General features: G+C 39.1%; 3 protein-coding genes across 3 annotated transcripts; 1 reads left to right on the forward strand and 2 right to left on the reverse strand.

The window, feature by feature from the left end:
• Window positions 1-22,614: 22,614 nt before the first annotated feature.
• LOC107785754 (uncharacterized) lies at window positions 22,615-27,372 on the forward strand. Its single transcript, XM_016607126.2, has 5 exons — window positions 22,615-23,175; window positions 26,011-26,047; window positions 26,165-26,401; window positions 26,523-26,570; window positions 26,728-27,372. Exons 1-5 carry the CDS (start codon window positions 22,874-22,876, stop codon window positions 27,205-27,207), a joined length of 1,104 nt encoding a protein of 367 aa, XP_016462612.1. The 5' UTR covers window positions 22,615-22,873; the 3' UTR covers window positions 27,208-27,372.
• A 99-nt stretch (window positions 27,373-27,471) lies between these two features.
• Window positions 27,472-30,500, reverse strand: LOC107785753 (glycerol-3-phosphate dehydrogenase [NAD(+)]). Its single transcript, XM_016607125.2, has 11 exons — window positions 29,957-30,500; window positions 29,771-29,847; window positions 29,581-29,653; window positions 29,076-29,293; window positions 28,889-28,996; window positions 28,716-28,779; window positions 28,586-28,623; window positions 28,367-28,487; window positions 28,223-28,277; window positions 28,096-28,144; window positions 27,472-27,884 (listed from the first exon to the last, which is right to left on the reverse strand). The coding sequence occupies exons 1-11, from the start codon at window positions 30,357-30,359 to the stop codon at window positions 27,702-27,704; spliced, it is 1,389 nt and encodes a 462-aa protein (XP_016462611.1). The 5' UTR covers window positions 30,360-30,500; the 3' UTR covers window positions 27,472-27,701.
• A 37,288-nt stretch (window positions 30,501-67,788) lies between these two features.
• On the reverse strand, window positions 67,789-68,244 carry LOC107785749 (uncharacterized). The gene has a single exon (XM_016607123.1). It carries the CDS (start codon window positions 68,242-68,244, stop codon window positions 67,789-67,791), a length of 456 nt encoding a protein of 151 aa, XP_016462609.1.
• Between the last annotated feature and the right edge of the window lie 3,845 nt (window positions 68,245-72,089).

Genomic DNA, 72,089 nt, shown 5'->3' on the forward strand with positions numbered 1-72,089 from the left:
GAGACCCCACAAGTCTCCAGAATACTAGCAGTACGGAGTATCCTCTAACACTTATCCAAAAAGTCCTGAGCATCCTCTCTCTCTCCTTGCCACTGAAAGGTGGTGGCTGGAGTCTCCCAAACCTCTCCAACCTATGCTGATTATCCTCAGGCATAACAGGAACTACATAATCCTGAGCAACAGCAATCGGTTGGGCTGGTGGTGCCTCCGGTGTCTGAAGTCCCTGAATAACCTGCTCGGGTGTGTGAGCGATGGGAATCTGAGTGCCTCCCCTAGCCTGAGAAGTGGCTGCGGTCGTCGAAATAGAGACCACCTGAGCAAGGCCGGTACACGCTGTCAGAATCTGAGTTAGGGCCTCTTGAAGGCCTGGAATCACAATAGGCACAGGTGGTGCCTGAGCTGGTGCATCAACAACTGGAACCTGGTCTTGATCTGAGACAACCGGTGGATCTGTAGGTACTGCCCCAGCTGTTGTACGGGCTGCACCTCTGCCCCTACCACGGCCTCGCGGCCCTGGCTGGTGGTACTGGTGGCTGGCCCTCCTGACCGGTAGCACGAGTCCTCACCATCTGTGAGAGAATGAAACAACATATGTTTAGTTACTAGAATCAAAAGATTCACACGACAAGAATTCAAGAATGTGGAGTTTCCTAAAGGTTCTGCAGCCTCTAGAAGATAAGTACAGACGTCTCCGGACCGATCTGCAAGACTCTACTAAACCTGTTCATGACTCGTGAGACTTATGTAACCTAGGATCTGATACTAATATGTCATGACCCATAAACCTAATCTGTTGTGATGGCGCCTATCGTGGAACTAGGCAAGCCGACTCATTTCCAAACAAACCGATATTTTCATTTCAAAGATAATTTCGATACTATTTAACATAAAACCTTCATTTAAGGAGTTCAAATAAAAGAAAACAGAAGTGCGAAAAAGAAAAGCCTCACATCAGAGTGTCACTAGTCATGAACATCTACTACAATTTGTCTAACAATATCAAGGCTAACTCAGCCTGAAAAATAGCTAAATACAACTAAAGGAAGATAAGAGGGAGAAGAGCAGGGGCTGCTATCGCCAAACAGCTACCTTGCTATCTCCAAGAAAATCTGCAACCAGAACACTCAATAACCGCTACCGTGTCCAGCTACACCTGAATCTGCACACAAGGTGCAGGGAGTAACGTGAGTACGCCAACTTAGTAAGTAACAACAATAATTAAAGATTGAGCAGTAGTGATGAGCAATAAAGCATATAACGTTCATATCATGAAATCTCAGTAAAGTACAACATGCTTTAAAAATCAGTGTTTGAATCAAATCATCTCGTTTAAACCCGGTTCCAGTAAAAATCATTCAAAGATATTTTTCCAATAGTTTTTCAAACAAAGGCTCAATGCAAAGGTGAGCAAAAATGATGAAATCATAAACAACCCCTCGGGCAAAACATCACTCATATACAGCCCCTCGGGCAAACCTCGCAGTCACTCGTGCCACTCGGGCATACCTCACAATCACTCTTGCCACTCGGTCATACCTCACAATCACTCATGCCTCCCAGTCACTCAGCACTCGGCACTCGCACTTAGTAGGTACCTGCGCTCACTCGGGGTGTGTACAGACTCCGGAGGGGCTCCTTCAGCCTAAGCGCTATAATTTGCACGGACAACTCACGTGCTATAATAATAAAGTATGCTGCATGCGGGCAGCCCCGATCCATACTCATCCTCACAAATCAGGCCCTCTGCCTCACTCAGTCATAAACCTCTCAAGCTACTCGGGCATTTTAGTAAAACAGGGCATTCGGCCCAAAATATTTATATGCATCGAAATAGAGTCATAAAACTGAGTTATGCGGTAAACCAGCATAAACATGACTGAGTATAGATTTTCAATCGAAAACAATGAGAGGATGGTAAGAAATAGCCCCTAAGGGTCCAAACAGCATTGGCGCAAGGCCCAAACATGACATTCAGCCCAATTTACAGAAATTCTTTCTAAAACATATAAGTATCATATGGTTTCAACAAAGTATGCAACTTTACAATTGCTACGGGACGGACCAAGTCACAAATCCTCAACAGTGCACACCCACACGCCCGTCACCTAGCATGCGCGTCACTAAAAATAGTAGAATTATACAAAATCCGGGGTTTCATACCCTCAGGACTAGATTTACAATCGTTACTTACCTCAAACTGGTAAAATTTCTACCCTGTAATGCTTTTGCCTCTGAACTCGGCTTCCAAATGCTCCGAATCTATTCACAATCAGTACAATACTATCAATACGCGCTAATGGAATGAATTCCACAAGAAAAGCTACAAAATTAGACCAAAATCCAAAATTGGCTCAAACCCGCCCCCGGGCCCACGTCTCAAAATTCGACAAAATTTACAAAACTAGAAAGCTCATTCACTCACGAGTTTAACCATACCAAATTCATCAAAATCCGACATCGTTTGGTCATTCAAATCTTTAAATTACTCTCCAAAAATTCCAAGCCCTAACCCCTCATTTTCACTAATTACCATGATTAAACAACGGAAAATTATCATATATACAAGTATTAGGGCTCAAGTAACTTACCTCAACGAAATCTCCTTGATTCCCTCTTCAAATCTCTCCCAAAAGCTCCAAAAACCGAATAGAAATGGTGGAAATAAACCAAATTCGCGAAGGGTTCTATATATGGTTTATGTCCAGGTTTTTCGCACATGTAGTCCAAGGAGCCGCACATGTGCAACTCACTTAATCCCCCAGCTTCCGCACTTGCGGACATATTTCTCGCACCTGCGGGCTCGCAAATGCGGCCAATTCTTTGCACCTGCGTTACCAGCCTTGGCCCAGCGTCGCTCGCACCTGCGCACTCCCCACGCGCACCAGTGGCCTCGCATCTGCGACCCTTTCTTCCGCAGGTGCGGAAAAAGCAGAAGCAGCAGCTCCAGCTGCAAAGTCCAACTTCGACAAATTCGTTAACTACCCGGAATCACCCCGAGGCCCTCGGGACCTCAACTAAAAATACCAACAAGTCATATATCAACATACAAACTTAGTCGAACCTTCGAATCACTCAAAACAAGATCCAAACACCAAATTACCCTCAGATTTAAGCCTAAGAACTTCTAAATTTCCAAATTCGGCAACCGATGCCGAAACCAAGCAAACCACGTCCGAATGACCTCAAGTTTTGCACACACGTCACAAATGACACTACGAACATACTCCAACTTCCGGAATTTCATTACGACCCCGATATCAAAATTTCCACTGCCGACCGAAATCGCCAAATTTCCAATTTCGCCAATTCAAGTCTAATTCTACCACGGACCTCCAAATCACATTTCGGACGCACTCCCAAGTCCAAAATCACCTAACGGAGCTAACAGAACCATCAAAATTCAAATCCGAGATCGTTTACACATAGATCAACATCCAGTTGACTTTTCCAACTTAAGTTTCTACTTAAGAGACTAAGTATTTCAATTCACTCTGAAACCACTCTAGTCCCGAACCAACTAACCCTATATAACATAATATAGCTAAATAACACAAAAAGAAGTAGAAATGGGGGAAACGGGGTTATAACTCTCGAAATGACCGGCCGGGTCATTACAACTACCCTACAAAAAAAAATCTTTTGTCTTTTTATTTTGAATTTAATCCCTCAAGAAACCTGTCAAATGATATCCATCGTCACGAAAAATCGAAAATTTTAAAAATTGTTTGGTTTTTTCAAATTTTTTCCATATCTCTAACTACTACAATTAACAAAAAGAAACTAATATACATACATACAACATACAATGGTCCCCAACCCCACACTTCAAGTTGTGGCATGTCCCCATGACATACAATTAAAAAGCATAAGGTAGAGAAACTTCCCTGAATAACTAGTCGGGGTCAGAATCAAAGTCGGGCTCCATTCTTCTTGCCCAAACTAATGCGCACATCCATGCAGACAGCTTCTTCTCAGCCTTCTTGGGATATACCCCACACTTATCTTTCTCAATCACTGGAGACTTATCTCTTGAACTCTTCACCTTTCAGTCAACGCTTGCAACTGGCTTCTCTTGTTTCGCCCCCGTTTCTACATTCATCTCAAAAGTCACCATCCCTCACCCACTCTAAGCATGGGTTTTCTATCATGTATGTCCAATATTGATCTACCCGTCGCTAAGAATGGTCTTCCTAGAATGAGGGGGGCCTCTTTATTCTCCTCCATCTTCACTACTATAAAGTGCACAGGAAATAAAAACTTATCTACCCAAACTAATACATCTTCCACTATCCCCTCAGGTATTATAGTTGTTTAGTCTACCAGCTGCAATGATATTACTACAGACCTTATCTCTCCAATCTTATTCTCCAGCTTCCTATAAATAGACAAAGGCATTAAATTAATTGAGGCAGCAGAATCACATAAAGAATTATCAAAATTAAGAGTGCCTAACGAGCAAGGTATAGTAAAACTCTCTGGATCTCCACACTTTTGTGGGAGTTTGTTTTGTAAGATTGCGTTGCAATGCTCTGTGAGCTTGACCACTGAGGTCTCTTCTATCTTCCTCTTCTTTGTAAGGATCTCCTTCAAGAATTTGGCATAAGCTGGCATTTGTGAGAGCACTTCTGTGAATGACAAATTTACATTAACATGTTTCAGCATATCCAGAAATCTCTCAAACTACTTATCCAACTTTTCTCTATATATCTTTTGGGGGAAAAAGGTAGAGCATGCAAGTGTTCGCTCTCATTCCGATTCTCCTTTCTCAAAGTGTCCTCTTTTTTCTTTTTGTCAGCTCTCTTCTTGCCTTTCTTCTTTTTATCAACTTCATTTTTCAGCTTCTCCTCACTTTCTTTTTCAGGTACTACCTCTTTTTGGACTGGAGTGGGATCTTTCAACACTTGCCCACTTCTCAAGGTCACAACATTCACTATTTCTTTGGGGTTTCTTTCAGTATTCGCTGGCAGAATACCTGAGATTCTCTCAGACAATACAACTGCAATTTTCCCCACTTGCTTCTCCAAGTTTCGTAACCCTGTGCCAAGTTCTTTGATAGATGCACCATGAGCATCTATCTAGCCTCTCATCCATCTTGACAATAAAGGACTTCATCAAATCTTCAAGCCCAGGCTGATGGGAATGTTGAGGCTGGAACTGCGGCCTCTGCTGATTTTACAAAAATAGGAGCTCTTTGTCCTTTAAATCTGGGATTGTTTTGTTGCCATGCATTTGCAGTACCGCCATGTGAACTCCATGAAAAGACGGGGTACTTCTGACCCATTGCATTGAAGTTATAATTCCCAACAACATTAACTTCCTCAATTGAGGCTTGACACTCATAAGTAGGGTGTCCTCTTCCATATATATTACAAGCTGCGTGGTGCTCACTATGTACTGAAGCTAAGGTCAGCTTCCTTATTTCCTTGGCCATGGCATCAAGTTGTACATGCACAGATGTATTAGCATCAACTTGGTGAACACCAGTTGATCTTCTTCTTTCAGCAATCTCAGAGGGCCACTGATTTGCATCCTCAGATAACTCATCTAGAATTATGACTATCTCCCCTGGGTTCTTCTTCATCAATGGACCTCCAGCTGCATTGCTCAATGTTCTGCGTGAGGCCAGTGTCAATCCATCCCAAAAGTTCTGGAGTTGCATCCAGAGTTCAATTCCACTATGTTGACATTTTCGTACAGTCTCTTTAAACCTCTCCCAAGCTTCAAACATAGTTTCGGTCTTGTTCTGGAAAAAGTTATGGATTTCTCTTCAAAACTTGCTCATCTTAGTTGATGAGAAATATTTATCAAGAAATTTTCTGGTCATCTCATTCCATGTTCTAATCGATCAGTTATGCATGCTTCGAAGCCAATGCTTTGCATCATCTTTGAGTGTGAAGGGGAATGCCCTTAAGTAAATTGCATCTTGTGACACACCATTGTGTTAAAAGGTGTTCATAATCTCCTCGAATTCCATTAGATGGTTGTTTGGATCTTCGTTCATTTTCCCTATGAAGACACAATAATTTTGAAGAGTTTGGAGCAACCCTTGTTTCAACTCAAAATTATTAGCTGCAAGTGGAGGTGGTCTAATACTCGATAATCCTTGGTTGTACACCAGTCTAGCATAATCATCAAGTGGTCTCCCAGTATCGGGCGCTATATTTCCAAACTGGTCTAGAACCAAAGGTTGATTCTGAGAAATTCTCTGAGCTCTCTCTTTTTCATGGACAATTTTTGCATTTCCAAGAGCCGTTTCCTCAACATCCCTTGCAGCTTTATCTCGTTGTTTGGCGGCCTCTCTTGCAGCCAAATCTACATTATCATCATCTCCAGCCATAATTTCTTTGGTTGAGGGCCTTTTCTATATCCTCGGGGATATTTCTTTCCTTCCTCAGTTGTCATAGTTATTTCACAATTTCTGGTTCGTATGGTAGCACTTCCTTCACAAAATATCGAGTCATGCACCAATCTAACCTGTAGCCTACGCACAATCAAGGAACACCAATCGTAAAAAGAGAAAAATAAAATAGAAAGAAAAATTCCTGAATTAGCTACAAACTATTTCCAACACTATTGATTTCCAATCCCCGGCAACGATGCCAAAAATCGACGAGCGCAAAGCACACACTTAAATATGCTCGCTAGTCGAATACAGTATAATATAATATCGTATCCACATGGATTAGAGTTAAATAGATTTTTCGTAGTTTATAGCTTGATTGCTATCTAAGATGATCAACAATTGAGATTTCTGTGATTTAAACTAAAATTAACTAAGAATCTAAACTATTGACTAATGACAATCGCAACAATGAGTAAGGAAAGATATCAATGGAAGAAAGCAGGGTTTTGATAGAATATGTTCAAGATAATTATTTTGGGATCTAACTCTAGATAATTCACTTCTAATGTTCAAGTGAGTCTCTCCATTCACTCAATTATTAGTTCACACGTTTAGAAAAAACTCATCTCTCGACTAAGTCTCAACCTCGCAATATGAACTAAGTTAAGCTCGGTGAATATATGCAAGAATTCGTAGTGGATTAGTCTTTACAAGTAACTCTCTCGATTATCCTCCTAACTAAGTTTAATCAACAACTCAACTAGCCTCTTTCGATTAGTAAGAAGAATCAATGAATTCAACCCATAAAATATTATGCAAAGATATCGCAAGTTATGTCTCTCTCGATTACATGATCTAGTGAATATAGATGCAACAATTAAAACATCCAAAATGATTTCAATACATAAAAAACTAGAGTTATAACCCACAAACAAGTATCAATACACCAAATCCATCAAACCTTAATAAGGACTACTCCATAGACATGGATCAATTCATCACAAATACGTTTAAAGTAAAGAAAAACATAAAATGATCCAAACTCGTGTCTTGAGTGAGGATTGAATGATGAATTCCTTTTGCTTTGCTTCTCCAACTCCTCCTTAGTCTCTTTAGGTCTTAGATGTGTCAAAAGTCCAGAAAATACCATTTTTCCATGTATATATACCAATTAAGGTCGGGTCCAAATGAACACACCTTTTCCTATGCGAAATAGGACAATTCCGGGATTGGATGTGCACGGCCGCGCACCTGGAGGTGTGATCGTGCATATGGTCATGCACGTTGGCCAGTGTACTGCTCTACTTGCGTGCCCAGTGTACGATCGCGCACTTGGGTGAACTCTTTCTCATGATTTGTTTCTCCCGTTAAGTGTACTATTGCCCGTTGATCCTGAACATGCCACCAATTTAATCCTTGGGCTTTTCCTCAGACTTCAAAGCTTCATAATAGCTCAAATTCAATCCAAAACATCTACATAGCTCGAAATCACTCTTACAAGGCATAAAACACACAATTAGTACAAAACACTCGCGATTAAATCCCAAACTCAATTGAAGTATAGTAAATTAGAATGCAATATGTGACTAAAATACAAGATTATAGTCTACCATCACCTTTGCGAACACGAAGGGTAACGCTGATTGACCCCTCCCATGCCTCGATCTTCTACGTGAACGCGAGCCCATTCACGCGAACGTGAAGGCCACAAGTGTAATGACCCGACCAGTCATTTTGAGCTCTAGCACATCGTTTGGCGATTTGAGGTCTTGAGTAGCTTCACTTCAGGTATTATGACTTATACATGTGGTCGGAATTGAATTTCAAAAAGTTAGGGATTAGTTTGGAAAGAAAATTCCATTTTCAAAAGTTTTAAGTTGAAAAAATTTACTAAGGTTTGACTTATGAGTAAACGACTTCGAAATCGAGATTTGAAGGTTCCAATGAGTTTGTATGATGATTTTGGTCTTAGGAGCGTGTCCGGATGTTGATTTGGAGGTCCGCAGGTTATTTCAGCGTCAATCGGCGGAACTTGGAAATTGGATGATTTTTGGTAAGTTTGAACAGGAGTGGACTTTTTGATATCGGGGTTGGATTCCAATTTAGAAAGATGGAGTAGGACCGTAATGTCAATTAGGACTTGTGTGCAAAATTTGAGGTCAATCGGACTTGATTTAATAGGTTTCGGCATCAGATGTACAAGTATGAAGTTTTAAAGTTCATTAGGCTTGAATCGATGCGCGATTCGTGTTATAGCATTGTTTGATGTGATTTAAAAGCTCAACTAAGTTCGTATTATATTTTGGGACGTGTTGGTATATTTGGTTAAGGTCCCGATGGCCTCGGTTGGATTCCGGATGGTTAACAGATTGAAATTATTCATCTCGAATTATATTCCCACGAAAGGAATGGTGAAGTTGAAAAACTAATCCTTCAAATCTTTGTTGTGGAATCGATAAATTATACGCCCTTTGGTTGAATCATAAGGACTTACTTCAATTTTGACTCTATCTCCTGACAGTATCCGTATAAAACTATGCCAGATCTTTCCTGAAACATAATTTATAATCAGATCTAAACGAACTCGGAACAATATTTATTATTAATAGAATTTGAAGAATTTGAAATTCTTAGTGTATATATATATATATATATATATATATATAAAACTGAGTAGGTATAAAAAGTACAAAGAATGTAGAACTGTGTACGCATTGATTTACGTACTCATACTACACTTGTTGTACTTTTTGTGCAGGTACGCATATGTCCGGTGGTCTTTGGGCGCAGTGGCGCGGCCATTTCGAGAACCTTATTGTGAGTTGTATTTCATGTTACGATCTGCAGCCTACGGAGTCTCCATCAGAGTTATTTATATTTTCCTGTCTAACTTGTATTCCAGACAGATACTGTATTTTATTATATTTCCTAGTTGATGCTCATGCACTTGTGACACTGGATTTTGGGGGTTCATACGGGTTATTCACTATTGTAGTTCGTGTAAATTCTATTTCACACTATTTCATTAATAAAAAATATGATTTTAAGGTACTAGAGTCCCCAAAATTCATTATCCGCGATCGCGACCCAACCTCCACGATCGCGAAGAAAAAAACCAAAACCAGCAGTGACAACTTTATGGACTTAGCTCCGGGTGGTTCGAAACATACCCGAGCCACCCCCTACCCCACCCAATTGCACCAACTAGTCCATAAACATAATACGGACCTGATCGAACCCTCGAAACACGTAAAAAATATCAAAACTAAGAATCGCACCCCAAAACCAAATTGAATCAAATTATGAGCTTCAAGCTTTTCAACTTACTCCGAACATGCCGAATCAAACTTAGACTACTCGTAATGACACCAAAGTTTGCGTACAAGTCATAAATTACCATACAGACCTATTCCCAGGCTTGAAATCCCAAACGGGCCTCGATAACACCAAAGTCTACTCCAAATCAAATTTAAAGATCTAGGAACCTTCAATGAACCAACTTTCTACATTAAGCACTTAAATGCTCCCGGATCACCCGAAACCCGATCTGAACGCACACCCAAGTCCGAAATCATCATACGAACCTATTAGAACCATCAAATCCCGATTTTGAGATCGTTTACTCAAAAGGTTGACTCAAGTCAAACTTGGCCATCATGGGCCACTATTAAGGAACTAAGTGTTCAGATTTTAACCCGAACCCTTCCAAACCTCAACCAACCATCCCCGCAAGTCATAAAACAATAAAATCATATACGAGAAGTCTTAATTAGGGGAACATGGATCTAGAAAATAAAATGATCGATTGGTTCGTTACATTCTCCACCTCTTAAATAAACGTTCGTCCTCAAACGAGTCTAGAATAATACCTGGAGTGTTGAATAAATGCGAATATCTGCTTCGCGTGTCCTCGTTGGTCTCCCAATTCAGTTCCTTGACTGGTTGACCCCTCCATTGGACCTTTACCACAAAAATCTTCTTGGACCTCAACTAACGAACCTGCCTTTCAACAATAGCAACTAGCTCCTCCTCATAACCCAAGCTCTCATCTAGCTGAACTGTGTTATAATCTAACACATGCGACCTGTTGGCATGGTACTTCCAGAGCATCGACACATGGAAGGCCGGATGAACTCCAGATAGACTGGGAGGTAAAGCAAGCTCATAAACAACCTCTCCAACTTGCCTCAACACCTCAAATGGGCCAATAAACCTTGGGCTCAGCTTGCCCTTCTTCCCGAACCTCATGAGACCCTTCATCGGCAAGACTTTCAAGAGAACCTTCTCGTACACTATAAATGATAAATCACACACCTTCTAATCCGCATAACTCTTCTATCTAGACTATGTTGTGTGAAGCTTCTCTTGAATCAACTTTACCTTATCCTATGTGTCCTTCACTAAATCAGTGCTATATAACCTAGCTCGCCGGTCTCAAACCATCCTATTGGCGAATGACATCGTCGACCATATAAAGCCTCAAATGGAGCCATCTCGATGCTGGACTGATAATTGTTGTTAGAAGAAAACCTAGACAAAGGCAAGAATTGATTCCACTGCCCTCTGAAATCAATCACACACATTTTGAGCATATCTTCCAGAAATCAATTACACACGTCTGCGGAAACCCAACTACAAAATCTATAATGATCCGCTCCCATTTCCACTCCGGTATAACCATCTGCTAGAGTAGACCACCTGGCCTCTGGTGCTCATACTTAACTTGCTGACATTTGACACCTCGCTACATACTCAACTATGTCCTTCTTCATCCATCGTGACCAATAATGCTGCCTCAGGTCGGGATACAATTTCATAGCACCAGGATGAATAGAATATCAAGAATTGTGTGCCTCCTCTAGAATCTTCTCCCCCAAGCCATCAACATTAGGAACACATAAGCGACCATGGAGTCGCATAACACCAACCCCGCTGATAGTAAACTCCTTGGCACCACCCCATAGTACTGTCTCTCTAAGAACCAAAAAGTGCGGATCTTCGTACTAACGACTCTTGATCAAAAGCCAATGGCCTTTCCTCTGCTGAAATAAATGCCAAACTACCCATACTCTCGGCCTTTCTGCTCAAGGCATTCGCAACTACATTCGCCTTTCCCTGATGGTAAATGATGGTAATATCATAGTCCTTTAGTAACTCAAGCCACCTGCGCTACCTCAAATTAAGATCCCTCTGCTTAAACAAATGCTGCCTGCAAGCTACGATGATTGGTGTAAACTTCACAGGCCTCCATATCTTGAGAGCATGAACTATCACGGCCAACTCCAAATCATGTACGGGGTAATTCTTCTCGTGGGGCTTCAGCTGACGTGAAGCATATGCAATAACTCGCCCCCCTGCATTAATACACAACCTAGGCCAACGCATGAAGCATCGCAATACACAGTATACACCCATGAACCGAAAGGCAACACTAAAGTCGGTGATGTAGTCAAGGCTGTCTTGAGCTTCTGAAAGATCGCCTCACAATCATCGAACCATCAGAACGGAGCACCTTTCTGGGTCAATCTAGTCAAAGGTGCTGCAATATATGAGAAGCCCTTCACAAACCGCCGATAATAACCTGTTATCCCTAAGAAACTCTTGATCACAGTCGTTGTGGTAGGATAAGGCCAACTCTGGACTACCTCGATTTTCCTGGGGTCCACCTTAATACCCTCACCTGATACAACATTCCTCAAGAATGCCACAGAGTCTAACCACAACTCGCACTTGAAGGACTTAACATATAACTTCTATTCCCGTGAGGTCTGAAGATATGGCCTGAATACCTAGTTCATCAAATTTATTAACGCCGCCGGGGCATTGGTCAAGCCGAAAGCCATCACTATAAACTCATAGTGGCCATGCATAGTCCGGATAGCCATCTTCGGAACATCCGAAGCACGAATATTCACAACATCCGAAGCACGAATCTTCAGCCGATGATACCCAGATCTCAAGTCAATCTTAGAGAACACCCTGGAACCCTGCAACCGGTCGAACAAATCATCAATACGCGACAACGGGTACTTATTCTTAATGGTAACTTTGTTCAACTAGTGGTAATCAATACAAATTACCACATGCGCATACTCCCATCCTTCTTTTTCACAAATAACACCGGTGCACCCCAATGAGGCACACTCGGCCTGACGAACCCCTTTGCTATCAACTCCTCAAGCTAATCCTTCGGAGCCATGTGGTACAATGGAATAGAGATAGACTGGGTACCTGGTGCTAAATTAATACTAAAATCGATATCACGATCTGGTGGCATGCTTAGTAAATCAGAAGGAAACACATCGGAGAACTCCCATACCACGTGCACTGAATCAATCGTAGGAGTCTCTGTAGTAGTATCCCGAAATAAGCTAGATAAGCCAAACAACTTTTCTCGACCATGTGTCGAGCCTTTAGAAAAGGGATAACCCGACTAGATGCACTGATAGATGATTCCCTCCACTCCAATCTAGGCAATTCAAGCATCACCAAGGTAACAGTCTTGGCATGGCAATCAAGGTTGGCATGATACGTAGACAACCAGTCCATGCCCAGGATGACCTCAAAGTAGGTCTTATTGAGCAACAGAAGATCCGCTATGATCTCATAACCACAAAAAGTCACAATATAGGACTGGTAGACCTGATCCACAACAACAGAATCATTCACGGGCGTGGACACATATACAGGAGCACCCAAGGACTCACGAGAGACATCCAGATAATGAGCGAATAGAGAGAAAACATATGAATATGTATACCCTTGGATCAAATAATATGAAGCATCCCTACCACAGACAGAAATAATACCTGTGATCACTGCATCTGAGGCTACTACATCTGGTCTGGCTGGAAAAGCATAGAACCTAGCTGGAGTGTCACCTGCCTGGCATTCACCTCTAGGGCGACCTCTACCCACTTGCCCTCCGCCTCTGGCGGACCAGACGACAGGTTCAACAACTGGTTGTTGTTGTTGTTGTTGTTGTTGTTGTTGTTGTTTCGAGGCAAGACAGTGCAGTAAGGCCAGCAGGTCCATCAACCCATGATTACCGCACCAGCTGTTGAACCTGTCATCCGGGATGCCAGAGGCGGAGGGCAGGTGGGTAGGGGTCGCCCTAGAGGTGGAGGCCATGCCCTGCTGGCCAGGCTGGCCCTGCTGCACTGTCTTGCCTCGAAACAACAACTACAACAACAACAACAACAACCCCCCAGTATAATCCCACTAGTGGAGTCTGGGGAGGGTAGTGTGTACGTAGACCTTACCCCTACTCTGGGGTAGAGAGACTGTTTTCGATAGACCATCGGCTCCCTCTCTCCAAGAACTCCCCACCTTCCTCTTAGGGTGACTCAAACTCACAACCTCCTGGTTAGAAGAAGATGGTGCTTACCACTAGAACAACCCACTCTTGTCACTGTCTTGCCTCGAAACTTGGGGCAAAATCCCCTTATGTGATCAAGCTCCCGGCGCTCATAATAACCACTCATAGCAAAAGAATCTTTACTTTGCATTATTATTTAATAATTTAATAATACCAACAATATGAGTCACGTGGTGTTTGAATAATAACTTTCAGTACATTATAGCATAAAGTAATTTCAAATTGCGTGTTGATTAGGTTAATGGAAAAGGTAATAGACCATAGAGAATCCTAGAGGAGGTACAAGAACTCAAAAAGTGCTAAAGAGCAGTCAGGATTCTCTCTAAAGTAGGAAGTGATTATTGCTGACATACTTGCTACAATTAATCACAACTACAACCAATCTTAGAGTTTCAGTTCTTTATGCCTAACCAAGTGAAAGATTTCTAGACAGTAGAGATATATGGAATCGACCAGCTATTCATGTATTCAACTTGAAGAAGTCTGAGATCTCATTTGATCCACCTTAAAGTGGGAGGATGTTCAGTAGTCGTGTAAGTTTTTTTTGGAGGTAGCGCACCTTTAGTATAGGATAGAACCTCATACGCCATGGCGTTACTGGTTGTGTATTCTAACTAGTGCATTTATTTCATATTTTTTGTCTTAAGGATAATTTTAGCTATCCTTCATAATATTCATAAGGATGGTGATAACTAAGTAAAACTCCATCAACTTAACGTAACCTTATTTCTTTTTTGGAAGATAAATAAAATGCACCAAAAAATTAAGCTTAAAGAACAAGAGAAGCCGTAATTTTGGGCGAGAAGTTTAAGTTGGGAAAAAAGATCTTGAAGTGGGTCTTTCCGAAAGAGAAAGGTTTGGGGCAAGAGTGGATGCACGCTCAACAAAGTGGTGTCAAGCTATACTGTACAACAATAATAACAACCTAGTATAATCTCACTAGTGGGATCTAAGGAGGTTAGTTTGTATGCAGACCTTACCTCTACCTAACAACCTAGTATAATCTCACTAGTGGGGTCTAAGGAGGTTAGTTTGTATGCAGACCTTACCTCTACCCTGGGGTAGAGAAGCTGTTTCCGATAGACCCTCGGCTCCCCCACTCCAAGAATTCCTCACCTTACTCTTGGGGTGACTCGAACTCACAACTTCTTGGTTGGAAGTGGAGGGTGCTCACCACTAGAGCAACCTACTCTTGTCAAGCTATACTGTCTCGTCGGAAAAATTTACTAAATATACATACTAATATAGTGAAGAAACGGATAAGTAGGAAAAAATGACATCCCTTGACATAGATTGTCTCTTGGCGCATGCTCCTGAATTTTTTAGACAACATCCATAGTTAAAAATTGTGATTAAGTAGAATTAAACCCATAACCTTTTTTAACTTAAGACTCAACAAAATCGAGAAAAGACCCAAAATAATTCAGTATCTTTGGACTTTAACTCAAAATAATCATATTTCTTTCGCATTGAGCACTAATAGTCTATATTCTTTAATAAAGTGGAGTACTTTTAGTTTCCATCAAAACTTCCATTTGTTTTTTAACGGAAAGAATCTCACATGCCAACATATGAGATTTATTTCCTTAGAAAACAAATACTACTACACTATTAATCTTGTCAAGTTACTCTTTATTTTGACAAAGTGTACAGTAGTAACAGATAGAAGATGTTTCAAGTGATCATTCAGTAGGTGTTGCATTCTTAAGTTTCGTGCTCTTCCTCTTATTTTGCTCGTTAATAATTATGAGATGCCATGTTGTTAAACTAGAATTTAACTGTAAAAATCCTAAATTCTTTTATCAAGAATTTCATTGATGTTAATAGTCTTTTAACAACCTTAATTCCTTATCATAGTTATGTACACTATGGTAAATTTTGGAGATGGTAATCAGAAGCTACCTTGAATGCACTATCATACCCCTTCCCCTTCTCGTGAGAGCTTTGCAACTTGCGAGCTGGGAACTGCTATCTGTCCAGTTTAGATTTTATGTTTATTATAGGTACTGTGTGTAAAATCCTCGTTATTATTTTTATTTATTAGGAAATTTTCTTCTTAATTATTAACTTCAAAAGATAACAAGAATCAGATAAGATGCAATTCCATACAGCCCACCGGAAGTTCCCTACATTTATTTAATTTAATATCATGAGCAGAAGAAAAAGTACACAACTTCAACTACACACATTATGAAATTGCATTAGACAAATTGATTGAACCTGACTTATGCAGCAGGGTTTTGACTATTTGGAGAAGAATGTGTTTGATCGGGTTCTTGCTCAACAAAAAGAATAATATTTCTTTTCTAAGAAATTAAATCTCATTTGATGGCATGTGAGGTTCTTTCCGTGACAGAAGTTTGGATGGAGACTAAAGATGTACCACTTTATTAAAGAATGTTGACTATTAGTACTTCATGTGAAAGAAATAGAATTATTTTGAGTTAAAGTCCAAAGATACTAGACTATTTTGGGCCTTTTCTCCAACAAAATCAATGGACAATATGATAATTAAATTTGTTTATTCCCGTTTTTCTATAAATTTAGACAATACTTACAAAACATGTTTTGAAGGAAATGAGAAAAAGAAAAAAAAGAAAAAGAAGTAAATAGAGCCCACAAATAATTAAGTATAGTAAGTTGTAAAACTTACGATTAAAAAATGAGAAACAAATTAATTTTTTTCTTCTCATGCTCAAGGAGAGTGGAAACACTTCATCCACCAATATTTTTTTATTTTTAGGAAAGTAATAGATACACGTCGAACAAGGCATACAGGGCCGGCTGTAGGGTAAGGCTGTTCAAGCCATTGCGTTGGGACCCAAATTCTAGAGGATCCCAAAAATATTATACTATATTATTATGTATTATACTTTGTCCAAATTTTAATATTTGTTTATTTGGTTAAGAAGGCTCACTGAGCGAGTAATGAGCGTCTTGTTAGTAGTATTCCTTTTCCTTTCTTTAACATGACTTTGAAATTTCTCATTCCAATTTAAAACTCTGTTTCTTTGATTTAGCTACTTTCTCATATTTAATTGACTAATTAATTAGAACATAAGATCTTTTGTGTCTCACTGTTATATAAATTTTATGAAATAGGCCTCTTAATACAATTTGGTTTTAGGACACCAACTTCATTGAGCCGCCCCGAAGGTATAATGGGGTAAAAAAGTTATTCAAAATTTTAAATATTGCTAATAACTTTTAGGAATAAGTTTAGGGTGGAAAAGCATTTTCACTACACTTTTAACTTCTAACGACAACAAAAGGGTTTAAAAAACCAAAAATTTGTCCACTAATGTAACATAATAATGGGTTTTGGTTTTCTGAAAATCAAATTTATTTTCTAATACAACTACTAGTTCAGTTCAATCCCCTAAATGGGCAAATATGTATTTTACTTGACACTAAAATGTTCTAATTTTCCACTATACTGGATCTTACTTTGCTCGAGTTGTGGGATCACCAAAACCCAGCAAAACCCTAGCTGGTAGGATCATTTCTCTTCTTCCATAGCAAATCCTTTGCTTCTTTTCTGGGCTTCTAGTCTCTTGAGCCTCTAATGGCTTCAATTCTTCGGAAATCTCTGAGAAACCAACTTCTCTCAGCGGCAAGAATCACCTCAAACCTTAATAGATCAACAATTCTCAGCTCTAAATCTACACTTACATCACCTTTGCCTCATCATCCTTCTTCCAGCAGGCTTGGTCAAACCCCATTTTTTCCTCAACAGGGAACAGTGGATCCAAATCTGAATGTTGGGTTTTATCCAAGCTTTTCTTTTGGACTTTTTTTAAATCCAGTTTCACTAAATGTGTCGATTACATCTGAGGAAGTAGATAATGTTGTTGCTGAGGAGTCGCAGATGATTTGGGCTGATAGTGTCAAGAAGAAAAGGAAGAGGAAAATGAATAAACACAAGTTGAAGAAGTTAAGGAAGCGCCTCAGGAGGAAGACATAGTGTATTTTACCATTGTGTCATTGGTGAGGAATTTCTCGTTGAGGCTGCATTTGTCGTGTTTAGCTATGGTTAAAGATGTAATTTTTTTTTGGTCTATCGACAATTTTGGTCGAAGAAATTGCTGAACCTAGTTTTAGGAATAATTGAAATTTACTTTGTTCGAGCCATAGAATGATGTGTGTGCTTGGGATGCTCATTATCCTGTACTTGATGAGATTGTTACAGCCTAACATAGATAATACATAATCTTTTTTCAGGTGGCTCATAATTTGTTTTCGCATCTTTGCTGCTGCTTTAACGTCTAAAAGCTATGAACTTTTCTGTTTAGGCAATCCAACTTAAGTTATATTTATTTTGATAAGAAGTACATTTACTGTTGTAAAGGATATATCCCAGCAATAAGAGCATGTTGGGATGAATGGAGCTAACTCAATTCCTTCTTGTAACTTTACATCTTCTGGATGCCTGCAATGAAAAATCTTATTATATCAAAAAGTGCATGATGGGATGATAATAGGAGCAAAAACAACACTCAGATTATCGATTACATTTTGAGTGAGTTGAGGAAGTCTAGAAAATTTGCACCAAAAGCATGGATGAAGAGGTATTTTCTTGAAGCACCTCGTTCTACCATTTAGTATTTAAGGCTAATACTATGTGTAAAAGTTCCTGTTTGGTCCACAGTGCAGCGAGCATGCCAAAAAGTGGAGCTTCTAGCTCTTGGGTACTGAATAAACTGATCATGTAATAGATCAGAAACTTAGAAGAAAATGAGACTGAATGCCTCTCTTACAATTTTAAGACCATAACATTTGCTAAATGTAGCAAGCTACTGGAAGAGATGATAAGAATTTTTTTTATAATGGGAAAAGCTCCCGTATACATGCTGGGACATATAAATGGGTATAGAAATAATGAAGCCTTTGCTTGAAGAGCCCAATTAGCATTCATATTGAATGACTATGAAATTACGTGGATACTTCCACATACTATGGGTAACGTAGGAGACATTTCTATTTTCTCCGGGAAACTTTTAGAATTCCCATTGCTTAGCCTTCAAAGTTTTGCAAGAATATGCAGATAAAGATTGTGACAAAGGTTGCCAAACGAATTCACAAACTAGGGGCATTAATCCTATGTTCTCAATGTAACATCAGTGTATCAATTTTTATCACATTATGCATTTGATCCTTTTACAGTTGTGTTAGCTCTTGGAGTACACATAATAATCTTCAGGTTTGGGGTTTTCGTATTAATACCTATAAAGCATATCTCTGTTTGTTTCCTTCTGTCCTTCCAATATCTATTTTGATTAATAAGTGAAATGAGCGTTCACTGATTTTGTTTGTTTCCTATTTTGTCCCTTTGTATTGTGAGTTGTCAAGCATCTTATCATTTATTTGAAGAAATTATTGTTCTTGACTGATATCAGCTTTGCATCATCGCCTTTCCTTGTTCTTCACTTCTTCTCTATGATAAAATGTTGAGACTTTGTCCATAGACTCTCTGGTATTACATTTTGTCAATGATGAGGATAGCCTGGTAAGTTTATATGCTCATTACATGAAAGCAGTGTAAATGGTAAGCTCTTATGTAATATCCAGCACTTAGTGTTTGGCTTTTGGATTTAAATTAAATTTTTGCTTACTGATCTAGATTAAAGAAATTGTTGAGTGTTTGTCTTGTGAAACTTATGGATTTTACTTTTCTGTATGTGAAGTCTTATTGCACAAATCTATGTCGGAAATTCTAATAGCCTTTCGTAGTTGAATCTATGTGTATGTCTGAAGTTGATTTTTGATTGCCCTGTACAGATACTTTGAAGGTACAAACTGCTCATGGATTTGCTGTGTTCTTATTGTCTTTTCCTGAAATAGAAATATTTTTGTAAGATGCCTCATATCTCGAAGAAAACAAAGAGGAATAACATGTTTTCATTTCAAATATGCAAAACAGGCAGGCATTATCCATGATTTTACTGTCTTTCGACCCCAAAGAAACAATTCCCTGGAAGCGGCATCACCCTCTCCCAGAGACACACATGGAAATGTGTTTGGGTCTTCTCTTTCGGTCACAAATGTGTGTATCTATCTCTCTATCTACATATGTAGAGGATGTTAAGATTTTGCCAGAATAAGATTCCAACTAGCAAACCTTTGTATAAGACGGTTATGATCTGCGTATACCCTTGGCCAATTTTGTAAAAGGGGTTTATGATCGTGGCCATTTAGGTTTCGCTTATATTCACATGGATGATGAACACATACAATATGGGACTTTTTTAGTTGGGGAAGTGGACAAAGTTTGACCACAAAAATAAGAGTGGCGAAGATCCCAGCCATTCCAACTTAATCATGGTAAATAAATGAGTAGATCAAAGTTCTGGGAAAGCATAAGGAACTAAAGGCACTGAATTCTTCTTTGATCTTCAGCTCTCTTTGTCCCCTCTCTATATAGCTGCTCCCATATCTTTGGAAATCTCTCTCGGGGATCCAAACAGATTTCTTGTCTGCAGCTTTAATTTTTCATAGCACAAGTATTCTGATATTCTTGCCAATCTTGTGGTCTAAACTTATGTGACGTACCTTTAATCGCCTAAACATTTGCTTAAGCTAGCTAGTGCCTTATAGATAAACTTAAAGTAAGTTGTTTGACTGGTGAAGTGGTTCATTCCTACTATGGGCTTGCTTCTGCATAGCCTCCAGTTTCCTTTATCTGATTTCTAGGATGCTATCTTCTTGTTTTAGTTGGCTCAGTGCCTTATCGCTTTCAGTTTGGCGGTTGTCTTGTTCAGCCTAGGGAGGCTAGGGGAGATTTCTTTCACTTTTCAAAGGTTAGTTTCGTTCAAGAAACCTTTCTTGTGGCACAGTTTTCTTGCGCACATCATGAAGAAGAACACGTCGCTGTTGGATGGTTCCCGACATGGTAAAACGTGATCTACAATTTTCAATTATGCAGGTAGTATTGTATGTAGATGTAGTGCGACTAGATCTCTCACGTCTCAACTACCTCAGTAACCAAGTACTGATGGCCCCAGGTGATAGAATTTGATTAGGAAAAGACTGAGAAGCTGCTAACTTCTCTTTTCCGCTGTCTGCGCTGTTTGTACCCGTTTTCTCCCTGCTGTTTTTAAGTGTGTGTGTTTATTTTGTCATTCAAGTGAATTCATCACCTCACATTTCCTAGGGCATCAAGTTATCCTGACCTAAAGTGAAAACTAACCAAGTTTTGGTGTCTCCTAGTGCCAGAGTAGAAATTCGGTTTTACTTGTGGTATTTATGCATTTACTTTCAGTGTTAGCTTCCTTATACATATGATTGAGAAGCCTCAACTGCCCTTGTCTTGTAGTAATAGATATTGTTAATGGAGCCGCATCTTCTTGCAGTATTAGAGTGGGGGCTATGGTGCCTTCATGAGTGATGACACCAATCTGTTGGTTTGACTTGTACTCCTTGTTCTCATGTTGTGGACTTGTAGTTCTTGGGATTGTGATTCTGTACTGTGGACCAAACAGAGGATGACCAACCAACAATGTGGTGATGTGAGAAAACAATCATATTATCGGGGCCTGGTGTAAGCTCTTAATCACGTATGAACTAAAATGAAATAACCTTGAGTTGCAATCTGTGGTGTACTCAGAATTTTGTACAAACGGTTGTCGACTTATTATCACAAATCAACTTGTATGTAGATTTGTTGGGACTGTTGAGGTTCTAAAGTTTTATTTGTTCTAATTGATGTTTACTTCATATTATTTTCAAGTATGTCAGATGACACTCCTCATCGAGGGGGTATCTTAGCCACTGGCTGCAATCTAGTTCTCAAGCTTCTGAGAAATGTGGTATTTAATTAATCAAGGCTTGCATTATTAAGAAGTTAACCGATTGAGTGAAATGGAAAAGGCAAGAGAAGTGAAGATAAAGAGGGAAAGCAGCCTTTGGATTTGTGAGAAACCTTTACTCTTTCCGCCTCAATTACTACAAAGCAGGTGGAAAGGTGCAGTGGATGAGCTATACTCTTTTCTTCTTTTGATGACCAGAAAAAGAAAAGGAGATGAATCAACTTTCTCTTTTAAGCAGAGAATCATGGCAATGATTAGTAGCAGTTTTTTAGGCAGGGGAAGAGACATCTTACCTTCTCTAGTGCCACTTTTACCCATCTGCTGTAATTCCGGACATTCTGCACAAACGATACGCATTTTACTTTTAGAACGAGGTTGGTTCCTTGTAATTCGAGACATAACCAATGGTTTTATACTTTTGGTCATTTTTCCTATCTTTTGGAAGTGGCTAGAGGGCTTTCATAGAGTAAATCTTGGCTCCCAAATCAAAGACTATGAAGTTGCGATTTTTCTTAAATGCTATTGCCTATTGTTTTTTTCGATTTTTTAGAATCTAACTAATGACCGAAGATGGCAAGGACTTGTATCATCCTTTTTTACCTTTTCTAAGTTTTTTTTAAATGGAAAGGTCAGTCTCTAAATAGGATGAGAAAGAAGTAGGAGGAAGGGAAGGTCTTCCATGAACTTAAAACCATGCACCGCTCCAAATGTAAAATAAAGTTACGACCAGTAAACTTCAATATCAATATCAATATTTCATTTATAGTCTTTTCCATTTGATATATCTTTTACATTATTTCAGGGAATGATGGAGTTAAGATTTTTATCTAAGGGGATTTGAAAATTTTAAAAGTAAGCATATAAATAAGATAAGTGAATTCAATATCTATTATTTATACATAAAAATTTAATTTTAATTTTATATATATAATATAATTTTTTAACGAGTTTGAATACCCGGCTTCACCCTTCCAAATGGAGAGAAAAAAAAAAAAAGAACATATAATAATGGAGAGAGAGGGATCCATGACCGACCAATAACCACATTATATTCCACGTTTTCTGTCGGCTTTAGTCGTTTAGTCAACCACAGTAAAAATTCCAGTGTGTAAAGTCCCTTCTTCTAGAAATTCTCAAAAAAGAGAAAGAAGTATAAATGGAAAGGAATGTCGATCCAGTTCTAAACTTCCCCTTGTGCTCCCACCTCGAAATCTTACCATTAAACACTACTAGTACAATATTTCCATGTTAAGCACTTAATCACAATTCTTCTGCTAAATCCCCCAAATCAACAACTTTATCTTTACCAGTAGTATACACAGTTTCAGAAAAAAAGAAGAAGTGAATATGGGAGGGGTAACCTCATCAATGGCGGCGAAGTTCGCGTTTTTCCCTCCAAACCCACCTTCTTACAAGCTTGTTAAAGATGATCTCACGGGTCTTTTACTTCTTAGCCCTTTTCCTCACCGTGAAAATGTTGAAGTCCTTAAGTTGCCCACTCGCAAAGGTACTGAAATAGTTGCTCTTTACGTTAGGCACCCTATGGCTACCTCCACTCTACTGTATTCCCATGGAAATGCTGCTGACTTGGGTCAGATGTATGAGCTTTTCGTTGAATTGAGCATTCACTTGCGCGTCAATCTCTTGGGGTAAACTTTACTCTCTCTTTTTTTCTTTCTCTTTCTCGTTCTCCTTATCTTTGTGAAAAATTCTTGATATTTTACAGAAAGGATATACCAATTAGGGATTAAAAGTTAGTCTGTTGTTACATTTACATTAGGTTCCGTGATTGCAAGGTTTTTTTTTAGCAAGTTAAATACTTGTATGTTAGTTTAGGGATAAATGTGAGATTTTAAAACCCTCGAGTTTTAGATTCTCAATTTGCTTAAAAAAACATTTTTTTTAGAATTGGAATGGAATTGGGTAGAAAAAGATCAAATATAGGCAATACATATTACTACCTCCGTTCCATTTTATGTGAATCTATTTCCTTTTTGGTCCGTTCCAAAAAGAATGACCCCTTTCTAAATTTGGAAATAATTTTGTTTAAACTTAAAATTTTACCCTTAATGAGAAACTTTTATAACCACATAAATATTCTGGACCCCTTTTTGAATTGTTTAGTACCACTAATTCCAAAAGTTGTTCACATAAATTGGAACGGAGGGAGTAGTTAAGAGTATGTTTTAGATGTTTAGCCATGTTATATGCAGTGTAGTCAAAGTAAAACTCTAAAAAGTGCTCCAGGTCTATTGGGACTTTAAGCGCAATATAAATGTGGCCCTTAGTAAAAAAAGACACAATGAAGGAAAAGGATAAATATACGCATGTAATTTAAGAAATAGTTACGAATTCATTCATAATATTTTCCTTAGTAATTAATACTCTTACCTGCCGATTATAATTCGTGTCTAGTATCGCTCCATTCAAGATATAACTCATGGGCAATGAGTGCGCACAGCCTTAGTACCTTGTCTACACTGAAGCACCCCTTAAGCGTAGTGGGACTATTAATTCAATTGGGTCCAAATAGCGTGGAGTGGAATACAAGATTTATATAGCAGATCCTAACTGGTTTAGGATTGAGGTGTAGTAGTAATAGTTGTTAGTTTTCGTGTTTGTTAACTGAAGTTTCTAGTAGTTTCGGATTTTCAGTTTTTGGGTCATCCTGGCAGCTAATACTTTTTTCTTTGAAGAGAGGGAAACAAGAATTACCACTTTAGATCCTGACACTGGATTACTTTTATTTCTTAGCTATCCAATATTGGTATTGATTGCTTTGAGAGGATATTCAAGTTTAGAGGATATACAGAATTGCTGGATTTGTTATTTGTCGTGGTATTGTTTTGAGTGGTTATTCAAGTTTAGATGATATACAGAATTGCTGGATTTGTCATCTGTCATGGCCAGTTTCTGTTTGATCCCTCGTACCGACAGGATTTAGCTGATAGTAGTCAGTAGTTAAAAATGTTATCCAACTGTCTTATTTTCATTTTAAGTTTACCTCTTTCCATCCCTTACCTAGAAGTACCACTGGCTTCTAAGTAGCTCTAATGTTAGACATTACTGGGTTCGTGTCATCCCAAATCCTCAATCTTCATTAACACTTGACTTTTCGACTTGGACTATCTGTTACGCTTGTGTTTTGATGATAAAAGATATGGTTAAAGCCAACTTCAAGGAAGTTTCTGAACATGGCACGTTACTTTTGCGAGGCTAGTGACCACAAAACTCAAGTTTATCACTGGTAAATTTGAGTTTCTTTGATTTTCTGGACAGATTAAGCTTCAAAAAGACTACTAGTTGAACCTTGATGGATTTTTGTACTTTGGATTAGAGCTGTGCTTTGTAGGTTAGTCACCGATCTTTGTGTTTCTTTAAATGTTCCCAAAGTGCCTTTGTCATATTGACGCCCTTAACAAAACTAATCTCTAGTCTTGGAGTAGGATAAAATACATAGCCATGTCAGATTGTCAGTTAGCTATTTCTCAGATTTCCAATTTCAAATGGATATAGACGTCCAGTAGCAGAGGGTAATCTGCTGGTCCTGAGATGATGTTGACGCCAGAACTCAAGCTTGTGAGTGATTCAAATTTTCTGAAGACGTTTCAGTATAGGGTTCAAAGTAGACAGACTGTGTGTGCATTAGGCTAAAAAATATGATGCTGTCACTGCAGCCTGTCTACCCTCTATGTGATGTATCTGCAGGTATATATGAGTTTATTAATATGCATTAGCATAAATATGTGCAATAATCTTTACTGTCCACTTTGTGATGACATTTACTTGTCCACTTTGTGATGACATTTACTTGGCTAGTAGTCCTGGTCTAGGTCTAAAATCATGCCTCCTCCTAATCTGAGGATCTGTTAAAGAAATTCAGACACACAATTAAATTGTTTTAATCTAAGTAATATGGATTAACTTCGAGTATTTCCCTATTAATTTTTGGCTAAAATCACAAGTTACCGTAAGATTGAACAAGTCTTAGTTTGAAAAGTCTGCTAGTAAACCATTAGGGCCAACGGTAAATAAGGATATACATCATTTACTAACTCGAAGTCTTTAACTCTTTTATCTTGGAATCGAAGGTAATTTAAATCAGTCTGATTTCAACTCCCAATAAAGGTATTATTGGATTGACCTAAAACTGCGTCAAGTTTGATACCAGAAAGTCTAGATGTTCTCATACCTATCCTAAGATGGATCAAAGAAGTGTGGAACCTCTCGCTCATTTTGGGATTTGACATCAGGAAATGTTTTCACGCCGTCAACTGACTTTAAAGGTCTCAATTATAAAACTGGAAAAGATTTGCTCCTATTTTCCTCTATCACCCAATTTGTGTTAAAACTAACATTAAGTCAAACATGCCAATTAGTGTATTAGCCACTTACAACCCCCTACCCGCTCCCCACCCAAAAAAGCTAAAGAAAAAGGAAAAAGGCAGCAGATGATACTCCTAATGCCACTTAATTTTATGTAGGTATGACTATTCTGGATATGGCCATTCAACTGGTAAGGTATGTAGCTTTGAACATCATTTCATAACTTGGCTTAAATCGTATAATATGCTTTGCTTTTTTGCACATAATAAAATTTGACGATATTTTATGATGTCTTGTATTTGCTATTTGCAGCCAAGCGAGCAGAATACCTATGCAGATATTGAAGCTGCATATAAGTGCCTTGAAGAAAACTATGGTACAAAGCAGGAAGATGTTATCCTTTATGGCCAATCAGTTGGTAGTGGGCCCACTTTGGATCTTGCAGCTCGTCTGCCACGATTAAGGGCAGTCATTCTGCACAGTCCCCTTCTTTCAGGTTTACGAGTCATGTATCCTGTCAAGCGCACATACTGGTTTGACATTTACAAGGTAGTATTCATCGCTCATAGTATTTACAAATGTATATATGGTTGTATTTATATTTATGGATGTGAAAGGTTGGGGGGGTTTCTACCTTACTAAATGAAGTGCTTTCTTGATTGTGTTGCAGAATATTGACAAGATCCCTTCGGTTAATTGTCCGGTGCTCATCATTCATGTAAGTGTGGCATTTACCTTTTGACTAAACTAAAAAAATGTTGAATTATCCATTTACCTGTCATTCGATAGTCAATTATGGTGCGTGTTTAGCCTTTCGAGAGACGCTCATCGCAAAGATTCTACCGTGTTTAGCCTGTGTGTTAATTGTTATGCAGGGAACTGCAGATGAAGTAGTTGATTTTTCACATGGCAAGCAGCTCTGGGAGCTATGCAAGGAGAAGTATGAGCCTTTATGGATCAAAGGAGGGAACCACTGTGACTTGGAACTCTATCCAGAGTATATCAGACACCTAAAGAAGTTTGTAGCAACTATTGAAAGGTCCCCATCACAGAGGATCAGTTCTAGGAAAAGCACAGACCAGTTTGAGCCACCTAGGAAGAGTACAGATGTTTTTGAAGCTTCAAGAAAAAGCACTGACCGTAGAGAAAAACCAAGACACAGTACAGACAGGCCTGAGAAGTTAAAGAATCATTCAAGTAATGCTATTACAGACAAACTAAGGGTCTCAATTGCACAAATGGAGAGATCTCGAAGAAGTGTAGATTGCACTGAAAAATCAAGGAAAAGCATTGATCACCAATTAGAAAGATCTCGGAAGAGTGTTGATAGAATCGAAAGAATACGAACGGGGTGATACTTGAACCAAAATTATAAAATTTCCTTGAAGTTTGATGGTGTGGTAAAGAATGAAATGAGTTGGTTATTATTTATATGGTTTTCAAGATATGCATTGGTCTGTAAAAATCCTCTAAAATAATTAGTGCTTGAATCAGAGTAATGTCATAAATTTACTCTTTCCTATTTTTTTTAACTAGTTAATTTCATTGGGTGGAATTATTACTAGATAATAAGAGGGGGAAAACTCAACTAAACAATAGTGATCAAAAGGTGAGGATGATTGAATCTTCCCAATTGCCATAACTAAGAGAAAACCTGAAGAATCAATATAATATAATTCAAACCCTATGATTCCTTGGCATCATATTGCTGATGGCTAATGAAGAGGACACCAACCCCACCTTCAAATTCTACTATTAATTTTAAAGGGGGAAAACAAAGGAAGAAGCAAGAACTGATAAAACCAAAATCTGGAGTATCTTAGATATATTGACTTCATGTCTTTGAATATCAGTTCAAGTGAGCTGAACCTTCCAGCAAAGGTAATCTGGCTGAGTGCTCAGTATATTCAACTATGGCGGAGGGAGCAAGACGACCACTGCAGATCTCATGAACCGTAGAGAAAAGGGGGAATAATTGTAACAATCCTCGATGACTTAGAACCTCGTAAACCTCCTTTGCTGTAGAGACACCCTTCAAAAAATTTTAAAAACAACATAGCAAAGTTATCAACTTGCAGGTGTAAAAAAAGTTGCAGCAGTGGATAAACATCAATAATTTGTTTTAAAGAAGCTAGAATGAAGAATCTTTAGCCCAGACCGTATACCCTGTTTTCTACTTTTGTGTTTGAACATGTATATGCATTTTCAACAACTGACAGATAATCAATGTCAAACTTAAATACCTGCAGTTTTTGGCCTTGCAGCATCTCCGCTTCAAGTTCATCAAAAGACCTAGAAAGCCGAGTGGAAACAAGAATTAGCACATTGTCTTCTTTCTACATTAAGGAGGAAGCTAACAAGAGCGAAAACCTTTTTCCTCCATTCCTTGCAAAAGCATCAGCACATTTCCTGTTTCTTCCTCCCACTGCATATAAAATCATGTACGATTATTTATTAATGATACCATGTGAAAATGATATTCACGAGTAGAACGAAAACTGCATGCATACTTACAACAAGTAGTTATTAGATCTGCTACCCCACAACTCTCAAAGAATGTATTATCTTTAACAGAAGGGAACAATAGCTTGGAGAAAGCCTTCATCTCTCTCAAGCCAATTCTCATTATTGCAGCCTGTTATGTCGTTTATAAACAAACAAGACTTGTTAATCAGAGGAATAATTACTCGATTTCCTTTAAATATAGACATCTAATATCTTTCTAGCGACTACCTTAGTGTTATTTCCCATGTCTAGGCCATCTACAAAGCCTGACATATCACAAAATTAAATTCTCCATTACTCAAAAGGTAAAATCAACTAATGATAAGATACATGACAATAGAAGTACAAGTATATAAACCTGCCGCTAAAGCCACAACATTTTTCAGAGTTCCACAAAGTTCGACTCCTTCCACATCTTGGACCTATTTCCATTAGTTTAAATGGAAGTTATTAGAGAATGGCTGACCAATTTAGATGTCAAAAGAGCTCAAAACTAGCAATATTTCCAAATGCAGGTTTATCTATACTCACAGCTGACACCATAAAGTAAGGAGTATTGAATAGGCGAACCCATTTCTCTGCAATCTCTTTATTCTCCCTATATCCAACTGTTGCTTCACTGAACTTCTCAACTGCAATCTGTAGGTGAAAATCTTAGCTACATTCATGCTAGGTTGACAAAATACTAAAATGTACAATAATTTCCAGCAATATTAACCTCATTAGCAATGTTTGCTCCACATAGAACACAACAATTGATCCCAAGAATTTCAGAGATGAGAGTAGAGATCATGCATGGTCCTTCCCTCTTGACCTCCATTCCTTTAATTAGGGAAATTGCTTGAGCATCTTTCCTAATTTTTCCAACTAGCCTCTTGCATATGCCCTCCATGAATTGATGAGGGGTGACAAACACTAACATGTTAGCATCCCTCACTGCAAAATTTCCCCAACTGTAAACTGTTAAAAAAGAACTAAACTAAAACTCCACACACTACCTTCCACGATATTCTAAGCTCATCTATTACTCTTTCAAAGCAGCAACCATTCCAAAAGCATTAATGACCATAATCATAATACTCCCTGCGTTCTTTTTATACGGTTTATTTGTTTCATATAAAATGAAACAAATGGAATTATAATTAGCAAGAAAAATTAAATAAAAATAAAAACACCCGCAACAACTACTACAACAACAATAAGTGAGAATGGGTAATAAATACCTGCATGTTCGAGGTCAGGGTCTGCAACAACATTTTTACCTAGTTTTATACCAGGAAGATATTTAACATTCTCCTGTGAAACAAAAAAAAAGAAAAAACAACCGGTTTAAATATTGATCTCTAGAATACAAACATGAAACATTAGAAAACATAAAATTCGTTATTAAAATAGAGTAAACAGGGGAATTACATTGGTTCGATTGATGACCTCGGAGAGTTTTTCACCAGATGGCAGTGTTTCCTCAAACACCCACATCCTTACTTCATCTAAATTATGTCACAAATTCATGAGTTACATAAAATAAAGGAATAACATAAAGTTTTGCATTATGAAATGGTAAAATGTGGGATATTTTTAGACGTAGGAAAAACAGACCGTGAAAAGAATTGAAATTGAGGGTGTTAGAAGCAATGAGCTTGGCCGCAACACTACCCCAGTTTCCACTGCCAACGACGGTGACTCTTGATTTTTGAGGAACCTCATCATCTGCAACTGCAACAGGAATAATATTATTGACAGATGCATTTCCATTAATTGGCCCCACAAGTGGACTTTGCTGGTCCTGTTGCTGAGATTCCATGGAAGGAGCCATGAAAAAAGATTCAAGAATGAAATGGGGATGTGTTATAGTGTTACAGAGAGAGAGAGAGAGAGAGAGAGAGAGATGAAGTAATGGAAGGGAGGAATAAGAGGGAAAAGGGGAATAAAAAAGGGGAAGGAGGAGGTTAATTTTGGGCGGAGAAGGCAGACACGTAGCGTGAGTAACAATGCGTGTCATGTTAAATCTGGCGATCTACTCTATGAAGAAACTCCATCTGAGCCAAGGAGAAGAGATACTCCCCTAGCTGGTTAGCTAGGTGGCTAAGGACATTTATCCATTTCTCTGTCTTTCACCTGCCCGTCCAAACCTATGCCCTTCCACCTAAGCACCCTACTCCAACCAATCCACGTTATGGATGTCTAATTCAAGACTTTAACCGTGTAGATTTTTCTTATATTAACGATCCTATAATAATATGTACTAACTGTTTCTTTTCTTTTTTTATATTTTTGTTAAAGAAATTGATAATATTAAATAGCTAAACGGATGAAATAGGTACATCAGAGGAGGAATTTGCATCCCACCGGAAATTGAGCCATAGTATTAAGCCTATCAATATTACATTCCAAAATGGTTCTAGGAAAATTAGTTGGTAGGACATCTACCTCAAAAAAACTTTATTTGCAAACACGGGAGAAACTACCAGCATAGTCGTCTTCCCAAATTTCTTTTTCCTGGCTCCTTCCTTACATAGCAGATCAGCGACTCTATTCTATACTCTGTAGATGTGTTTCATCACTGTCCTGCCCATACTTTGGACTGGCAACCTGCATTCGGAGATAATAGAATCATAAGTATCGTTTTTCATTTTAAGCATCCTTATAATCTCTGTAGAATTAGTGGTTATTTCCAGAGGTGTGAGGCCCCTTTGTTCGGCAATTTGCAGTCCCCGCAAAAAAAAAAGTTAGTTTAGCATGAGTATTTGTGGTGTGTGGCATGCTTCCTATGTATCCTAGGACCCAGTCACCTCGAGAAATCGTGAAAACACCCCCCAGTTCCTCATATTCCTGAATTATCTAGTGCTGCCCTATCAATGTTAAGTTTATAATGCCCCATATTGGGGCTCCCACTTAATCCAAATAGTTGTCACTTTTCCTACTGATTCCTTATCCGTTAGAACATGATATTTAGTGGCTTTTGATATAGTATTGGGGACAGATGTAGGATATTTTCTTTTATTGAATATATTGTTATTTCTGGTAAGCTAGATATGCCAGAAGCAGAAAGGAAAAATAGCCTCCCAAGATAAATTGTTATTTAAAGGCTTTTCCTAAGGTTGGTCCATGTGTTTGACCAGGACTGGCTTGTAAAGATGAGGCGTTGTTGTTGATAAACAAGTGTGCTTTGAATGGTAAGATTATGCCAGAAAAACTTTGCATTGGGGTAGTCAAAGAAGAGGTGTAAAGTTGTTTCACAAATTGTTAAACATAAGCAATAAATGGGGTTATAATTGATATCAATTTTCTGGAGGAAAGCTCTAGTAGGGAGTTTGTCATGGTGCAGGAGCCACAAGAAAGTCTTGAGCTTATTGGGCACTTTGAGTTTTCAAATCCAGTTGAAGTTATTATTTTGCCTAGTTGTCTCAGATACAGGTAGGCAGACTTAGTACTGAAAATGTCATTACTTCTTAGGCTCCAGTCATCTTATCTTTCTTAGTTGCATTGTTTGGGATGAAAGTGGAGGTTATTAAGTTCATGATGTTGTTAGGGACAATGATTGAGAGGGAAGAAGTAGTCCAAGCACCATTATTGTAGATAGTGGCCACCTTGATCATTTGTGGTGAGGGGTCCCTCAATCTTGCTCCTAATGGATTTATTATTGGAATTCAAGCATTATTAAGGAAATTTCCTTTATCCCCTTTGTTGACTACCTATCTAGCAGCCTCCCTACATGTATCCCAACCCTTGAAAATGTATTTACAAATGAGAGATTTATCTTTCTTGGGTATGCGAGTTCAGTTGCAGTGTTTAGAAATTAGGATTCTGGCCCACAAGGAGGATGTATTATGGTATATCCTCCAAGCTAGGCCTGCTTGGATTGCTTTATTCTTGCACTCAACTTTTTGCAAGCCCATACCTCCCAAGTTTTCAGGCTTGGTTACAATCTCCCATCATACAATATATATTTTGTTTATTTGGGATGGTGCCCCAGATGAAGTTTCTCTGAATTCTATTAATCAATTTAGTGGTGTGGGAGAGTAGTTGAATGAATTGCATGACATGATTTGGGATACTACTCACGGATGTTTTTGCTAGGGTAGTTCTACATGAGATGTTGAGGTAAATGGTTTTTCAGCCAACCAGCTTAGATTGCATGTTATTAATGATGAATTGGAAATCACTGTTGGTTGGTATCTTGTGAAAAATTGGTAAGACCAAGAATTTTCCAAAGAAGGTGACAGCTTCAATTAAAAGATTGGTAGAGTGAGCCTCCACCTGGTCAGGTTTGCAGTTAGATGAGAAGAACACTCTAGATTTAATTAAGTTAATTTTATAACCAAAGGCTTAATTGAAAGACTTTATGGTGTTGATGATGGTGTCACAGTTTCTAGTATTGGTCAGCAAAGAAGATGTGAGAGATTTTGGGACCGGGCCTGTTGATACTGATTGGGAACCACTTTCTGGTAGAAACAACATTCTCAATGAGTTTTGAGAGTCTCTCCATACACATAATGAAAAGATAGGGAAAATAGGGTCTCCTTGCCTAATACCCCAAATATGCTTGAAGGACTCAATCTGGCACCCATTAACCAAGATGGTGTCACGACCCCAATTTTTCTCCGTGGGATATAGCAACGACACCTAATCTCTACGACTAGGTAAGCCTAAACAATACGCAGAAATATTAAATAAGAGATTAAAACTTGAATATCCCAACAATTTCATAAAAGGAATCTACTAAAACTCAATACATAAAATTCCAAAACCTGGTGAGATATTATAAATCACAAGCTTTAAGTACAACACCGAATAATCCTATACATCACTGTCTATCAAAATATAAAGAAATAAGAAAAGAACAGAATAGAAGGAGACTCTGAGGCTTGCGGTCTCGGGCAGGTGTACCTTGAAGTCTCCAAAGCAGCAACATTGCGCACTAATATTGAGGCTGGTAAGATGTACCTGGATCTGCACAAAGACATGTGCAGAAACGTAGTATGAGTACACCACAATGGTACCCAGTAAGTGCCAAGCCTAACCTCAGTAGAGTAATGACGAGGTCAGGTCAAGGCCCTACTGGAAATAATAGGAAACAAGACAGAAGATATAATTATATAATGAAATAACTGAGAAGTGAATAATGAGAAATTACAGAAAAATAACAACACAACAAATAAAGATAAACAACAGGGGCACTCTCAAGGTACCGCCTCGTAGTCCCAAAAGTAAATAAATAACATGGGCACTCCCGAGGTACAACCTCGTAGTAACAAAAGTAAATATGCAACAAGGGATCTCCCTAGGTACCGCCTCGTAGTCCCAAAAGTAAATACACAACAAGGGCGCTCCCGAGGTACTGCCTTGTAGTCCCAAAAGTAAATATGCAACAGATAACCAATGGGACAGTGAAATTACAGCAAGGAATCCTACAGTTAAAGACTGAATACAAAATCAAGGAAGCAGGTAATCCAACTAAGCATGTTTCACAAATTGCAAGTAAGAGATAAGACACGTAGACATGCGACATTAGGCTAAACATGATGACTACACATGCTAGAGTAACTCAGTTAAGGAATTAAAAGGAAACTACTTAGTAAGAACTGGATTTTTAACATTTAACCCGAGTACGCACTCGTCACCTCGCGTACATGGCCTTCACGTATTGTAAATACCATAACAGTACCAAAACGTAAGGGGAGTTCTCTCCCCTCCCCCCCACAAGGTTAGACAAGTCACTTACTTCAAATCTCGCTCAATCAATCAATAAGAATGCTTTTCCCTTGACTTTCCAACTCCGATTGGCTCGAATCTAGCCAAACCATTTACATACTATAAATATAACTATAAGAAACTAATTTAAATAATAAATCTATGACTTTAGCAAAGAATTAAAAAATCGCCCCAAAGAGTCGACCCGTGTCCATGTCTCAAAATCCGAACAAAATTATAAAATCCGAACAACCATTCGATATCGAGTCCAACCATACAAGAATTACTCAAATCCGACCTCAAATCGCCTTTCAAATCCCCAAATTATAGCCTAAAACGTTTTCCCAATTTTTCCTCAAATTTCCAACTAAGAACACTAATTAAATGATAAAAACAATAATATATTCGTGTAATACAGCCAAAACCGAGTGAGAGTTTCTTACCCCAATGATTTCCTTGCAAATATATCAAAATATCGCCACAAACCGAGCTCTCTAGGTCCAGAAATCAAAGTGAGATCAAACCCTCGACATTAGGCCTTTTCTGCCCAGTGAAGTCACTTCTGCGAGGCCTCAGTCGAACATGCAATGCCGCACCTGCGGAAAAACCATCGCAGGTGCGGATTTCACTTATGGCCAGGATTTCTGCTTCTGCGAGCTCGCTTCTTCCGAGAAACTTTCGCTTCTGCGAAGCAACTCGCCTTCTCCTATTTTCGCATCTGCTGTTGGCCTGCCGTAGATGTGACTCCGCTTCTGTGGTCATTCACGCGCACCTGTGGCCACTGCCACACTCAGCCCTTTTCCGTTTTTGCTCTTCGATGCACGCTTCTGCGAGCTCACACCTGCGAGCAAAATTCTGCAGGTGCGATTGAACCAGAAGGAAAAAATTTCCAGATGTGTTCTAAGTCTAATTTTCATTCCGTTAATCATCCAGAATCCACCCAAGGCCCACGGGACCTCAACCAAATATACCAAGAAGTTTCAAAACATCATACGAACTTAGTCGAGCCTTCAGATCACATCAAACAATGCTAGAAACACGAATTGTACATCGATTCAAGCCTAATGAACTTTAGAACTTTCAACTTCTACATTCGATGCCGAAACCTATCAAATCAAGTCCGATTGATCTCAAATTTTGCACACAAGTCATAATTGACATTACGAACCTACTCCCACTTCCGGAATCAGAATCTGACTCCGATATCAAAACGTCCACTCCCGATCAAACTTTCCAAAAATCATCTAATTTTCCAACTTTCGCTAATTAATGTCGAAATGACATACTGACCTCCAAATCAACATCTGAACACGCTCCTAAGTCTAAAATCATCATACATAACTATTAGAACCATCAAAACTCTATTCTTGAGTCATTTTCATACAATTCTAACTACAGTCTAATCCTACGACTTAAACTTCTATTTTAGGGACTATGCGTCCCATTTCACTCCGAAACCAAAAATCGAACCTCCCGGCAAGTCACGTAACCACAGAATGAAATAGAAGGAGCAATAAATAGGGGTTTGGATCTAATTCTCTAAAAACGACTTGTCAGGTCGTTACATCCTCCCCCTCTTAAAGCAAATATTCGTCCTCGAACGAGTATAGAGATATACCTGAAGTGGTGAAAAGATGAGGATAATGGTTGCGTATATCATGCTCGGTATCCCAAGTTACCTCCTCAACCGGATAACCTCTCCACTGAACCTTCACTGAAGCGATGTTCTTCGACCTCAACCTTCAAACCTGCCTGTCCAAAATGGCCACCGGCTCCTCGACATAATATAGGTCCTTGTCTAACTGGACTGAGCTGAAGTCTAACACATGAGATGGATCACCGTGGTACTTCCGGAGCATGGAAACATGGAATACTGGATGAACTGCAGAGAGACTAGGTGCTAGTACAAGTCTGTAAGCCACATCTCCAACCCTCTCAAGAATCTCAAAAGGCCCGATATATCTAGGGCTCAACTTTCCCTTCCTCCCAACCCCATTATCAGATTTAGTATGGCCTGTGAGTTAGAGATGGACATCACATACCAGTAGGTAGTAGGGGTTGCTAGGAGACTAAAGGGTATGTTAACTCGGGAGAGGGAGGAGAGAGAGGACATGAGATCTAGAGAGTCCAGCACATATAGTGGTACTCGTGCCCCAGCTGCAGCTCATCAGGGTAGGGGATATATGGGTCACCCTGTTCATTCAGTACTTCCATCTGCCAGCGATACTTCGGCCACTCCTAGGCCCCAGACTCCTTACTATGCACCGCCATTATTTAGTGCACCTTCTGCATGGGGTGCTTTTAGTGGTCAGTCCAGCCGATCAGGACCGAGCCAGTCACAGAAGCCATGTCCCCCGATAACTTATTTTTAGTGTGGTGACATTCGTCATGTGGTGAGGGATTGCCCCAGAATCAGGAGGGGTGCACCTCTATAGACCACTCAGGCACCGCGTGCTCCACCGGGTTCTCAGGTATGGTTACAGATTTAGCTACCACTCCACCTGCACAGCCAGCTCGAGGTGGAGGTCAGACATGTAGAGGTTGACCTAAAGGGGGAGACCAGGCCATATATTACGCCCTTCCTGCTATGACGGAGGCAATTGCATCCAATTCTATCATCACAGTTATTGTTTCGGTCTGTCATAGAGATGCATCAGTCTTATTTGATCCAGGCTCCACTTATTCTTGTGTGTCATCTTATTTTGCTCCGTATTTGGGTGTATCCTGTGATTCTCTGAGTTCTCCTGTCTATACCCATGAGTGATTCTATTATTGTTTATCGTGTGTATCGGTCGTGTTTGGTTGTTCTTAGTGGTTTTAAGACCAGAGCCGATTTATTGCTGCTCAATATGGTGGATTCGATGTTATTTTGGGCATGGACCAGTTGTCGCCCTATCATGCTATCCTTGATTTTCACGCCAAGACGGTGACATTGGCTATGCCAGGTCTATCGTGGCTAGAGTGGAGAGGTACCTTAGATTATGTTCCTAGCAGGGTAGTTTCCTTTCTAAAGGCTCAACGGATGGTTGAGAAAGGGAGTGATACCTATCTGGCATATGTGAGGGATGTTAGTGCTGACACTCCTATCATCGAGTCAGTTCCGGTAGTGAGGGATTATCCAGACATATTTCTAGTGGATCTTTCGGGCATGCTGCCCGATAAAGATATCAACTTTGGCATTGATTTATTACCGGACACTCAACCCATTTCTATTCCACCCTATCGTATGGCCCCAACAGAGTTGAAAGAGTTAAAGGAATAGTTACAAGAGTTGCTTGATAAGGGATTCATTCGGCCTAGTTTGTCGCCTTGGGTTGCTCCAGTCTTATTTGTAAAGAAGAAGGATGATTCTATACAGATGTGTATTGATTATCGCCAGTAGAACAAGGTTACAGTGAAGAACATGTATACATTGTCACGTATTGATGACCTATTTGATCAGCTTTAGGGTGCCAGAGTGTTCTTTAAGATCAACTTGCATTCAGTCTATCATCAAGTAAAGATTCGGGAGCCAGATATCCCGAAGACTGCTTTCAGGACTCGGTATGGTCATTACGAGTTCCTGGTGATGTCTTTTTGGCTGACCAACACCCCAACAACATTCATGCAGTTGATGAACAATATATTTTAACCCTATCTTGATTCTTTCATCATTTTGTTTATTAACGATATCCTGGTGTACTCCCGGAGTCGGGAGGATCACGAGCAGCACCTGAGGACTGTGCTTCAGACCTTGAGAGAAAAGAAGTTATATGTAAAATTTTCAAAGTATGAATTCTTGCTAGATTCAGTAGCATTTTTTGGGTCATATAGTATCGAGTGAGGGGATCAAGGTAGATCCGAAGAAGATTGAGGCAGTGCAGTATTGGCCCAGACCATCCTCAACTACGGAGATCTGGAGCTTTCTTGTCTTGGCGGGTATTACCGTCGATTTGTAGAGGGTTTCTCGTCTATTGTAGCACTTATGACTAGATTGACCCAGAAGGGTGCTTTGTTCAGGTGGACCGAGGAGTGTGAGGAGAGCTTTCAAAAGCTCAAGACTGCTTTGACTACAACCCAGTATTAGTGTTGCCTACTGGTTTGAGATCCTATATGGTGTATTATGATGCATCGCGCATTGGTCTCGGCGCGATGTTGATGCAGGACGGTAGGGTGATTACCTATGCGTCTAGACAACTGAAGGTGCATAAGAAGAACTATCATGTCCATGAACTCGAGTTAGCAGCTATTGTTCAAGCCTTGAAGATCTGGCGACACTATTTGTATGGTGTCCATTGTGAGGTCTACACCGATCACCGGAGTCTATAGCATCTGTTTAAACAGAAAGATCTTAACTTGCGGAGATAGTTGGAGCTGCTTAAGGATTATGACATCACCATTCTCTATTATCCCGGGAAGGCCAATGTGGTGGCCGATTCCTTGAGTCGCAAGGCGGAGAGTTTTGGCAATTTAGCATATCTACCAGTAGCAGAGAGGCCTTTAGCCTTGGATGTTCAGGCCTTGTCCAACCAGTTTGTCAGATTGGATGTTTCCAAGCCGAGCAGTGTTTTGGCTTGTGTGGTTTCTCAGTCTTCTCTTTATGATCGTATCAGAGAGCGTCAGTATGATGACCCTTATCTGCTTGTCCTTAAGGACACGGTTCAGCACGGTGATGCCAAGGAAGTCACCATTGGAGATGACAGTGTATTACAGATGTAGGGAAGGCTATGTGTCCTCAATGTAGATGGTTTGCGTGAGTTGATTCTCCAGGAGGCCCACAGTTCGTGGTACTCCATTAATCCAGGTGCCGCGAAGATGTATTAGGACTTTAGGTAGCACTATTGGTAGAGGCGGATGAAGAAAAACATAGTAGAGTATGTAGCTCGGTGCCTAAATTGTCAGCAGGTGAAGTATGAGCATCAACGGCCAAGTGGACTGGTTCAAAAGCTAGAGATTTTAGAGTTGAAATGGGAGCATATCACTATGGATTTCGTTGTTGGGCTCCCATGGACTCAAAGGAAGTTCGATGCAGTTTGGGTGATTGTGGATAGATTGACCAAGTCAGCTCATTTCATTATTGTGGTTACTACCTATTCTTCGGAGTTGTTGGCTCAAGTTTACATTCACGAGATTGCCAGGCTTCATGGCGTGCCGGTATCTATCATCTCTGACTGGGGTACACAGTTTACATCACGGTTCTGGAGAGACGTACAACATGAGTTGGGTACTCGGGTGGAGTTGAGTATAATATTTCACCCTCAGACGGACGGACAATCCGAGCGCACTATTCAGATATTGGAGGATATGCTTCGTGTGTGTGTGATGGATTTTGGGGGTTCTTGGGATCAGGTTTTTTCACTTGCGAATTTTGCCTACAACAATAATTATCAAGTGAGCATTCAGATGGTCCTGTATGAGGATTTGTATGGTAGACGGTGTTAGTATCCAGTGGGTTAGTTTGAGCCGGGTGAGGCCAGGCTATTGGGTACAGACTTGGTTCGAGATGCTTTGGAAAATATTAAATTGATTCATGATCTACTTCGTATAACCCAATTCAGGCAGAATAGTTATGCGGATCGAAAGTTTCATGACATTGCATTCATGGTTTGGGAGCGGGTCTTGCTCTGGGTTTCGCCCATGAAGGGTGTTATGAGGTTCAAGCCTCTCGATAAATCGACGAACCCTCTCTCAAACAGTAGCAACCAAGGCTGGTGGATGCCTAGCCAAATTACTAAACCGGACCGCAATACTTTGACACGGTCATAGAACCATACCGCAACTGTTCAAACTCTGCGCGCCATGCATCTCTCAGACTTTGAGGAACATACTCCCTCAAGAACATATTTGAGAACTGAGTCCAAGTGAGTGAAGCTGCCTTGACCGGACTACCCAACTCGTATGCTCACCACCACTGATAGGCCGTTCCTCTAAGCTGGAACGTAGTGAAAGAAATCTCACTAGACTCCGCAACACCTGTGAGCACCTAATTTCTTACCGTGCTTGAATTGTTCCCCACTCTTCCCAATACCTAACTTCTCACTTACTCCACTCCACTTTCCCACTCATTCCTCTACTCATGTCCCTCACTCCTTATCCCCATTCACCCCATCACTTACTAAACCCCATCTCCCCAAATACAAAAAAAGAACGGACAGACCCTCCCCTTAAAAAAGAGAAAACCTAGCTGCCCATCTCATTTGTTTTTCCTCCTACACACAGATTTTGGACCTCACAAACACACACGGAAAAAAAAGAGGAGAACAAAAACATAGCTCCTCCCTTTCTTCCATTGAAACGAGCCAGCTTCACCTCGGTAAAAGACCATTTTCGTCACCTTAAAAGCTCCAAAATCGTCCGTCCATAGCCATGAAAATCAGTGCAAAGTCCCTCAAAATACCATGTAAAGCTATACAAAAAAAACAGCCCTTGAATCTCCATAAGAACACCTAAAACCCCACTCAAAAATGTGTCCAAAACCACTGCTATAGTAAAGACACGTTAGAAGTTCCGTCCGTCGAGTTTCGTCACCGTCGTTGGAGTCTCGGTTGTGGTTCTGTGTTTGATTCATTGGTTATCGATTCTGTATCGGTGCTCTTCTATGTTGTTATACAATTAGTTTTGAAGATAATTTCTTCAAAAGGTCTACTTTCTTATTTACTGCTTTTATATTGTTGCATGCTCTATTCTAATTTTGTGAATATTTTATGGCTAAGACATCGATTCTGTGCTTTGCTTCCTAACTGATTTTGTTTGTCTCACTGTTGTTGAAGTCATGGAAATTGAATACATGTTTCTCGTTTTAAGTCATGGAAAGTAGTTTCGGAACAATTCATGAACTATGGTAGTTGCTTTTAGGTGCGACTAATAATAAATCATCGTGACTATATGTACGGTTCTTGTAGCATGATCGCGATACATAAATCCCAACTCAAGTGCGCGTTTCACATGACTTGACCATAACTTCAAATAATAATAAAAATAAATATGTTATAAATCGCAGGTACGTTTCATGTGGCGTGATTTGCAATGTGTATAAACAATGAGTGCACGTATGTGTCACTTCTTTTAAGCTAATTTTCATAAATCTAATCAAACAATAAAAGCAGACATAGGTAAAATATGAGAATCAATAACACACAGGTTATCCAAAAATAATATAAGCCAAATGTAGTCAATAAAGAGACCGTGCTAGAACCATGAGACTCAGGAAATGCCTTACACCTTCTCCCCGATCAACATAATTTCTTATCTGAACTTTATTTTCGCAGACCAATAATAATAGAGTCAAACCTTCCTTTGACTAAGAATTCAAATAAAAGGTGACTTGGAACACCCAAAAAATCAATTTCAAGTGGCGACTCTGTAAATAAAATAATCCCTACTCAAATTTGTCACTTTAATTGAAAAAACTCTTTAACCCACAACAATCCATAAAACACACATATCTTTCTTCTTTTTTTTGGGGGGGGAGGGGGGGGGGAGGGGAGGAGGGTTAAAAAGGGGTGTGACAACACCCATAGTTTGGAGGATACAGTGGCACTTCTCAAGAAAACCCTGGGCATCCTCTGATGCCAAGCCACTAAAAGTAGGAGGGGTGGTACTTCTTGTACCTCTCGAGCCTGAGCTGCTCCCCCTATGAAACTGTTGTCCTAATCTCAGGCCGAACTGGACAACTGGTATAACCTCTAGGGCCTGATCGACCTGGACCCGTTGCTCTTGAGTACGGACGGAGGGAGTCTGTGCTCTTCCCCCGGCCTGAGATGTGGCAGGAGCAAGTGGTATCAATCCTGCCTGAGCCAAGGTGCTAAACATGCTCAGAAACTAGGCAAGAGTCTCCTGGAGGGCTGGTGCAGTAACAGGTGTCTCAGGTGACTGCCCTCCAACTGGAGCTACTGGTGGCTCCTCTGTAGCAGCTCGTGCGGGTGCTCTGGCTGCACCACATGGACGTCCTCGGCCTCTACCCCAGCCCCGGTCTCTCGCGGCTCTAGTAGGAGGCACGGGTGTCTGGTGATCTGATCCAGCTGTACGTGTCCTCACCATCTCTGAGAGAATAGAAAGACAGAAATTTAGAATCCGAAGCCAAAATCTCGCACGATAAGGAATCAAAGAAGTGAAGCTTTTCCTAATAGTTTCATAGACTCCCGAAGATAAGTACAGATGTCTCCATACCGATCTGCGAGACTCTACTAAACCTGCTTGTGACTCATAACGCCTATGAATCTAGAGCTCTGATACCAACTTGTCACGACCCCAATTTTTATCAGTGGGATATCGCGATGGCACCTAGTCTCTAAGACTAGGTAAGCCTAAACAATACGCGGAAACATTAAATAAGAGATTAAAACTTGAACATCCCAACAATTTCATAAAAGGAATCTACCAAAACTCAATACATAAAATCCCAAAACCTGGTGAGATATAAGTCACAAACTTTAAGTGGTGTACCAAATAATCCTATACATCACTATCTATCAAAATATAAAGAAATAAGAAAAGAACGGAATAGAGGGGGACTCCGAGGCATGCGATCGCGGGCAGGTATACCTTGAAGTCTTCAAAGAAGCAACACAATGCACTAGTATCGAGGCTGGTAAGATGCACATGGATCTGCACAAAGACATGTGCAGAAACGTAGTATGAGTATACCACAACGGTACCCAGTAAATGCCAAGCCTAACCTCAGTAAAGTAGTGAAGAGGCCAGGTCAGGGCCCTACTGGAAATAATAGGAAACAAGGCAGAAGATATAATAATATAATGAAATGACTGAGAAGTAAACAATGAGAAATTATAGTAAAATAAAAACACATCAAATAAAGGTAATAAACAGGGGCACGCCCAAGTACCGCCTCGTAGTCCCAAAAGTAAATACACAACAGGGGCACTCTCGAGGTACCGCCTCGTAGTTCCAAAAGTAAATATGCAATAGGGGCGCTCCCGAGGTATCGACTCGTAGTCCCAAAAATAAATACACAATAGGGGCGCTCCCGAGGTACCGCCTCGTAGTCCCAAAAGTAAATACACAACAGGGGTGCTCCCGAGATACCGCCTTGTAGTCCCAAAAATAAATATGCATCAAATAACCAATGGGATAGTGCAATTACAACAAGGAATCCTACAATTAAAGACTGAATACAAAATCAAGGAAGCAGGTAGTTCAACTAAACATGTTGCACAAATTGCAAGTAAGAGATAAGACACATAGACATGCGGCATTACGCTAAACATGATGACTACACATGCTAGAGTAACTCAGTTAAGGAATTAAAAAGGAAACTACTTAGCAAGAACTGGATTCAACATTTAACCCGAGTACGCACTCGTCACCTCGTGTACATGGCCTTCACGTATTTCAAATATCATAACAATACCAAAACCTAAGGGGAGTTTCCTCAACACAAGGTTAGACAAGTCACTTCAAATATCGTTCAATCAATCAATAAGAATGCCTTTCCATCGACTTTTCAAATCCGATCGGCTCGAATCTAGCCAAAATATTTACACACTATACACAAAACTATAAGAAACTAATTTAAATAATAAATCTACGACTTTAGCAAAGAATTAAAAAATTACCCTAAAAGGTCAATGCTGGTCCACGTCTCGGAACCCGACCAAAATTATAAAATATGAACACCCATTCGATATCGAGTCCAGCCATACAAGAATTACTCAAATCCGACCTCAGATCACCTTTCAATTCCCAAATTTTAGCCTAAGAAGTTTTCCCAATTTTTCCTCATATTTCCAACTAAGAACACTAATTAAATGATGAAAACAACAATAGATTCGTGTAATATATCCAAAACTGATTGAGAATTTCTTACCCCAATGATTTCCTTGCAAATCTCTCAAAAAATCGCCACAAATCGAGCTCTCTAGGTCCAAAAATCAAAGTGAGATCAAACCCTCGACTTTAGGCCTTTTCTGCCCAGTGAAGTCATTTCTGCGAGGCCTCAGTCGCACATGCAACGCCGCACCTGTGGAAAAACTATCGCAGGTGCGGATTCCTCTTATGGCCAGGATTTCCACTTCTGCGGGCCAGGGCTCACACCTGCGAGCCCGCTTCTGCGGAGAAACTTCCGCTTTTGCGAAGCAGCTCCCCTTCTCTTATTTTCGCTTCTGCGGTTGGCCTACCGCAGATGCAACTCTGCTTCTGCGGTCATTCACGCGCACCTGCGGCCACTGCCACACTCACAGTACAGCTCTGCTTCTTCTCTTCTCCGCTTCTGTGGTGCCATGCTCGCTTCTGCGAACTCTCACCTGCGAGCAAAATTTCGCAGGTGCGATTGCACCAGAAGGTAAAAAATTCCAGATTTGTTCTAAGTCCTATTTTTGTTCCGTTAATCATCCGGAATCTACCCGAGGCCCCCAGGACCTCCACCAAGTATACCAAGAAGCCCCAAAATATCATACAAACTTATTCAAGCCTTCAAATTTACATCAAACAATGCTAGAAATACGAATTGCACATCGATTCAAGCATAATGAACTTTAGAACTTCCAACTTCTACATTTGATGCTGAAACCTATCAAATCAAGTCCGATTGACCTAAAATTTTGCACACAAGTCATAATTAACATTACACACCTACTCTTACTTCCGAAAATAGAAACCGACCCCGATATCAAAAAGTCTATTCTCGGTCAAACTTTCCAAAAATCATCCAATTTTTTAACTTTTGCCAATTAACGCCGAAATGACTTACGGACCTCCAAATCAACATACGGACACGCTCCTAATCCCAAAATCACTATACAGAGCTATTCAAACCTTCAAAACTCAATTCCGAGGTCGTCTTCACACAATTCACACTACGTTCAATTCCTATGAGTTAAACTTCTATTTTAGGGACTATGTATCCCATTTCACTCTGAAACCAAAAACTAAATCTTTTGACAAGTCACATAACCACAAAATAAAATAGAGGAAGCAATAAATAGGGGTTCGAGGCTAATTCTCTCAAAACGACCGTCCGGGTCATTACATATGGAGATTGATGAGGAACTAACACATGAGAGGACGAGATTTATGAGAGCAGTGGGAAATTTAAAAGATGGAGTGTATCTCTATTGAAGGACCATTCAATTCTGTCAAATGCCTTTTAAGTCAATCTTTAGGATTATGTTGGCCTTTTTACCTTTTATTTTTCTAAAATGATTAATGTACTCTTGGACAATTATTTCATTATCAGAGGCTCTCCTATTAGACATGAAGCTTTCTTGGCTAGGGCCTATGATATTCGGGAGGTATGGTTGGATCCTCTTGACAATAATCTTAGTTATTATTTTGTAGATTGTGTTATATAGACCTATAGGTATAAAGTTCTTAAGCATGGTGGCATGAGGTCATTTTGGGATAAGGCATAGTAGTGTTGCATTCACAGTAGGGTGCATGATTTGGGATTCAAATCTACTTCTACAAAACTCAGTGACAGACTTACCTACTGTGTTCCAGTATTTCTAATAGAAAAATGATGCAACCCATCAGGTCCAAGAGCTTTAAAGGGCTTGAAAGATAAGATGATATTCTTGACCTCACTATCTCTAAGGGGGAGATTAGGCTATCCCTTTGAAGGTTGGATATTGTATGGTTTTGGCCAATTGGATTGGTTGTAAGGATGGGAGATTGTGTGTGTGAAGATGTATAGAGGGAGTTGAAATAGTTGAGCATAGAGTCCTTGATATCATGTTAGTCATGTTGCCAATTATAAATTTCATCCTTAAGAGAAAGGATTTTGTTTCTCCTTCTCCTATTTAGAGTAGAGGTGTGAAAAAATCTGGTGTTGGCATCTCCATCATAGATCCAATTGATTCTGGATTTCAATTTCAAGAAGTCTTCTTGGTTTTTGAGAATGAAGTCTAATTCCCCAATCAATTTGTTTTCCAAGTTTAGGAGGAAATGACTATATATGTATTGGGGGGGGGGGGAGACTTCTGGATACCAGCTGGCCTAGCCATAAGTCTCTTCTTCTTGTGAAAGATATTACCAAAGGTACTCCTATTCCACCGGGTAGCACTTTTCTTAAACTGTTGGGTTGATTTATGAGTGTGGAACTATGAAATAAAGGAATCATGGGTAAGGCTGGGGAAGGATGGATGACTATACCACATGGTTTCAAATCTAAATAGTCTCTTGCTTCTAGGGTTGGATTCATTTTTAGCCTAATGAGCAATGAGCAGTGGTCATAGTGGGTTCTAGAAAGATGGGCAATAGTAACCTCCGGGTACTCTGAGATTCAGGAGTCATTAGCAAAACATCTATCAATTCTTTCTAGAATCAGGGTATTCTTTTGTTCTATACTTCTTATTGGTCTAGGTGTATTTAATCCCCTTGTATCCTAAGTCTACTAATTTGCATTGGTTTAGGCTATTCCCGAAAAGGTTACTTCTATTAGGGTTTATGCAGTTGCCACCATACTTATCCCTATATTTTAGGACTTCATTGAAGTCCCCTCCTACAAACCAACTATCACTGTAATTTTTAAGAATATAAGCTAAACTGTCCCAAATCCATTTCCTATAAGATAAGTGATTACTAGCATATATTGCAGAGAAAAGCCAGAGGGTATAAGAGGATAATACTTTGACATGGATACCTTAGGGGGGAGGGGGTGGATAGCTCATCTATCTGGATGGCGTCCTATTTCCAAATTATTACAATACCTTCAGATAGTCCAACCGCTGGAAACTGAATGCGCAAGTCAAACTGGAGTTCCTCTATCAGCTTCTTGCAGTAAGCCATTTTTGTTTCAAGTAGCAGTATCATAACAGGTTTATGGAGCTGGACCATTGCTGAGTAATGCCTTCCTAACTCTGTACTGTTTCCACTTCTAACATTCCATATGATATAATTCATTAGAAGGTTGGGGTTTCTGTCATTTGTGCCTTCTCTATCCCCTTAGGAGACACCACCATCTTCTTCTTTCCTTGAGTCTGCATGTGCAGAACTGGGGTAAGTGTTATCAGTGGTTTGAGCAGTCCCTGGTTCTGATAAGATCATAGTTCCATTTCACATTTGTTAGTGATGTGGGGAACAGTAGGACTAACATCTCGCTGCAGCCCATACATAACTCGATCTCCTCACTGCGTCTAGTAGCAGAGAGTTTGTTCTTAGTGGGCCGTAGCTACTCCTCGCTAGTTCCACCTCTCTGGTTGCTTTTCCCCTTAGCAGATCCAGGGTCGTAGTTATTTCCTTTGTTATATTTTTCATTGGTGGGTTCTGTCCCCTCCCAACAAGAGCTGAAGATGAAGCCTCATTTTGGATCAATTTTTCGATCACTATGAAGTGAGTCATCGCTGTTGGGTCCTCCATCACTGGATCTGGGAAGAAGGGAATCGATAAGAATGTCTGATGCATAAGGTTGTTGATCATTAAAGGATTAATGCTGTGATGACTGACATTGTTATTGTTCTGGAGTATCGCAGACTGCCACAGTTGGGAGCCAAAGGTGGTCAAGGTGGTTTTCAAAGCCTTCATGATGAACCTCGCTAGGTGAGATGGGTTTTGGATGATGAGTGTTACCGGTTGATTTTCCTATAAAAAAAATTATAGATTATCCCATGTCCCTGTAAGTTCAGTTTTAGCCATGATGTCGGTGTGGTGTTCGGCAGTAGGGGAGCAGAGGTTATGACGATAGGTGGTGGTTGGGGTTGTTCCATTTTTGAATTTTTTTTCGTCTTCCCTCTTTGTGTATTGGTGGTGATTGAATTTGACAGGGTGGTAACAAGTTTCAAAATTGGGGTCAAATTATTTTCAGTCCGCGGAACTTTGATAATTGAATCTAATTTCGAGGATATGGAATTAATTGTAAATCCGCTTGAATTAACAGAGATTGTCATGTCACATAAAGTAGAATGATGATTACGCAGGTGATGCACTTGAGTAGCCATGGATTATGGTAGAATTATTTTGCTAGAGGTTCTGTTAGGGAGTGAGTAGAAAGTGGGTAACTATTTTTGTAGGGTATATCAGTAGGGGTGATATTTTTCAATTGGGGTTGGGTCCCGTTGGTGGACTTGTTAGAAGACACGTGGGCCAATATAGCCTCTTTGTCAGTCCTGCAGCTTCAGTAACTGGGCCTGCATTTTGTTTTGGCGTGAGGGTCACTTTTTGTGAGTTTGGATGGTGGGTATGTCATGTTCCCGATGTAGTACTTGCTTCGTTCGTTTGGACCAGGCCCGACCTTTCTCTTTGCATTGGACTTGGGTCGTTCCTGCATTGAGTGGGCTTTGGCGGAAGAAATATTGGGGTTATTCTGATTAGTCAAATAAACATACTTATTTGTTTTCGTAGGTTAATGGCTATTTAATTTATTGAAAGCATTTTTATTATTACATTTGAAAGTTTTTGTTTCAAGGAACTTACTAGAATTTGCATCGAATATTTTTACTTCAATTTCTTAAGTAGATTTGCCGTTTTTGTTTGTATTTTTTGCCATTCTAGCTTGGCCTTGAGTTGTAGGATGAGCTGGTTTCTTCTTCCTCGGGAAGGCTATAGCCTTCCAATCATCTTTCTCATCCTACATTTTATTGACTCCAGAACATTCTGGTTGTTCAAGTGAAGGGGTTTGTGATTGTAGCTTATGGTTGCAAGATCTCAGGGTGTGCCCTATCCTTCCATAGCCTTTGCACAAGACTCCTTCCTATCGTAGACTATTAACTCTTTGTTGTTACCAATGGTAATTGATGTTTTCACATGGATTTCAAGTGGTACTTGAATATAGATACCCAGATATCTCCCTCCCAAGGTTGATGATGCGTACGTGTCTATTTTGAGTAATTTGCCTAATTTTCTGCTCATTTGTTAAAGGATTTCTTTATCATAAAACCCAATAGGCAATTATGGTAGGCGAATCCATATGGCAGTGAAGTATAAAGTTGCCTCTTGTGGGACAAATTTTAGCTCCCATCTCCTAACGGAGAGGTTTATGAACCAAGGACCTTGGTGTAGTACCTTAACCATATTTTTCTCTAGTCTGAACTTGACGATGAAGAAATCCCATCCTAAGTCAATCAAGATTCATTGTTCGGATGAGTTCCAAAGGTCTACCGGTTTGGAACAGAGATTGGTGGGGCATCCTACGACCAAAGACTTTGATGATAAGGGAGAAGCGCCATGAGTGGTACATGCGATTCTTATCATCCCGAGAAAGTATTTAGGACCAAGGTTCTCTTTCCCTTTGTCCTTGATATTGTTTGTACTGGGTTCACTCTCATAGTATTGGGATTGGTTTGTATTGTTTCTGTCAGGAGCATTTCCTTGTAGGAATGAGATGGGTTATTATCTTCTTCCATATAAGTGTTACTCCGGTCCGGTGGTTCCGGTGGGATGTTTGTTTGGTTAATGTGCCTATGATGCAAAATGCTGGAGAGAAGTCATAGTTTCGCTCTCTAAAGTGTAAGTAGTATAACTGTACTAACTGTTTCTATTAGCAATTTGATAGCATAAAAGTGAAATGCAGTAAACAATAGTACGGTATAGTCAGTGAAAACACACTAATCGTGTGAATTGTTTTTTCTATTGCTAGTGTATATAATTTAAATTTTTTATTATTATTTAGTTATCTTAATTATTCAAAGAATATAAATTGTATACTTTAACATTATAATAAACTTTTACACCATTATTGTAATTTAATTTGTTATGACAAGATACTTATCATTTCTTATAAGATATTAATTAATATAATTAAATAGATTTACTTGTAATTATTATTTAAATAACACTATTATATAAATAATTTTTACAATACATAGTACTTTCAAAACAATCACTTGAGTTAGGCATAAGTCAGTTTTCCACGCAATTATTTTAACAGTTGCTTCAAGTCACTTGATTTAGCCAGCATATAAATGATACTATCAATTCCTAATATCCAAAATTATAACCAATAACACCACCTCACCGCACGCACGATGTCTTGTTTTACTATCAGTTAAAATTAGTATTCAAAAAACTGTGGAAAATATGATTTTGAAAATATAGACTTTCAAGGTAAAACATTTCCTACGAATACACTTGTTTACTAAGGTTTAACACATTAAAAAGTGGAAGTGTAGACAAACAAAATTTTATTAAATTTAATTCCACAAGTAATTTGGATTTCATCATGTATTAAATATATATTAGTCCAAATGATACTATGGGCTAGTATAACCGGGTCGATTATTTAAATCTAAAATGAATTGATTTAAATAAATCCAATGTATTATTGAGCTAACCCGTCAATTGATCTTCTATCAAATAGGTCGGCCCATAAGTCTCAAGCCCAATGATCCACTAGGGTTTTCTTGGAGACTACTCCACCCACACCTATATAAAGGGGTCAAAGGAGAAAGCTAAGACACAAGCAAGTAAACAGAAGGAAAGGCTAAAGAAGCTCTGAAGAATAGTATCAAGGTCTCCATCCATATCTGCGATCGTCGTCTGTGGTCAAATTCCAAAGGCGAACTCAAATCATAAGCGGACGGCTTCAAATCTACCGTTCGTGATAACCCAACAACAAATCCTGGTTCGTGACGAGCTTCAAGTTGTTCGTGACGCACCGCAAATTTGAAATCCGTCAAGTTCAAGATCAAGCTCTTGAACCACCATTCGTGAGGAGAAGAATCAGAGGACCACATCTTTTTTAGATTCGAGATATTCTAGAGATTGTAACCCCATCACTTGAAATTGAATATAATATTTGTCGCTATATTTCTTGTCTTGATTATTATTTTTCAGGAACGAAATTTAGTTGTTACAAATTTTGGCACGCCCAATAGGACCATCTTTACCTCTCATCTCTTCTCAACTCTCAACATTCAAGATCACTAAGATGGCTTCAAAGAAGATCGACTCAAAAGTTGTTGACTCCAAGTTTTCTTCTAACGTTGAAAGTATCCTGAACGCTACTATGGGGAGTCTTGGGCCAATCACCCGAAGCAAGGCGAACGTCTTGGGACAACAAGCACTCCAAGTGTCGTATGCACCAATGCTTGCTTTGAGATCTTCATCATCCGAGGAAGAAAGATCCTCTGCTAGGAAATCAGAGAGAGGAGATAATATTGCAGAAGTTATTGAGAAAGCTCTTGCTCAACTTACTTTATATAATACCAAGAGTTAACTTACCCAACCTGATAATGAAGTTGTAAGTGTTGGCTCAACGCCAATCTCACCGCATGACATGTTCCAAACTGAGTTCAATCCGTGGGAAGGTCTCGATTATTCTTCATCATCTGCAATAATCATGGAGGCAATGATGACTAACACTTCGACAATGGAGGAGCAACTCGCAAACCTGACAAAGGCGATTGATGGCTTAACAATGTATGCTCAAGATCAAGATGTCTGTATCGCAAAATTGACAGGCATGGTTGAAAGCATGATGGATGGAGAATCAAGTCATGCACCTGAAAAGCTCCCTGAAGTCCATGAGAAGGCTGATCCCCCAACAAAACAAGTGTCATCCGCCAAAGAACTTCATGTCTCTTCCGAAGGATCAATTCCTATCGAACAATTGAAGGAGTTCATTGTGGGAACTATCAAAGATAAGTATGAGGTCGCTTCAAAGTCTTCTCTCACGTACGCAAAGTTGTATAGTGCTAGAATCGATAGCTTGAAGATGCCTGCCGGCTATCAACCTCCCAAATTTCAGCAGTTCGACGGCAAGGGAAATCCAAAGCAACATGTTGCGCACTTTGTTGAGACATGCAACAATGCAGGGACTTATGGAGATTACTTTGTCAAACAGTTTGTCCGCTCACTAAAGGGGAATACTTTTGATCGGTACACCGACCTCGAGGCTGGATCTATTGATAGTTGGGACCAATTGTAGCAAGAGTTTTTCAATCGCTTTTATAGCACGAGGCGTACTGTGAGCATGGTAGAACTTACGAACACTCGCCAACTAAAAGATGAACCAGTCATTCACTTTATCAACCGATGGAGGAATACAAGCCTTAACTGCAAAGATAGACTAAGCGAAGCTTCTGGCATAGAGATGTGCATCCAAGGAATGCATTGGGGACTTTGTTACATCTTGCAAGGAATTAAGCCCATGACATTTGAAGAACTTGCCACTCGTGCTCATGATATGGAGTTGAGCATGGCTTCTGCGGGAAATGAAGGGCTACCCATCTACGAACCTCGCAAGGGAAGAGACAAGCAAGAAGTCAAGAAATGGACCAAGTTCGTACCCAAGAATGAAAGCAAAGAATCCATGAACGTCAATGCCTCTCCATTGAAGTTTACTACCAAGGTGAGCAAGAAACAGAGTATGAAAATAACTTCCTCTCAAGACAATGCAAATCGGAATTTGACTCTCAAAGAGAAGCAAGAAAAGGAGTACCCATTTCTAGACTCTGATGTGCCTGCAATATTTGAAGAACTCCTCGAGCTAAAGCTTATTGAGCTGCCAGAGATGAAGTGGCCAGATGAAGCTGGAAAAAGCAATGACCTGAATTACTGCAAATACCATCGGCTTGTAGGTCACCCTCTTGAGAAGTGCTTTGTCTTCAAGGACAAAGTTATGGATTTGGATCGTCAAAAGAAGATCGAGCTTGAAGATGAAAAGGCGAGAACAAACCATGTGTCCATTGCCTTTGGCTCATTCGATCCGATTGAGATATGCACATGTGAAGGGAATAAAGATGAAGAATTGTTGGAGGATGACAAAGTCCGAGCTGATCAACCTGATAAAGAGGGTTGGACCATGGTGACTCGTCGAAGACGCCGTAAAATGAGTCCGTAAAAAGGATCAACGAAGCAACCTGCGAGGAATAACATGGTGAGAAGACTAAAGTAGCAACTAATGGTTAAGAACCCAAAGGAGGTGGAGATAGAGACACACCATCACCAAAAGCCACGCCACCCGGTGACTTTGGGAGAATTCTTGCCGAGCTGGTTTCGCATGAGAATTTCTGACGATGATGACAAGGCCTTGTGTTGTAATGCTGATAAAGAAGAAGAGGAAAAGAACGATGTCACACCAACACCGTCTCCATCACTGTCTAATAGTCTTGTTGAGTCCTCCTTCCAAGAAGCAGATGTTTGTAATGCAAAAATCACCTTCACTGAAGACGATCTCCTACTTGGTGAGACACTACACAGTCGCCCTTTGTTTATGGTGGGTTATGTGCTCGAGTGGAGGATAAACAAAATATTTATAGATGACGGATCTGCAGTTAACATTCTTCCCATTCGCATAATGAAAGAACTAAGCATCTCAACTGAAGAACTTTCTAAAAGTCGACTGATGATTAAAGAATTCAATCAAGGGGGACAAAGGGCCATATGAACTATCAAACTGGAAATCGCCATGGGAGATATGCAATCAACTGTATGGATGCATGTGATTGATGCAAAGACTTCATACAATTTGTTGTTTAGCAGGCCGTAGATACACGAGAACAAAGTTGTCCCATCAACTTACTATGAATATTTGAAATATAATAAAGATGGAGTAGAAAAGAAGATAGTTGTTGACGACAAACCTTTCGTTGAAGCCGAGGCATACTTCGTTGATGCAAAGTTCTACTTGAAGAACCACATCGTGAAGGGAGTAAAAGTTGATGACATCACGAAGGCCAAAGGTGATAATATCGTGTCCAAAAGGGCTGAAGTAGCTTCTAGTGAAGATAAAGTTACAATAGAAGCATACCAAGTTTCGAAAGCTCACAAACAGAATGCTGCAACTGTAGGCAAGAAAATAGCTCCTTTATTTCGTTACGTCCCAAAAGTAAAGAAAGATGAAGAAGAATCATCAAGCCTCCAAAAAGATGTACTAAGAGAATTAACCATTCCTATCAATCAGATTGATACCATAAAGTTATTTTCAAAGCTACTGGAAAAGTTTGTGGCCCCTAACATACCTCAAAATAAGGCACTCCCCACGAAATGCACAAATGAAGGTTTTGATCCGAATGCTTATAGGTTGTTCGCAAAGGCTGGATATGATCCCAACGAACCATCTAAGCTAGGGAAGCTCCCACTTGAAGCTACTAGAAAAGCAAACACGATGAAGAATAAGGAGTATGTGGTGAAGCAATCACATGAGGATCTGGGTTACAAACAACCCCCACCAGTTCGCATTTCCATTAGAAGAGCAAGTAGTAACTATATCACGATGGAAGATGAACCCGCTGATCCTAATAAAAGGCCTTCTATCTTTGATCGACTTGGAGAACCAACTACAAGAACTTCTGTATTTGAGAGGTTGGGGCCATTGAAAAGGAAGAAGAACAAGTCCCAAAAAAATTATGAAAAAAATAAGAAGACCTTTTCCATCTAGAGTCCAAAGTATCTCCAAAGAGTGTCAAATCCTGATCCCTTCGAGAATGAGGCGACAATTAGAACTTTTGATTTCATGCAGAGAGGTACTCAAAGTGAAGACTCGCACAGTGGTCCACACTAGAGAGCGTGACGAAGATAAAAAAAAGTGTAGGATCTTCATATCACATTACTGCGAATGAGGAGCAATACACTTCATTTCTAAGGAAGGTCGACGAAAATTTGGGAGATACCTCTTGGTGTGGCCATATATCTTTTAATGAGGGTGATCCCCAAGAAGACGAAGATGTCGAGGATGCTCTCTGGAACTAGAAGAAGGAATTAAAATGACAGTTGACGCATTGAAGGAAGTCAACCTTGGCACTGCAGAAGACTCCAGGCCCACCTATGTAAGTTCCATACTAACCACAGATGAAGAAAGCACTTATATGGAGCTACTCAAAGAATATAGAGATGTCTTTGCTTAGAGATACAAAGAGATGCCTGGTTTATATCCTAAAGTAGCAGTTCATCATTTCGCGGTCAAGAAAGGAGCTCGTCCTGTTAAGCAATCCCAAAGACGCTTCAGGCCAGAATTAATCCCATCAATCAAAGCTGGGGTCAATAAACTCATCGAAGCTGGTTTCATTCGGGAGGTTAAATATCCTACATGGATTTCAAGCATTGTTCCTATGAAAAAGAAGAATGGCCAAATTCGAGTTTGTGTCGATTTTAGAGACCTCAATAATGCATGCCCTAAGGACGGATTTTTGCTCCCCATCCCAGAGCTTATGATTGATTCCACCACCGGATATGAGGCGATGTCTTTCGTAGATGGATCATCTGGCTACAATCAAATACGTAAGGCACCGAAAGATGAAGAGCTTACTGTATTTCGCACTCCTAAAGGCATTTATTGCTACAAAGTAATGCCTTTTGGCTTGAAGAATGCCACCGCCACATATCAAAGGGAAATGCAGAATATCTTTGACGACATCCTTCACCAGAATGTGGAATGTTATGTGGATGATTTAGTGTTGAAATAAAGAAAGGGAGGAGACCACTTGCAAGACTTAAGAATGGTGTTCGAACGACTCCGGAGATATCAACTTAGAATGAACCCGTTGAAATGTGCCTTTGGAGTTACTTCTGGAAAGTTCATTGGCTTCATTGTTCTACATCGAGGAATTGAGATAGATCAAGTCAAAGTTGATGCAATCTTGAAGATGCCCGAGCCCAGAAATATACATGAACTGAAAAGTCTATAAGGAAAATTAGCGTACCTTAGAGGATTCATCTCAAATCTAGCAGGGAAGTGCTAGCCTTTTAGCTGTCTCATGAAGAAAGGTGTGCCTTTTGAATGGGACCAAGCTTGTAGCAACGCATTCTAAAGCATCAAATCCTACTTGATGAAACCTCCGATTTTGGCAGACCCTATACCAGAAAAGCCATTGATTCTATATATTGCAGCCCATGAAAGGTCAGTTGAAGCCCTTTTGGCCTAAGAAAATAGTGAAAGTAAAGAAAATTCCCTCTACTACTTGAGTAGGATGATGACCCAAAATGAGATGAAGTATTCTCCGGTCGAAAAGTTATGTCTGGCATTGTTTTTTGCAATTCAAAAGTTGAAGCACTACTTTCAAGCTCATGTCATCCGTCTCGTCTCAAGGGCGAACCCGATCAAGTTTGTTAATCAAAACCCATCCTCAATGATCGATTAGCAAGCTGGTACCTCCAATTTCAACAATTCGAGATTGTGTACATCCCACAAAAAGCTGTGAAAGGCCAAGCTTTGGCAGATCATCCAATACCTGATGATTGGGAATTGACTGATGAACTACCTGATGAGGATGGAATGGTCATCGAAGTGCAACCACCATGGAAAATATATTTTGATGGTGCCACACATCGTGAAAGAGCTGGTGCAGGTGTTGTGTTTGTCACTTCTCAAGGAGAAGTCTTGCCATAATTCTTCACCTTAACACAACATTGCACCAACAACGTTGCAGAATATCAAGCACTCATACTTGGGCTTGAGATGGTCGTTGATATGAGACAACTCCAATTATATATTTTTGGAGACTCTGAGTTAGTGATCAATCGATTGCTAGGTAGCTACGAGGTCAAAAAGCCGTCCTTATCATGATTATGCGTAGAAATTGATTGGATGGCTTGGCAATGTAACTCTTCAGCATGTGCCAAGGAAGGAAAATAGGAAAGCCGACGCCTTAGCTGCTCTAGCTTCGACATTGACTCTGCCCGGCCAGACACAAATCACTATCTGCCAAAAATAGATAGTACCACCAAATGAGAACGAGGATGAAGAAAGCAAGCTCGAGCGTTTGGTAGCCGTCACTGAAGCTAAGAAGGTTGATTGGAGACAAACCATGATCGACTACTTATGTTATGGGATACTCCCAGAAAATCTAAGGAGAAAGACCGAAATTCGTCGGCGTGCCCCTCGCTTCCTTTACTACAAGGACACTTTGTATCGAAGATCATTTGAGGGAGTTCTCTTGCGTTGTTTAGGGGAAGATGAAGCAACTCAAGCTATGCAAGAGGCACACTCTGGAGTTTGTGGATCACATCAATCTGGGCCGAAGCTCCACTTTCACATTAAGAGGATGGGTTACTACTGGTCAATAATGGTGAAAGATTGCTTAGATTATGCTCAAAGATGCAAGGCTTGCCAGTTTCACACAAATTTTATACACCAACCACCTGAAATGTTACACCCTACTGTTACATCTTGGCCATTTGACGCTTGGGGATTAGATGTTGTTGGACCACTTCCAAAATCTTCTGGAGGACATCTATACATCTTGGCTGCAACTGATTACTTCTCAATATGGGTCGAGGCCGTCGCTCTCAAGGAAGTGAAGAAAGAGAATGTCACAAACTTCATTCGAGTGAACATCATATATCATTTCAGCATTCCTAGTTATATAATAACAGATAATGGCAAATCGTTCGATAACAAATTGATGACCAAGATCTGTGAACTTTTTGGCTTCAAGCAACGTAATTCGTCAATGTATTATGCTGCTGCAAATGGACTAGCCGAAGCATTTAATAAGACACTTTACAACTTGTTAAAGAAGGTCGTCTCCAAGTCTAAAAGATATTTGCATGACAGAATGGAAGAAGCTTTGTGGGCATATCGTACGACTCATCGCATGCCGACACAAGCAACTCCTTATTCTCTTGTTTATGGAGTCAAAGCAGTTCTTCTTCTTGAGCGTCAAATACCATCCTTGCGACTCGCTGTCCAAGAAGGTCTTACTAAAGAAGAAAATGCTCGTTTGTGCCTTGAAGAACTAGAGTCCCTTGATGAAAAAAGGCTAGAAGCTCAACAAAGTCTTGAATGTTATCAAGCTCGTCTTTCTTGTGCTTTCAACAAAAAGATTAGCTTAAGGTCCTTCCAAGTTGGCGATCAAGTTCTTGCAGTAAGAAGACCCATTATCACCTCTCGCAAATCTGGGGGCAAATTCACTTCAAAATGGGATGGTCCATATATTGTGCAAGAAGCATATTCAAGTGGAGCTTACAAGTTAGTTGATGTAGATGGCATGAGAATTGGCCCTATCAATGAGACATTTTTGAAAAGGTATTATCCTTGAAGAAGACACGCTTCTGGCCCGCATGAGCCTAAACTGCGAACGGCACCCACATAAAAAAGATTTCGCTAGGTTGAAAATCTTGAAAGAGGCGGCCTAGACAAAAGTTAGGACATAAAAAGTCTGCTAGGTTGAAAACATCGAAAGAGGCGGCCTAGGCAAAAGTTAGGACATAAAAAGTCCGCTAGGTTGAAAATCTCGAAAGAGGCGGCCTAGGCAAAAGTTAGGACATAAAATGTTTGCTAGGTTGAAAACCTCGAAAGAGGCGGTCTAGGAAAAAGTTAGGACATAAAAAAAATTCGCTAGGTTGAAAACCTTGAAAGAGGCGTCCTAGGGAACAAAAAACTAAAAATAAAAAATAAAAATAAAATAACTCACTTATTTTGAACTACGTTATGACTTGATCCTCTTCACCGAGGTACGTAGGCATTTTAGAGTTTCATTCTAAGTTCAGTCGCATAAGCTTTAAAAAAAATATGTTTCAACATGACATGATCATCAAAATTAGAGTCGAGACATCACTTTGATCGCTCAAATGGGCACATATTACAGAAAGAAAGAAGGCAATTTGTGTCGGGCCAAAATGGATATTTCATTGCTTCAATGCTACAAGGATCTGATACATCATTGTCAAGAGACTAAAAGGATGAAAATATTTGTACTTCATCCTATTCGAAGAATCTAAGTCATAAAAACAATTGACGCGAAAGATAGTCGCTATCTTGTCTTGAATGCCTTTCCAAGTTTGCTTCATTTCTTCAAAACATGATGCTACTATAAATCTTTGCGTAGTTGAATCCAAGGTGAGTTGTTCCCCTATCATATGGCCTAACTGTGAAATTTTTAATTTGGGTTCCGAAGGGTCAAGCAATACATGATCTGGAACTTTGATTAATCCAGAAGGTCTTATGCCGCAAAGACTTCTATATGCATGCGAATATGAAAGTTCACTGCAGTTGTGTCGACTTTGCAAATTTTCTATTGGTAGACTGAAAAACGTTCTACCATAAACTTCATAGGTACTTCAGGTCTCTGAGTTTATTTTCTAACGGCATGGACGGATTGCAATTCTGACACTTCAAGCTCAAGATATGATTTTTTTTCGCTGAAAGTACGCAAATTTGAAAGTTCACTGCGGTTGAGTCGACTTTGCAAATTTTCTGTTGATAGTACGAAAGGAGTTCTATTATGAAATTTATATGGGTTTTAGATCTCCGAGTCTACTTTCTGACACCATAAACGGATTATAATTCAGATACTCCTAGCTCAAGATACAATTATTTTCGCCAAAAGTACGCAAATCTTAAAGTTCACTGCAGTTGAGTCGACTTCGCAAATTTTCTGTTGACAGTCTGAAAGGAGTCTTGTTATAAAATTTATATGAGTTTTAGATCTACGAGTCTAATTTCTGACATTGGAAATGGATTATAATTCCGATACTCCTAGCTCAAGATACAATTATTTTTGCCGAAGTTATGTAAATCTGAAAGTTCACTGCAGTTAAGTCAATGTCGCGAATTTTCTGTTGATAGCCCGAAAGGAGCTCTGCCATGAAATTTATAGGTACTTCAGGTCTCTGAGTTTGCTTTCTAACAATACAAACGGATTATAATTCCGACACTCCTAGCTCAAGATATGACTTTCTTTAACAAGAGCGCGCGAAGCAACAAAGCCAACACACAAGACATGTGCTGAAATTTAAGAAAGAAATAATTGGGAGTAACAGAGGGAATCCAGGTCTCAAAGAGAGATATCATATACTAAAAATAAAGATTCATTTATTGCTCCAATAAATAAGTACTTCATTACATGATATTAGTTATTAAAAAATAAAAAATAAAAAATAAATCGTAAGTCGAGAATCCTAAGCAAAAAAAAAAAACTCTAAAATCATGGAAAAGGTTTGAAGCTAAGGATTTGTTGGCGGCTTGTCTCAACTGTCCCTTTCAGGAGGTATAATTTCTCTGCTTCATCATCAGATAATGGATGATTGGCTTCAATGGTATAAATCTCCCATTCGGTAATGTCAATGTTCTCTTGACTTTTAGCCAACTTCACTTGTTGTTTATCCAAGAGCGCGACGATCTTCTTCTTTCTGGAGGCCAAGGCAGCTAGCTGTTGTTCAACACTCGCAAGATTGGCTTGAAGTCTCTCTACAGACTCGTTCACTTTTTCATATTCCTATTTAGCATCATCTAGGCATTGTCGTGCATCAGAAAGTGACTCTTGGTGAAATTCTTTAGTCATCTTGGACGATCTTAAAGCATCGTAATCTGCGTACGTCTTGAAGAAAGCCTCAACAAAAGCCTCTAAAGTAGAAGTATCAATAATATTTTCTTTCTTAATTTCCTCAAGAGTCAAAGCGATACTTTCCTCCAACTTTGTGAAGCTATCCAGAGAATCAAGAGAGAACTCTTCGATCCATTCACACAAGGTACGCCACATCGTGTTAACAAAAGAAAGTTTAATATGGAAAATAGTCCCTTGTGGTTTGAAGTTTGGAGCATCAAGATGTAACGGCCATGGAGTAGGCTCGAAGTCTTTTTGACATTTTGCTTGACTTGCGGCAGCCTCCATCTTACTCATCACGACTGGCTTGGAAAGCATAACATCTTCTGGGAGAACGAGGTGCGACTCTTTGGGTAGACTCGAATCTGTCAACGAAGCATTATTTACAGCATGATGTTCAACACCATCAAATAAAGTGTGAGGACTTTTTGCAACCACACCGAGGGAATTTGGGCTTGTAACACAGTCTTCCACCATGTTGCCACCAAGTACATCATCATACAACTCATCGACGCCCAACTGCAATTAAAAAAAAATAATAACTTTGGTGTTCAAAAAAAAAAAAGAAAAACGAAAAAAAGGAGTTAATTTGAAGGAAATAATATTTACTCGTTTCTCCAGTTCAGACAACGGCATCGTTGAGCTAGGGTCACCCTCTACGAAAAATCCAGTATCGATACTAAGAGCATCCAAGTCAGCAAACTCACTATGGCTCATGTCCTTAGCCTTCTTCTTTGAACGATTTCAATGTATGTCGTGACTAACATCACTCTCGTTCGAACTGAAAGTCACACTAACATTCACAACCTCATTGGGCAAAGCAGAAGCTTGAGTCCTTTCCTTGTTTGTTGGCACGACGTTGGTTGTCTTTGCAACATCTTTGTTTGGTGAAGTAGGAGGCGCTTTACTTTTGCAAGGATTGTTCGTCACCTCCACAGTGGCAGTAGTTTTCTTGGAAGTCAACAAAACATGTTTAGCTCCTTTATCCACATGGGCATCCCCGCCCGTCGAAGGGATAGACTTGGATAAGACCTTGGTGCTTGGCGAAGGATCTTTCGATCTTAACTTGGACTTGAAAGACCCTTCGTGAGTGTTCTTTTGACGTTGATCATCTTTGGAGGATAAAGGAATATCATCTTTCCTTGGAACTTTCAAAATGATGTGAGTACTTTGTCGGGAAGAGTGCACTCGACGAGCTCACCACCAATCTGCATACTCACGAGTCATAGAGGCCCCTCTTCTGAAGGACGCGCAGGGACAATAATCTTTGATGAACCTCCAAGACGAACACAGGAGTCCCTGAATTGCACTAGCATTTTCAGTGAGCCGTCGTAAGGTCACTCTATGAGGTTGCCAGAACATCTTGACAAAAGCTTAATTGACGACTAAACCTATGGGGGCTATAAGATTCCACAATATGAATGTCATCATGCCTAAGGGTGATGAAGCTTAAGTGAAGACTTATACAAATGTCACTCTAAGAATTCGATTGTTCGTCATGATCGGTAAGATGCAATTCCCTCCCTTGTAGCATAGCCAAATGGTGAAGTTGTCGTGCACTAACTTGTTGAAACAACTCACGGGCATTACTAAGGTCAAAATGTTTGGCCATATTCTTGCCAGAAACCTTGCACATTTGCAGACCTCGTTGTGGACGCTTAACACGACAATAGCTGTTGAAATATTCTCTTATCCATCCATATACATAATAAATAGTAAAAAGTGCTTTGCAGGCGCCCAAATCTTGAGAAGTGGAGACCTATTTCAGGCCATGGTAGATACTTGCAAGGACTGGAACCGCCAAGGAAAACTTCTCTTCATGAGCCATCAAACTCGTGATTTTGAAGACGCTAGCACGAATGTAGTCGATCTTCTTATTAGGGAACACAAATTTGCAAAGCCAACATGCAAGGAAAGCCGCCAAATAAGTCTCAGCTCTAAGTGACTCCTCCACGCCAAGCTCAATAAATGGGGCATTCTCCTCATCGGTTCGTGGTAGGAAGCTCGCGTCAATATTTCCAGAAGGATTATGATTCAACTTCGGCCTTGTAGTCTGATTCCTTGATGACTTTTGCGGAGGCTTGGCATACCTACTCGGACCTCGAAACCAAAACTTCACCCAATCACGAATGGAGACCTCGTGGACATCATCCTTCATGAGTTTGTAGAACGCCGAGAACAGGTGCAGACAACTTCTTGGGAGGAAAGGTTTTCCTTGATCGTCCGCTTGTGTCAACTCCTTAGCCGAGGGGATAACTTCTTCGTAGAAGGACCCATGCACCGGAAGGCCTCTGATTGCTCGCAAGTCCCACAAAGAGATGGAGAGTTCACCAATAGAGGTAGAAATTATGTCGGTAGATGGATGCCAAAGCTCACAAAAGGCACGGAGGACATTCTTATTGTAGTCATATGTGAACAACGAAGCAAAGATGGCATCATAGACCTTGATGCCATCTAGAGTCAACTTGTTGCGGGCAAGAACATCTTCTACCCACTCCTAATATTTGGACGTATAGCGAACTTCACCAAAGCCGGAAGGAGGAACACTCCAAGTGGCGAGACATCCATCGTGATCACGATGAAGAGGACTAGCAGACGCGACCTTCTGATGGGTGTAGGACTTCAAAAGTAGGACCTTCATGTTGGTTGCTTTGCCCGAAAATCTATCCAATGCATCTTTCATCTCTCTAGTCGACCATTATGCAAGATCAAGGGAGGCGTCAAGTGGCTTCCTAGCGAGCGCGAAAGCACCTATCACCGGAGGATGAATTTTTAAAGCGAGAACTTGGGCGCGCGGATTCTGCTTGTCACTAATAATCTCAAGGTGTGGATATGTTGTATCGTGGTCGATAAAATGCATCCTTGCTGATGGAATTCACAGTCAAATGTGCTGCTCCGAGAGTCTGCGAAAAGAAAAAGGAAGAATCTATGAAAACCAGCAAGACTGAAAGGGACAGCATATCACAATATATTACCTAAATTCGAGAAAATATCTGGGAAGATATCAGCACATTTTGATTATGATTTTTATCTATGTCGTAGCTCCAGAAGTGTAGTTTCCGTAGCTATGAACCGCTCGTGATTTCGATGCTCCTACACCAAGATATGATTTATTTGGTTAAGATGCGCAAAACTGAAATGTTGAGCGTGACAGGACTTGAACCAAGTTTAGGAAGCTCTCCTAGGATCACCCAAATTTTTAATATGTTGTAGTACTTCGAGTCTAGCTTTTGTAGCCGCAAACCGCTCGTGATTTTAGTGTTCCTACACCAAGATATAATTTTTTTGGTTAAGACGCGCAAAGCCGAAATATCGAATGCGACAGAACTTGGAACCAAGTTTAAGAATTTCACATGGGACAGTACAAGCAAATTTAACCTCAGTCTTTGAACGTGTCTTGCCTCTAAGTGTCTACTTTTTGGAGAATCAAACAGATTGAGTTTTGGAAGCTCCTACGATGAGATATAATTTTATTTTCGATAGACAGACAAAGCTGATAATTGGAGAATCAAGCGACGGGATTACGTAATGCCAACTATTGAAGAGTACCTACTAAAACCAACCAAAAAGTGGTATTGTTGCTTTCATCAAGAGTGGAAGACTGCTGCTATGGCAACGATACAAGGAGAAAGTGGCCAATTTATAGGAACCAACAAGGAAGAAATTAAGTAAATTCTTGGTGTTCAAACTACTGACATGTGCAAATAAGGAAATATCATGTCTGATTTGTACATGAATAGGTTTGAAACTAGGAAATCAAAGCAGAAAAGGAAAATTATTGTTAGCATAAGTGTTTTTACGGGAAAGTGGGGAATGCTTTAAAATTTTCTATGTTTGATATAGTCAAGTTACTAATGCTGGCCAATGTGGAATCTCTCCAATTCATGGGAGGAAATAACGAGTAAGGAATATATATTATTGTAGCAGCCAAATTGGAAGAGCACTATGTTGTGAGAGTTTTCTTTGAGTAAATGTTTTAAGCGCATCAAAGGAAAGCATATCTTTTGAACCAGAATTCAAGTGAATAAACCAAATATTTCTTGTAAATCCAGTGATTTAAATTTTAATTTGTCCTGGGTGGATGTGTTTGACTTAGTTCAATATGAACTTAATTATTCTTTAATTAAGTTGATACTACATAAGAAAGGCCACCAAATTCGTTTTCTCACTAAAGAAGGGGAATTAAGCTACAAGAGCCAAGCTTGCTATTAGGGGTCATTTTGGCTCACTTTGAATGAAGTAAAAGAGTTGTCAATTCCAATCATTGATGATGTCAAGTCACTCTTCGGATATAGAATATGTAAACAATTGTCAGTGCGGTATCTTACAAAATGATGGGGGAAATATTGTCGTCATCACCGGTACTTCAAGTCTCACCATTCATTTCGGCAAGCCTACATCCCGACAAGCCTTGAAGCATGGGGCATTTTTAGACAAACAAAATTTTATTAAATTTAAATTCACAAGTAATTTGGATTTCATCATGTATTAAATACATATTAGTCCAAATGATACTATGGGCTAGTATAATCAGGTCGATTATTTAAATCTAAAATGAATTGATTTAAATAGAAGTCCAATGTATTATTGGGCTAGCCCGTCAATTGGTCTTCTATCAAATAGATCGGCCCATAAGCTTCATGCCCAATGATCCACTAGGATTTTCTTGGAGACTACTCCACCCCACACCTATATAAAGGGGTCAAAGGAGAAAGTTAAGACACAAGTAAGTAAGCAGAAAAAAAGGCTAAAAAAGCTCTAAAGAATAGCATCAAGGTCTCCATCCATATCTGCAATTGTCCTCTGTGGTCAAATTCCAAAGGCGAACTCAAATCATAAGCGGGTGGCTTCAAATCTTCCGTTCATGATAACCCAACAACAAATCCTGGTTCGTGACGAGCTTCAAGTTGTTCGTGACGCACCGCAAATTTGAAATCCGTCAAGTTCAAGATCAAGCTCTTGAACCATCATTCGTGAGGATAAGAATCAGATGACCACATCTTTTTTAGATTTGAGATATTCTAGAGATTGTAACCCCATCACTTGAAATTGAATATAATATTTGTCGCTATATTTTTTGTCTTGATTATTATTTTTCAGGAACGAAATTTAGTTGTTACAGAAAGAATGATTTCACCACATATATCTTTAGAATCAATAAAAATATCTCGTTGTCTTCAGGATCTTGCGAATTGTCCTTGATGATCACCACATTGATCGAGTTTGAAAGAGCCATTTGATAGTTGAAACCCCTATGTATGGGTGGTCTTTTTTGTAACAAAGTTTAAAAAATTAGAAGTATGCATTGTTTGGGGTGATACTTAACTTTTGACCCCACTTCTCCGTGGGCATAACTTCAAGGATAAAAGTTAAAAGTGTTGTTTATGAAATAATCGAGCGACAATACTTTTTAAACTTGAAATTTTACTCATGGATCAAGCGAAAATAGAAATTCAAGACCATCCACTATAAAAACTATTTGTATACTTCACGCAACAAAGTTAAGTCTACCAACGAACCCAATAACCAATCTTAGGACCAGAATCAACATTGGATGCATTTGTCCATGATGGTTAATTGGAATTAACAAGATATTAGTGGCAGTGAAGATTTGCACTAAAACATCTGTTTGGTAACCAAGGAGGATTAAACATTGAAGTTATGTTAGCATTGCTTAAAAAAAAAGTTATAGAGGGTGTTTAGATTGGCTTATTTTAAGTGATTATTGTCTTTTAAATACTTTTTTAGTTTTTGTGGTGTTTGACAATGATAAAAAAAAATACTTAAAAGCACTTACTTTAGACATGCAAAATACAAAAATAAGCCAAAAACGAGAAGTTGGATATTACCAACTTATGATTTTTGGCTTTTAGCTTATAAGCTACTTTTTTAAAAACCAATTCAAACATCTTCATACTTGAATTATACTTCTTCCAATTTCAAAGGGGTTAACTAAGGAAATAAACCTATCTCAGAAAGTCAAATGTACGACATTTTCTCCTTTAGTTGTGTTATTTTTTTAATCTAATTAGATAAGAGGTGTGAATGTGAAATGGAGGGAAAAGATTTGGAGGGAAACAAAAAGTTTGAAGTGTTTTCCTTTACTAATGTACTTTGTCCCTCGTCGGAAAATGGCAAGAAAATCTTTGTGCTTATATTAAGAAGCACATCTTCTAGCTCTTAAAGAGTTGAGAAACAGTAGTGCATGCGCCGTTGTTGTTGCTCACTCGGTTTCGGTCAATTGATTGATAATTTTTTGGACCAAATTTATTTTTCGTTATTCATTTTCTTTTTCCTGATATTTTTTCGCACGGATTTTATTTCGCGGTTAATTTCCTAATGGTTGTTTCAGCTTCGGATTCGGTCAATTGATATGATTGATTGATAATTTTTTGGACCAAATTTATTTTCCGTTTTCCGTTATTCATTTTCTTTTTCCTGATATTTTTTCGTGCGAATTTTATTTCGCAGTTATTTTCCTAACGGTTGTTTTGAGTTTAAAATTCGTGACCAGACTTCTGCCAAAATGGTACCCCATGTGAACATGTACTTTCGCACATATTCAACCAAGACTGTTTGGCTATAAATTCAGAGGTTTTTCCTCAGTTTTTACCACCGAAAATCTGTATACTCTCCCCTCTGCTGCATTTCTGCACTGTTTTTCAAAGCAAAACGTAAGCATAAATGTGATTTACTGCCGTTTGTTGAGTTCGACGAAATTCTGTAATTTCTATTGCCGGTATTACAGAATAGTTGTTCCGTTCTATCCTGAGAGGGATTAATCCAATAACCTTGGGCAACACTAAGGGGATTAAATTACTTAAGAAAATACAGTTTTCTGTTGGGCTCAGAACTTTTATTTATTCTTGTTTTATTCTGTTTCTGCTTCTGTTTTGTTTTATTTTTGTAGAAATTATTTTCGAACACTGGTTGATAACAAGTTGTAGGAAAACTTCTGTTTTGATCTCTGAGAAATAATAATGCTTATTTTCGCTAAGTAATAGCTTGAATAAACTGACACTGTGTTTGACTAAATCGATTCAATAAACTTTATGATTTACCCAATTACTAACCTAAATCACAATTGTTAGGAAACTTTTATGATTCAACAATCGTCAAACCATTATCATTATTTGTAAATTCAAACTTACAAGCAATTAGGAAAAATATAACTACAAGAGCAAGCGACCAGCATATGGCAGATATCCGACAATGCTTCGCAAAAAGTTCTAGTATTTTATATATTTTTATGCAAAATTTGCGTACATACACTATATATGACGACACTTCTTAAAAATAATAGAAAATAAATATTAATTTGGGACAAAAAAGGCTTTAAAATCACCAAAGTCTTAAGATCAAACTACTTACGCAAGAAAAGTTTAAATTTTCTTTATCAACTTAAAATATTCCTACCACAAACATGATAATATTCTTGTATTAACTAGATCAATACATACATTACTATAATAGGTTCCATAAATGCAAACAACAAGCTAGTGGTTTAAGAAAAGAACTCAAAAACCAAAGAAGAAAAAGAGAAGATCGGCGAAATGAAATAAGAAACTGAAGGAAAACTCTTTAAATTACTAATTTAGTGTCTTAATCAACCACATCAACCTTGACTGTGCAAGATAATAGCCTTCGAAAAATGGAATACAAAGCAGCGCATGATATCTCCTTAGCCTTTCTAATTCCATTTATATTTTCCCTAGTACTTCGACTCTGGGCACCACTTGAATTATCACCAGTATTACGAGCTTTTCGTTTTATTCCATAGTATTTCAGTACTATTTTTTCACAAACGCTCTCTTCTTTTGAAAACGGATAGCTTCTTAAGTATAATTGTCTGTATGAAATGCTATCCAACACCGTCGGATTACTGGGATGACTGCACTTGATATTGCCATTGTATTGGTTGTTTATCCTTGAACTGACGACTGATTTTATGAACTCAGCGTCAGATTCTGGCCATTTATACAGGTTCAAGTATGTTGGTCTTATTGGTGCTCTGGCAATTTCGTTAACACAATTAGTTGATATGCAGGCGGAGGCCATCTTAGTTTTCCGGCGAGAAAATAACTTATCTCACTTACCTCTCAATATGAAAATCAGGTAGCTAGTGTTACCCCTACAGTATTTATAATAGAGAAAAACTAGTTTTGATTACAAACTAGGAAACCTAATCCCATATTATGTTTAATTACTACAAAACCTATTTAGATATGAGTTAAAAGAGAGTAGAAAATGCCAAATCCTAAGTAATTTAGGATTACTAATTATAATGGTTTAATTCCAACAAGTATGTTTGACACGAATTAAAGAGATGAACAAATACAAATCCTTAGTAATTTAGGATTGCTAATATACTTGGTTTTTATTCCGATAAGGTCTGCTTCACTTGCTTTTATAATGGGATTACATTTTGAAGCGTCGTCGATGTAGTATTGACTATTGTTAATACTACAACACTTGATAGCAGAGCCATAAATATCCATTATAGTTTTACACTCTGTCGTGTGCTCCTTGACATGGCCTTAAATAGTTTTAGGTCGGGTGATTTGCATAAAAGTGATATTTTGCGCTGTTATTTAACTGTTGTCTTCAGTTTTGACATTTGTGCATCCTTAAGTTGCAATTGAAGTGCGCAATGGAGTATATAAGATTTTCTAATCAATGATGGAGTTTTTAATTATTGGAGTTTTAGAGTATGGATCGGGTTGCACGTCGCAGCGAATATATATATATATATATATATTGCAGTGACATCTCTTTAACAAGGAATGATATTTATCTTTTGTGTCCTTTTTTTGCTTTTTATTATTTTTTAATAATTTAAATAAATAAAGACAATAAACAGTTGTGAGGGCAATCAAGAGTTGCAACGGATGATTAAACGAACTGTTTCTTTGAGAATTTAAGTCAATTAATGTCCAATTATCCTTAAATGCCGGTGAAACTGGACGATTAACTCTTCAGTTCATTCTGATATTTTCCGTCTCTATAAAGAAGCTTCATATCCTCTATTTGGTGCGGACACACCAGATTAGATAGGGTTCGGAATGAAGTTATTCGGGACAAGGTACAAGATGTGAGAAGCACGACTTAGATGGTTTGAACATGTGAGAAGGATAGCACAGGCGCTCCAATAAGGAGGTGTGAGAGGTTGACATTGGAGGGCCTTAGGAGAGGTAGAGGTAGGCCGAAAAAGAGTTGGGGTTAGGTGATTAGGCATGACATGGCGCAACTACAGTTGACCGTGGACATGACCCATGATAGGAAGGTGTGGGGGTCGAAGATTAGGCTACTAGGTTAGGTAGTCTAGATTATTCACACCGGTAGTATTAGTACGTACTCGCGCATTTGATTGGTAATAGGCTTATTTGAATACCTTTTTTTTTTTTACTATCTTGTTGTGTATGCTGCTTTTACATGGTTTTTCGGTGTTGTCCCGTGTTGTTTCTTGTTATTATTGTGGTACCTATGCTTGATTGAGCCGAGAGTCTATTGAAAACAACCCCTCTACCTCCACAAAGGTAAGGGTAAGGTTTGCGTACACACTACCCTTCCCAAACTCTACTACATGAGATTATACTGGGTATGTTGTTGTTGTTATTTGTAATTTACTTTTAACTTCTTTACCATGTTAAACTTATTTTCCAGGCACTAAATCTTTGGCAAAGGGTCGTGCACCACGAAAACACGGTGAAGAATATTATTACTGGTATCATCAAGTTGTTCGCTGCATTAATTTATTTTTTAAAATGATATTTTATTCTGTTTTAAGCAATTTGGAGTGTGTGCTATATGCGTCAGGTCTATTTGTCGTCTTTTTCTTTGTATTCTGTTTATGAATTATGTTTGTTCTCTTCCTTTGGTTTTTCATTTCCAGTGTATCATTTTGCCTTACTTAAATGACAAATAATGCTTTGTGAACTTCAACGAGATTGAAGAACTCAGGTTTTGGTAAAATGTAGGTAAAATCACTTCTGGTAGTCATGTTAATTCGTATGTGTTCCTTTAATCCAAAGCAACCTGTAGGCCTTTATTCTTAATTTATCAATATAACAATATAGATTATGGTATACGACATCCAACATTGTATACAGTGCATTGATCTTATTCACTTTCTTGACCCAAGTTATCTTTGAACTGAAATACTTTTTCCCAAAACTTTTGACTTGTGCAATCATGGCATATTGACATCCAATTTCATATGTATGGCATCCTTTCTGTCCAAATATTCAGCCAACTACAGCTCCATCTCTCTAGAAGATAATGTATTATCAAACATATGAAATGGTATTAAGCAGCTTAATTAATCAGAATCCTAGTAGCAAAAAATCTATAACATCCTTTGCAAGATTAAAAGTGAAAGTAACCTAATATGATGAGAAATTAATTAACTTTCGTAATCACTGTTCGATCTTAAAAGTGATTGAAAAATATTTTTTTCTTAGTTTTCATTGCACTATTTCCTCCTCCTCGATCAACTGCTTGATCATATACTGGGGCATATTTTAAGCTAAAATATCATATTAGGGTATCCAAGAGGAGGAAAAAGAGCAAAAAAGATATCCTATATGCTTTTTGCTTTTTAATATCTCGATGCATTCAAGAGCGTGTGCAACTTCATCTGCATAAAGACGTGGACTAACCTGTATTAAATGTAGTACTCTCAATCAACATAGTGATTCATGTTGCACCCTTAATGCAATCCCTGATCCATTAATATACAAAAACAAAAAGATTATTTTTTAATATTTTTACGCATGCATTATTGATAGAAAGCATCTAAAGAATTAAAAGACTTTAAAAATTCCTTTTTGATGAAAGATTAAATATCTTATCATTCTAAAACATTTAATCAGGTACATTAACAGGGGCGGATCTATGTAGATGGAAGGGGTTGTACGCCACCCGGTCGTTTCGGTAGAATTTCATATTAGTATTGGTATTTCACTGATATTTCATGTTAAAAAGGTATAAATTAATTTTTTGGCACCCTGACAAACAGAGTTATGGTAGGTGCCATGGTCTAAATGCTTCTTGTCACGTCCGAGACCCAAGGTCGATCCTCTTACCCTCATTTTTTAACAAAGCCTATTTTACTTTTCCTTGTTCCCTATTTTTCTTTTCTTCTCTTTCCTCTTATTTTCATCTTTGTATTCTCTCTTTATACATTTCCATTTTTATTAGTTATTTAAATTATAAAAATATGTTTATTTCTATTTTCCTTTTCTGAATCTTGGACTTTGATATTTCAATATGTTTTAATCATTTTTCTTTTGATCTGGTTAATGTTATTTTTTCCTTCAATGACCAAACATTTTAAGTTTGCTTATCACGTGTGTATTTATGTACCAAAAATTTTATGAAGTGAATCGAATTAATTAAAAAATGGAACGAACCAAACCGAACCAAATTAATTCAAAACTGAGCGAACTAGCCAAATGTAGGGGTGTCAATGGATATTTGAAAACCGACTGAACCGTAATGCACCGAACCGATTTTTAGGTTTCTTTTAAAGAAACTGTACGTTTTTATATAAATTTATAATTGTACCGATAATTAGGGTCGGTTTTTTATTTCATAAAAATAAACTAAAAAATACCGAACCGTACCGAATAAATTTTACATGTGGAATACTTATATAGTAAGTTTAAAACTAATACGTAAAGCATTAAATTTTTTATTGAGAATTCGAATTATGAAAATTGTTACAAACCAACAAGTAATTAAACTCAAAATACTAATTCCTAAAACCTATTATGCTACTTATACTTAAACTAAGTTATTTCAAGTATCTTTATTAGCAAGACACAAAGTATTCTAGCGATTATGAGTAGCAAACTACAATGTATTGAATATGTTTCCTTCATATAATTTAGATTTATCTTTTT

Source organism: Nicotiana tabacum, chromosome 17 (genome assembly GCF_000715075.1).
Source record: "Nicotiana tabacum cultivar K326 chromosome 17, ASM71507v2, whole genome shotgun sequence".
NCBI lineage: Eukaryota > Viridiplantae > Streptophyta > Magnoliopsida > Solanales > Solanaceae > Nicotiana > Nicotiana tabacum.

Coding starts and splice junctions, on each gene's coding strand:
- LOC107785754 (XM_016607126.2), top strand. CDS start 22,874: ATGGGAGGGGTAACCTCATCAATGGCGGCGAAGTTCGCGTTTTTCCCT. Junction 23,176..26,010: donor TTGCGCGTCAATCTCTTGGG/GTAAACTTTACT, acceptor AATTTTATGTAG/GTATGACTATTCTGGATATG. Junction 26,048..26,164: donor ATGGCCATTCAACTGGTAAG/GTATGTAGCTTT, acceptor TGCTATTTGCAG/CCAAGCGAGCAGAATACCTA.
- LOC107785753 (XM_016607125.2), bottom strand. CDS start 30,359: ATGACACGCATTGTTACTCACGCTACGTGTCTGCCTTCTCCGCCCAAA. Junction 29,848..29,956: donor CAATTTCAATTCTTTTCACG/GTCTGTTTTTCC, acceptor GACATAATTTAG/ATGAAGTAAGGATGTGGGTG. Junction 28,145..28,222: donor GCAAGGAATGGAGGAAAAAG/GTTTTCGCTCTT, acceptor TCGGCTTTCTAG/GTCTTTTGATGAACTTGAAG.
- LOC107785749 (XM_016607123.1), bottom strand. CDS start 68,244: ATGGCCTCCGCCTGCATATCAACTAATTGTGTTAACGAAATTGCCAGA.